A 72089-nucleotide genomic window follows, 5' to 3' on the forward strand; every position below is an offset into this window, starting at 1 on the left:
CAGGAAGCTTAGCTGCAGCATCGACTTGCACACCCGTATCTACAGTTGCAGTGTGCTTATGACCATGTGTTTTGCAAGTGATTGCAGGATGTATCCTTCCTTCCAAAATACAGGGAGAAAAGAAAAAAGAAAAAGCATTAGTCTTGTTGCTAATCTTCTCGATTTAATAGCACTTCTTATTTAGAGGGAAAAATGAGCAAGGGGAAAAATTAGAGATGAAAGCTGAATGACAGTCTCCTAATCTCAGAGAATTGTGCTGGTTCAGAGACTTCATGTGTCTGACTTCTCTTTTTTTTTTTCTTTATGAATCAAACATTCCTTGATCTCCTACAATCTGAAAGTCAAAATAAGTAGCAATATAACTTAAAACTTCGAGTACTGCTAATTTTGCTATAGTATCTGGATAGTGGCTAACAGCTTGAACTGAAGTTAAGATCCTGTTGCATTCACTCTGTGATGAAGACAACAAAAGCTCATGCAGCTTGCCTATACAGAGACACGCAAAAGAAGAACAAGCCAAGTGAACTAAAAGCGCATACTTTATTATTAGTTATACACCATTTAAATTCCTGAGTCAAACTCGTAATTCAGAGTTTAAAAGTCCTACATCTTATTCTGTGATTCTTTGAATTTACTTTGTAAGTGAAGCAAAAGAGATCAAATAAAAGCTGCTTTTACCATGTCCTGAAATTTTCTGATGTGGGCTGCAGAATATATGTGGCATGCTAGCAGTTCTGAATTTTCATTCTGTTCTTGACCATAAGGTATGTTTTATACTGCCATACCCTGTTTCTGGAAGGAAACAGGCATAAACTACTCGGACATAAAGAACTTTTGCATAAGGGTAAAGAAACATCTGCATAGGGGCCACATGCATACAGCAAGTAAAAAAGAAACACACTTCTACCACTACCACAGTTTATCAGTGCATCTGCTGGGTTTTTGTGATGGTGACATGTTGCAACAAGTCCCTCAGCACTGGTTTCTGTACAGACCATAGCCTAGACTGGGCTTTTTTCTTTTTTTTTTTTTTTGTGTAGCCAAAGTGCTTTATGCCTTGGTTTCACTGACATATCTGTCCTGCCAGATAGAAACTCTGTTCCTTCTGTAGGGGCTGCCAAACAGCCATCAGCAAAGCTTTGCTCCTGCAAGGTACCTCAGGTTGCTTGTTTCTGACAGGATACTGATGCATTTCCAGGTGTGGATTCCGGGCATGGCAGGAGAACACCAGTACCAGTCCAAGCATCTCCATTCAGGTTGCTTCTTCATTTATATACCAAAAAGGAGCATGGATGTTTTCTATTTAATATAGCCCTGGGCTGAGTCTTGGAAGACATGCATATGCTTCCTACCATGACATTTACCTTCTGGTACTTCAGGGGACAGAACTGAAATAATTTGTGCAGTTCTTCCTTTCCTATCTATCATGATCATACGCTTATTTGTGAAAAACTTGAGCTGTCCCACTGAAAAGTGCAATAGAAGGCTGTTTCACTGTTACTTATTATTATTAATGCAGAAGCGTGGTCTTGGCTAAGCATGGGCTCGTGAGGAGCACCACTGTCCCTGAGCAGAAATGACTGAGTTGTTTGTTTCCTCATGGATCAGAGAGAGGTTGGGGGGGTGTGGAAGAACGATTCCTCTGATTCATTGAGTGATACAGAAGCAATGCCACATGCCTGCCAGTGACGCTGCACCTCTCTAGTATTCAGATGAGTACTCTCTGCTTTGTTCATGCAGATGCTCCATGCGTTAATTAACTGATTTCAGATACTTGTTGCTTTTAGTAGCTTATATTTAAATAGACACTTGGTGGCACACTTTCTCTGAAGAGTGCTGTGGGAATACATAGCTGTTTTGTTATCTTCCCTTGCTCTTGGCATGGCGTGTTTGTACAGGCTGCCAGCCTTGTCCTCTGGCTTTTGCAGTTTACCTGGAGAGGATGAGCGGATCCTTTTATGAAACAAGTGAACAAAATGCTTTCCCACAGATCCCTCTTCAGTTTCCCAGAAAGAGAAGAATATTGACAGCTACAGTTTTCTGCAAGTTTTGATAACCATCTGCATGATCCAAGCTCAGCTGAATTGCACTGTATTCTGCAGGTACTGGATACACAAAGTCCTTCTCTCATAGACTTCCTGGACATCCCTTTCTACTCCCGCATTGCTGCTTTCTACAAGGCACAATACTATTCAGTAATCACATATACTCAACAAAATACCATCAGCTTTTGCATTAGTGAGTCCTGGTGATACATATTTCTGTTATATTCACACAAAAGGAAGACTATCACTGTTTTAAAATAATAAAAAGTATTGTACAAATAGTAAGAAGATAAGTGCCTTATGATTTTTCCTCATACAAATATTCATAGCTCATGAAGAGTACTTACACCACTGCCTTTGTTATATGAATACTTGCCTAATACTATTGTTCAACCATAAAGATTACTTTAGCTTCCAGCAGAGTTCAATGGTGTGAGCTGGATAATACCAGTATTGTCTCAGTGTGAATATGCATTAATGAGTCATTAAAAGAAGAACTGTGTGTACATTGCCCTGAAATTTTACAATTTTACATTTTACAATTTACTGTTGCCTTCTGGTCTGGCTCAAAATGTTTGTTGAAATGTGGAAAAAGTATGGGCAGTACCCAGTGTCTGTTGAACTTACATCTCTCATCATCTTTTCTGCATGCTTCTTCTGGCAGTTGGGACTTCAGCAATGGACTGCACAGGACTGGGCATGGGGCCTGCTAACGAACCAGCAGTAAAGAACACCGCCAAAATCTATTGCCATTAGAGCACAAATGTAGAGAAATGGCCATGGTGTCAAGTCTTTCATATATTTAGCCATGGACAAGAACTGAAGGGGAGGGGGAAAGAACAGCAGGACAGTAGTATGTTACATGTCAAAAGTGCCTGTCATATTGTGATGAACTGGTAACTGGTTCCCTGGTGTTTTATCTGCAGTTCCCCCAGCCCTGCAAGTAGTACATTAATTAACAGGATAGTTGTCCAAAGCTGACTTTACTTACTCAGTGTATTATAGCATTTGCTGCTCTGCAAAGCTCTGAGGACTTCTGTGAGGAGGAAAAGAAACAGCAGATTCAGTTCCCAAATGTTCTGAAGCTCCATTTAAAACCAGAGAGCGAGTACAGCCTTCCCATCATTCACAGGGGAATGTTTCAGATGATATAATAGAGTCTTTTTCATCCTTTACAGCTCTGGTTCAGGTCTGTTAGCCATTTCAGCAGTGTCCCTCTGAGGGAACACTAGCAATGTTGCTGCTGCTGACTCACAAAAGGCTCCACTTCCTTGACACATCACAGTGATTGCAAAGAAAGCCTTTCTCCATGTGAGCCATGCTGCAGCTCAGCCTGGTTCTCGTTATGTTCCTCTCCATAACACTATACTTCTGCATAGATGCAGTACCCACCCAACCGGGGTCACGTCTGCTGCTAACAATCTGCTGACATATTAGATAATTTATATGGGTTTCTTCACTGCTGCCAAGGGCAAAATATTCTCACATACACCATTTTTTGTCTTTTTTTCTTTTTTTTTTTTTTTAGCAGATGCAGGTCAAGCTGCAAAAGCAGGGAAAGTTCTTGAAGTATTGTGTGTGAAGCTTAATAGTGCTGCCTGGTCTACTCCCCAGAAGTGTAGGATAGAAAGCAATGGGGAAGTAGCACTTGGCCTGTCTGACAGGTCTTTTGCTATTTTCTTCTTCCTAAACTCACCTGACATGGATGCTGCAGTTTGCTTTCAGTATCTCTTTTAATTGAGAGAGGTTTAATCTAATGATTCACCTGCAGGATCTTCATCTTCAACACCAAAAACATGGGGAGTTTGCAAGACATCGTAATGTCTCTCATGGAGTTTTTGACCCTGAAGCACTGTCTTTGTTTATATAATACAAAACAGATATGCTTCCTTGTTGTGATATTACCATGAGGGAACTGTGCTTGTTGCCTGTTTCTTAAAACAAACTTCCTTAAGGGAACAAGGCTGAAACAATTCTGTCTGTCTATCCCACTCCTTCTCCAACAAAACTTCTGAACTACTTGTGTAATTTCAATTTAATTTGAAAATAAGGATAGTACGTCAATGACATTTGATGCATACTTGTTTAGTGACTACAGACAGACTAATATAGGAGGCAGGAATTCTATTTATACTTCCATTTATGGAGGAACTATAGCACAGGTTAGTTCTTTTTCTTATTAGATAATTATTGACATAGCAAACTTTATCACAAGTTATAAATTCATGGGTGACCAGCCTTCATAGATGCTACTACTTTATCAAAATGTTTCTTTATGTTCCCTTCAATAAATGTAGGTGAGAAATTGTACCTAAATTTGCACATATTACCTGCTCCACTGCATCACAGAGGAACAGCCCAGTCCTCGGCAAACCCAGTATAGGGTAGATGTACTAGTAGACTTGTTCCTTGAGCACAGGCAGTGGGTCTGGCTTCCCAATACACAGAGTTTTGTGAGCTTCCTTGCTTTGTTTACACACGTTTCATTTGTTATAAGGTACTGTTAAAAAAAAAAAATCGTAAATTCCAATTATACCAGAGGTGGCAAAATTCACTTTGGTGTGTTGTGTGTGCTACTATCTCATATAATAGTTTAAACCTCTTCTAGCCTCTGGCATGTGGATGACTAAACAAACTTATTGGGAGCTTCACTGTAAGCCTTCAAAAAGGACCTCACCTAGACATGTCTAAAGCTATTTGGTATCAGCGTGGCACATTAATATAAGTCTGCTGAACAGATAGTAAATCTGGTTTCTGTCTTTCTTCTTAAGAAGAGAACCCAGCTTTTGTAAAATCTGGGTTCCATATGCAGAGCCAGCTATGAAGTCTTTCCTTTCACAGGAAAAGCCTGCACCAGTGTCCTCAAATTTTCATCAGCTCTGTTATGTCTCTCATGTCCCTTCCTTCCCCCCGGGAGATTCAAAGTACCAGTGCTTTGGTCAGGCCTGCCTCTTCTTTACTAGAGACAGATGATGATAAGTAGGTTTCATGTCCCCCCTACCTGTTAATAAATAGAGGATAAAAGCCATGCACACATTGAAGGACCAAGGTAAAGAGCCTAGCAAGGAACCACAGCTTCTGGTGTCAGTTGTATGAGTCAACAAAGAATATGTGACCAGGTTATGAACAGCCTATTAGTATAATTCACTCTTAGTTTGGCTGCAAAAGCATTTGTTGCAATCCTTCCCCCCTGATTTATGGCTCTAAGGGAAGGTTATTTTAAGATACCAAGAGCTAAGTTCAGGAGTGTGGTTTAACTGATGAAATGATTCTGTCTTTGCTAGATCATGCACGGCATGTTTCCTGTGGATAGCTCAGCTAAGTCTACCGGTAACTCTGTGTGTTAGCAAAGCTCCATCTAAACAGTGGCTTAAGAACATATAATGATGATGTACCATAGGAAAAACACTGTGAAATGATCACTGTTTATTAACTCCTCTGGATCTGGAGCTGAATGTGACGATGTTTCAGCTTTACCTCAATGCTTATGTGCTCTGAGAGAGAACATAAGCTGGTATTTCACAGCAGAAATTTCTTTTCCTTAAAATAAAATAAATCTAAAAGTAAAATGAGAACCAAAGTGAGTTATAGATGTCAAGGACTGTAGGCTGACAGTGGTCACATGAGACAGCATTCAGATGACTTAGGCAGTGTGTGAATAAACTGAAAATTCTTTTGTTGAAAAAAAAGACAAGAAAGAGAAAAGATGGTTTTCAAAAAGGTTCTTCCTCTCTTTCTCTGAATGTACAATCTCCCTTCTCTACCTCTGTAGCCCATGCAGCTCTCGCTTAGTGCTTCAAATACATTCAAAAGTTGGTTCTTTATGCTTTTTGATTTTCCGTGAAAGCCCTCTTGTTCCTGTAACAGTTGGTTCTCCAGACTTCAGCGTTATGCAGCTTTAAGAATGTTTCTAAACAGAAGAAAAACTGGGTAAGTGACATGGATACATATAGAAATCCCACTCTCTGTTCAGTGGCTGCATCTCCACCCCCGCCATTGTTACCATCTACATCACTGTTGGTGGCACAAGTGCATGCTGCTCCTGTAATTCCACCATCACCACCATGGAAAACATAACAGAGACAAATTTTCAGGCTAAAGAGCACAGTCTAGTAATAGACAAGAAATATCAAGGTTAATATGTTATTCAAAACTGTATATACTAATTTTTTAGTGGAGAAGACCAGCAAAGTGATGGCAACCATTGTTTTGTGCTTATGACTAGTTTGTACCCATTCAGTCCTGCAGTGCTCAGGTCACACATTAGAGAGGGATCAGTCACTGTAGATTAGCAGATGTCATCCATTTTAGTGACAGCAGAACTAAGTAATACTCCTTTTTCTGCAGCAGTCGGTAGTTTCTATAAAGACATTTCCAAATTCAATTGCTGTTGGGTTAATTCCTCTTCTCTTATATCATACTGCAGACTGGACAGCTGCCTCAGCTGGTGTCTGAATCTTCAATAGAGAAGAGGTCAGCAAAACTATTTTTCAACATTTAGCAGAAATCTACTGAAACTGTCAATTTTAGAAAGCTGATGGCAAGTTGTTTGACAGATGCCAAGTGGTAAGAGCCCAAATATACTATTGGGAATGTTTATTTGTGGGCATAATCTCCCCTGTCAAACTGAAGAAAAGGATACCATGAAGGTTGCAAATATTAAGTGACAGATTTCATACAGTCTTTCCTTTGTTGAAAACATGAGTGCATGTTAAACACAGAAGTGCTCTTCTCAATCCCTAGGAACACATCAGTGCAAAAGGCATGCAAACCTTTGAAACTGAACTGAGAAAATAAAGGGTTCAAGTATCGGTTGTTTTGCTAACAAAAAATTAAAAACCTCTCTGAAATCTGCCCCAGTTGAATATGATAGTGTCATCAGCTGTTTGTGGGTAGTAACATCAACTTTAAGAACAGAATCTTCTTCTTTGTGAAAGCTCAGGCAGAGTCTACAAATCAAACTGCCTTTCTAAATGCCCTGTTTTACAAGCTGTACTAACACCATCTTTCTATATGGTGATTTTCACCAGCAGACTACAAAGCCTTTTCTGCAGCACATTGGTATCCTTGTGCTTGGTTTTGGGTAAAGCAAAGCAGGAATGAAGAGCAGTTGTAATTCTGGGCTGTAGTCTATGACCAGCACATTCTGATCTTGTGTTTTAGTTATCACATTGTACTGATCAAGAGAAAACATGGCATTGCCAAGGAAGGATGGAGGAATCGCCTGAGGTGCAAAGCTGTCATTACAGCTGTGAAAGGTTAGCCATGTTTAAGCCACTCTTTTTTCCTAGCAAGTATTTCCACTCTGGGGCCTTAGTACTAAATTTTCTCTCTCTCTAACCTTTGGTCTTAGTTTTCTTTCCAACATCAAGTGTCAGATATGTCTGTTTATTTTGCCAGAATTAACCTTGGTTTTCCCTTTTTGATATAAAACACCTGTTTTAAAGTACTGACTAAATTCTGTTCGATCTTTCCCCCTCTCACCTCTGCCACAGCCTACTGTACACTGTTATCTTTCTTTTATGGTGCCAGCCCTGGTTTTACTATCCACTTAGCAAATCAATATAATTTATTTAAAAAAGCTAAAGGGAATGTTTTTTTCAATTCTCATTTATTCTGAGAATTTTTAGGCTATCCATGCTAATAACATTTAATAGTTTTAGTATTTTGTACACTATATAAATGTCAATATCACTTCACACACAATCACTTACATCCAAGTGTTTCAAACCTGAGAGACAAGGTTTGTCTTGGCACTGGCACTCATAGCATTCCTGGTGCTAGAAAGAAAAAAATATTAAAACATTATTTCTTGTACAGTACTTCGGCAGCTGTCTTTGAAATTGAAAGATGTATGACAAGGTTCTGTACTCCACACTTGTTCAAGAGTTACTGTAACAGAAAGAGGAACATAGGTTTAGGTATGTGAAAAGGATCCATGCCATGGACTTTTAAAGAGAATCCACTCATTTCAACTGGTGCAAGACCTTGATCAAATCCTTAATTTGCCAAAAAGTGACAATGTAAAATATGGTTTTTACTTGAAATATATTATTTTAACCTGGTTCAAATAATAATTTTCATTATTGGAAAAATGTTTCAGTTAATGAAAGAGATTTTTTATTTGACAAAGATTTTTATTTTTACTTTGAATTCCACATATAGTTGGAATTAAAGCTTCTGACTTCAGGCTGACTTTTATCAATTCCTTCATCAAAGAAAGATCTCTTAAAGAGAAAAAGAGTAAATGTTTAACCCTAAATTTAAGAGACTATCATGGAAGTAAAGTAAGTTTGCTATAAGCTCAGACCTCAGCAGTGGTTAGGGGTGAAGACAAGCAAGCTAATCAACTAGTAGTGTACACAGGGCTGCCCTGGCTAATAATCATCATCTGCGTTGTGGCGGGATTCGCTATGTTAGATAACTATGGACATACAAAAAGGCCAAATCCTGCTCTGAAGCCCTTGCAGTATCGTAGGCAGGAGAGGGAAGTGGTGAATGGAGGGGTGGTATGGGAGCTGTCTTCCTCAGCTGATGGTAAGAGAAATCTCTTCTGCCTGGTAGTCATTAGTGGGGTTCCCAAAGCTCAGTGTTGGGAACAGTCCTGTTTAATATCTTTGTTAATGATCTGGACGAGGGGATCAAGCGCGACTTCAGCAAGTTCATGGATGACACTAAGTTAGGCAGGAGTGTTGATCTGCTGGAGGGTAGGAAGGTTCTGAAGAGAAATATGGACAGGCTTGATCAGTGGGTGAGGCCAATGGGGTGAGGCTCAATAAAGCAAAGAGCAAAGTGCTGGGTCCTGCCCTTGGTTCACAACAACCCCAAACAGTGCTGCTGGGGACAGAGTGGCTGGAAAGCATACCAGTGGAAAAGGATATGGGGTGCTGCTCAGCAGCCCACTGAATATGAGCCAGCAGTGTGCCCAGTTATCCTGGCCTGCATCAAAAGCAGTGTGACAATCAGGACCAGAGAAGGGATTGTCCGTCTACTTAGCACTGGTGAAGCCGGACCTCAAGCACAGTGTTTAGTTCTGGGCCCCTCACCACAAGAAAGACATTGAGATGCTGGAGCCTGTCCGGAGAAGGGCAACAAAACTGGTGAAGAGCCTAGAGAGTTAAGTCATATGAGGAGAAGAGGAGACTCAGGGGCACCTTATCGCTCTCTACAACTACCTGAAAAGAGGCTGTAGCAAGGTGAGGATCAGTTTCTTCTCCTAGGAAACTAGTGACAGGACAAGAGGACAGTCTCAAGCTGTACCAGGGGAGGTTTAGGTTGGACACCAGGAAGAATTTCTTCGTGGGAAGGATTGTCAAACATTGGAATGGACTGCCTGGGGAAATAGTGGAGTCACCATCCCTGAAAGTGTTCAAGAAGATTGGATGTTGCTCTTAGTTTAGTTGACAAGGTGGTGATCAGGCAAATGTTGGACTCAATGATCTTGGAGGCCTTTACCAACCTAAATGATTCCATGATTCTTTAAAAAGCTCCCCATTTACCATCCTAATGTTGGGCCAAAAGAGCAAACTGGAATTCAAATGTGTCTCAAAAAAACAAGCCCAACTTTTTATCCTGCAAGAATGCTTGAGGCTAACATGTTATTTACTCTCATTTAGCTATATTTTAAACTAGAAAATTTGAGCACTGCAAGATCATAAATGTTCTTCGCTAGCAAATACTACACACTCATTAATATTAAATATAAATCATTATAATCTTATGTCTCTCATAGGGCAATGTTTGTTTCTATGTCACCTAGAAGCCTCATTGGTTTGTATTTTCATTACCACCATCATTATTGCTAAAGGCTTTGATATCAACCATGAATACCTTACTATGATCAACAACAAGTTAAGCCGTAAAACCAGCCTAAAAATCCCTGGTAAAATTGAACAGAATTATTGGTTCAAGGTCTCCATGTGAAATGAAATGTTAACTTTAAAGGAGCCAGAATTTCATCTCTGATTGCCTGAAAGCTGATGGCAACCTACTTAGCTTGTAGCCGTGTTTTATGGTGCAAATTCCAGGTTGATTGGTTTCCTCGCTTTGATATAAATAATGGAAGCAAGCTGGCCTCTCCTGCAAACCCATGCGGGCAGAGCAGGAAGTGCTTACCTCGTAAGGTTGTCTTCATGCTGCTGAAATGAAAACCTTTTCAGTGTCAGCCTTCCAGCAAAGTGTATGCTGGGAATTACACAAACTTGTGAACAGTTTTCCCCCAGTGTTATTTATGACCACATTATTTCAAATAAGCTTAGTTTCCTTCTGTGAGCTTAGCTGTTGCCAGATAAATCAGTGGTATGTTATGGGTACTGAAAGATGTTTTTCAAGCCCTAATCCTAAATGGTTTCAAAACTGCAGGCTTTAAAAAAAAATAAATCCTTTTTATGCCGGAACACCCCCAATCCTATTCCCTATACTGTTAAAATAAGCAAAAGCAAGGCCTTTCACCATGCCATGGTGTGGGAATGCCTGCATCTCCCTCTATCCTTACAGTGTGGAAACAAGCCAGAAATATCTGGTAGGCCCCATTTGTAGAGCCTGATGGGCCAGCAGCATGGCCCTATCTTTTACACCTGGTTTCCCTGATCATGGCTATAAGGTTTCAGGCAGCAGAAGGCTGCTAGAGCAGTACTTTGGTGACAGCAGTGGTGCTCCCAGACCATATCACATGCTCTGTTACAAGCTGCTCTGCATGATCTGGGAGAGTTGTAAATCACAACACTTCTCACTTTCCAAGCTCACTAGGTGAAAAATGAAATCTTCTTTGTTCTGTGTTCACCTTATTCCTCCTGGTTTTGTAACTTTTTATTTTCTCTTTTTTATTTTTTTTTACGACCATTTTTTTTTACATCTACTAGGAGAGATGGACACAAAATGTAGGTACATCACTGAGAAAAAAATGGAAAAGCACCACTACTGATGTATTTGGAAAACGGCTGATAGCCTTTTTTGATGCTTTCTACCACTGCCCCTCAAAGCAAAACTCGTTGTCTTCATTCGTTGTCTTTGGGCGTATTCTACTGTGTATGTTCACAGAGGGAAAATATGCAGAGGTCAGCAGTTTCAAAGGCAGTCTCTAATTTTAGGTTCTTAGCTTTGGATATTTTGGGACAAAACTTTGGACACAACAAAAGAAGTGTCAAGGAACTATAAATCTAGATGAAGTAAGTAACACCCAAGACATCTCGAACTAGAGACCCAAAACCAGACTCCTGTATTTAAAAGAAAAAAAAAAGTTTTAACATTTGCCAGAAAATGATTTTCTTAGTTCTTGAGGTTTCTATCTTTCCCAGCACTTCCCGCTGTTCCTATTTTCATATCGTCTTTCCAGGCAACTCTGAAATTCTCCTACCAATCTGAGGCCTGCAAAAGTCGAGGGAAAAATTTGCCCTTTCTCATAATGTGCATGTGATCATCTTGAGTGCTGTGTAAAGTCTGATAATTTTTTTTAACCAAAATACGTTCCTTGAGACTTTTTTTATTAACTGAAATTGTTCTAAGTACTTTTAGTTGGCAATTTATTTTTTCTTACTATATTTTAAATAGAAAATTTTCAAAAAAATTTTAAACGGCAAACAAATTACCTATTTAAATTCCAGTTGCTCAATAAAGCTCAGAAGTGCTGATTTATTATTTTTAGAGAAAATTAAATATGAAATATGGAAAAAGTCAAGGACACCTGAAAGAAAATGAAAATAAAACAGGTTCACTTAAAATATCTGTCACAGATACAAGAAAAAAAAGAAGACATTTATATTGTTTCAGGAGCTTAAGTACATTTTCCAGGTAGTCCCACTGCACAATCACATCACGCAGTAGCCAGACATTTGCTTCAACCAATAAACAATGGGAGGGACAGCTCTCCTGGAAGCTGCAAGCCCAAAATTTCAGGTGGATCACTGTACCTGATCAAAGGAGAGGGAGCCATAATGATCTTGCAGTCTGTGAAGAACTGCATTTTGACTTCCATCATCAAGTTGAAAGTCAAGAAGCTCAGTCCTATCTCTAGGACAGATAAATAGACAGACATACATATGTCTGTCAGGACATGTTAACTCCAGTGAGACTTCAGAAGTCATAAACTAGAAGAGATTTTTCAGATGCTCTCACAAACTGCTTCCATATCACCGACATAAATTTTTACATCTTTAAAATGAGCACTGAAATACAGAAGTCTTGTTTCCCACTAAAATTTTGGTCCAAAGCAGTGGTTTCAGCTTACAGTAAATCTTGCACTGTGCCAGATTGTGGGTTGCTTGTATTGTTTCATGGAAGGCAACTAAGAAAAGCACCACCAGGCAAGTTTAAATGTATGGTACTGCAGATCTATGTGTATAGACATGTGTACACACACACATTTTTTTATGTTGAATAATATTCCCTAATCTGCTAAGTAAGAAAGTCACATTTTATGATTTATAAAATTTTGCAGTGTTCTGAAATAGTGTGTGAGTAAATAAATTAAAAATTCTTTATACGTAAAGAAACCTGTCAAACAGATCCTTTGGCAAGTCACTTAAATTTTGTTCCCTTCAATGAAGTAGCTGGACAGAAAATTCTGTATTCTTTTTTAAGATCTGTAAAGAAGCTTTTCTGAACCTATCCATCCCTCCAACACGCCAGGCTTTCTGCTTAGTTCTGCCGGTTAACGCATATCTCCTCTAACTCTGCAAAACATGTGGAAGGGCTCTTAAGGATTTTTGTTTGAAACTGAGCATAAAATGGTTGAACAAAAACGTTAAAGACGTGGCTTTTTGTAACACTTCTAACTATTGATTTAAACTTAAAAATCCAAAGAGGGTTCTTGGTCACTGCAAGCCTGGGGTGCATTGCATATGTCTTGGCTGTCGTGGGTGCTGGAGGGATGACTCATTTTGCTTTAGTTTTCAATTAAATGATGCTGGGAAAGCTGAGTAAGACAAACTTGTGTGTTAATTATATATATAAATACCTTAAAAAAAAAAAAAGGCTCATGATTTTTGGTACGAGAGATATGAAAGGTAGCAGAGGTTCCCTCACTGAATGGAGTCAGGAAGGCCCTGCTGTCCCTGCCTACCCCACCTCGCCATGGAGAGCCTTGCCCTTCACCCCGCTCCGGTCCAAGGCAGACTCCTCTGGGTCAGGACGTGATGCTGGCCGGCCACCGTGAGAATCGTCTTCCCTGGGGTGCAAGAGTGTGCCCCCCCGGAGGGAAGGAAGCTCCCATCCCCCATTGTCCCCCGGGGCAGGCGGCTGCAAACCCCCTCCTTCCATGACAAAGATTTTGCGATGTCGAAATTAAACGGTCACGTCCGAAGTCATGCGCTGCTTGGTGGCGCTTCAAATTTTAGCTGCAGAGCGTTAGGAGTACCTAGTGAAAATTTCATCAGTTTTTAGTGACGATTTTAAACCGGAAAAAAATAATCTGTGGAGTACTCAAATTCGGATATTTATTTTTAATAAAAGTGTCATCGCTTTCATCAAGCATAAACTTTAGGTTAATATGGAAAATAGTGTATTTTCTGCACATGAAGCGGCGTTAAAGTCTGATCGTGTCCAGCTGATGTGCCCATGTGTCCATGTGAATTAGATGATCTTTTAGGTCCTTTTCAACCCAAACCACGCTATACATAGTATGGCACGTTGGAATAGGTGCATGTACACTTATGGTTGCACCTATACTGGCGCCTTGGTAGCGAGTGTGCGTGTGCTCGTAAGCTTGCACCAGAAACAGATCTGCTATGTGACTCTGGATCAGAAGAGACGTGTTTAATGATCCTCCTGGCTGCGAGACCTCCTGCGTGTGCATCTGTCCGTGTGTCGGTGTGTCGGTGTCGAGCTATGCCCGGCTGTTCGCGCCCTCCGCGGACAAAGACGCTTCCCGTTCTCGAGCGAGGCAGCCTGCAAAGTGTGAATAATTTTCAGCGAGGAGTTACACTAAGTGGGAAAGCTTTTAGCACATTATCCGCTGGCAATTGGGCTATAATCTAATTGTCAGCCTTCGGGTCTTAATAGAGCCTTTCTCTTTCCACCATTGGATTTGCATCCGAGAGATGCCTAATGGGTTTAAATGCCTCGCATTTTGCTCCAATAAGCCACCTTTTCACTGTAGGTGACATTGAGACGTTTTTGTTGTGAAATCGGATCTCGGGTACCTGGGCTTCTGCCTTGCTGGTGCAGCTATTTTCGTGAAGGGGAGAATGTGAAGCGGCGACAAGGGGGGCGACGTCCCCGCCGCAGCAAGAGCGCTGGGAAAGGGGGCTGCTGCGAAATGGGGGAGTGTAAAGAGAGGAGGAATCCAACGGAGAGAGCAATATAATTATGTGCAGAGGAGGAGAAAAAAGGTCCTGAAAGCAGGGCTCGTAACCCCGTGAGGTTACAGAGGAGCCAGAGCTGTAGCCGAGGAGCGCTGTAGCCGTCGCTCTGTGGAGCAGCGATGCGCTCGCAAGGCACGAACGGGAGTGCTTGAGACCATGCCCGAGCGAATAAACACCATTCTTTACACAGGACAAGATGTTTTCGTCTACAAGGGGTAAAAATAAGAAAAACCAAAAGATTTTAACTCGTCCTCTCCCGAGGCAGAAGTGCCTTCAAGCCCAAAGCAGTGCCGTAGGTTACCTTGCAGAGGTGCTGCGGGAGAGAGGGTCAGACACAGACTCCGGTCGACACCGGGCCAGCATCGGTCGGGGCGGGATGGCGGCAGTGAGGGTCTCGGCAGCGGCCACACCGCACCTGTAGGCTCCTAATTAAATGGAAGAGTGGCCCTCGCCCTCTGCACAGACGACGGATCCGGATGGGAGATGGAGAAGTAACAGAGGAGAAGGGATGAGATGCAAATGCCAAGTTATCCCAAGAGGTAGCCGGGAGAGAGTGGGTGTCAGGTCGGCTCGGTGCCGGGCCCCTTTTAGGGGCACAGCCCCACAGGTGCCGCAGCGGGACTGCCTACAGGTTTGTCTCTGCGGCGTGAAGCGTGTGGTGTGGGGGCTTTTGCGAGAGAAATAAAAAAAATAAAATAAAAAAGAGGAAATCCCCCCCCCCCCATCACTGCGAGAAAGACTTGCTAAAATCTGAGCGCGGCTCCGTGCCCGATCTGTGCCCCTCTCCACACACCTCACCCGCCACCGGGCCTGAGCGGCCGCGCAGAAACGCTCAGGGTCGGAGCCCTTGTTAGAAGGTGCACCTGAAACCATCCCTCTGGCTCGACAGGCTTCCCAGTGGATTCCTGCGGGTTTCTGTCTCTCGTGTCTCATTCCCATCGTGATTTTGGCTAGATGAGGAAAGGGCCGGGAAGAAGCGGTGCTCATGGTTTTCAAGGGATCGCGTTTTCTCCTTGGCTTTTCAGGGATCAGAGGGACGTTTTGGAGGGGGGCTGCAAGCTCCCTGTGTGAAACCTGACGGCGAAACTGAGACCTAATCCTGATTAAAACTGGGAATCAAACGAGCGCGACGAGGTGTGCAGCAATTACCCGCACGCTTTCTTTGCCGGTGCACAAGAGAGTAAGGAGTTTTTTAGGCAAAGGAAGATGGGAAAAGAGGTACTTCGAAAGGATAATGAAGCCTAATGAAATGGCTCTGCCACAGCAGGCTGACACTAGCGACAAACACATGGATTTGCTAGACTGAAAACAAACTGTGGTGTAGGTTGCGCGTTCTTTATGTACGGATAAACAATAACGAAAGATTTAATTGAAACGGATTTAAACGAGACAACCGCCTTGTTGGGGTGCAGCAGGGTTGGTAACTCTGCTCTCGGGAGGGGGTCGGTATAGCGGTGACAGCCGGTCTGTGCCCGGCTGTGGCAGGGACTAGCTGCTCCGGTCCTCATCCCTCGGGAAGAGCGCGCGGACGTTATTGAATACGTCCACTTGGTTGGGAAAGCAGAGAGGGACCAAGAGCACTGGAGTAGGGATGGGTTTCTCAGCTACGCCCTCGTCTCTGGAAGCCCCTACCGTTCCGGGAGAGGGCCATGGGCAGGGACGGCAAAGCAGCTCAGGGGAGTCAGACTCTCACCCCCTTCCCACTCGGGTACCCTGATCCCCGTGTCTCTCCAATTCAGATCTGGTGGGGGAGGGAGCCGTAGCGAGGATTAGGCGGCCAGAGCTGAGCCCCATTCTCTGCCCACGGGGAAGGAGGGGGTGCTCTGGACGTCTAGACAAGGCTCATTTCCTTATCGGAGGCGGGGCGGGAGAAAAACTAAAAAAATATAGATTCTCGTGGGATAGAGCGAAACATTGCATGGCTTACCCAAGCAAAAGAAAAGCCATCCCGAGTGGACGGACCCGTTTAAAATAAAATAAAATAAAACGAAGCTCCTAGTTTCTTTCATCCCCGAGTTTTTCATCTCCGAGGTAGGAGAAGGGACCCTCAAGCCCCACGTCCGGTCTCTCTCCTGGGGGGCAAGCCCCTGCCCGGAGGCAACCGCCAGCCCCGTCCCAGGTCCACGGCCGTGCCGCGGCCTCGGTTTCTCCCTCTCCCGCCGCTCTGCTCCCCTCCTCGCCCGACCCTCCCTGCCCCGCTCACCGCGCAGCGCTTCCCCGCCCCGCGGCCGAGTCCTTCTCTCGCGGATAAAGGTAGGAACCAGCCGCTCCACAGGGCTGGAAATCCCGCGACGAGGCAGAGCAGGAAAGGGTCCCGGGCTGCCGCAGCTGCGGGGGCTGAGCCGGTACTTTCCATATGGACCGAAATATCCACCGCCACTCGCCGCCCCCTCCCCTTAGCCCCAAAGGGCCAGGGGCAGCCTCTCCTAGGGAGAGGTATGTTGCGACCTGGCTGCTGTGGGACGGAAATAAGGAGAGAGCTTTTTTATTTTATTTTTTTTTTTAATTATCCTTATTTGTGAGGCGCATAAAGTAGGTAGGAAATCAAAGGCATCCCTGCCACCACCACAGAAACGATGAAGACAATGATTTCCCTGGCTATTTGTACCAGGCCGGACCCTGCTTTTCAGACAGGGCCAAAGGAGCGCAGGACCGGAACCCTCGGGATCCCTGTCCCACGGCCCCTCGCACGCGAGGAGCGGGGCTGTCCCGCAAGGAAATCGGGTCCGTAATTGGAGGGATGTCCCTTGGGATAAAGCGGTAAAGCATTTGGGGGCCTTTTTGTTCGTTTGTTTTCTTCGGGTTGATGTCGACAGAACCGTTAGTCTCGGTTTCGCTGTGTCAAGAGGCGATGCTTCGCGATCTGGCTCTCCCGGGTCTCCGACCCCGGGGCCGGCCGGGCTCTCCCTTTTCTCCCCTCTTCCCCCGCTTATACCTGAGGCAAGACCGGGACCCCAGACCACGGTGGGCCACGTCGAAATCCTCTGCCAAACGCTTCAGGCGCTTCTAAATCTTCACATCCCGTTTGTGGTAGATACCCTATCTATTAGCAAATTCAGGTAATAAAAGGGCAAACCTGCAGTTGGTTCTCTCTGACCTCAAAGCAATAAAGCACTATTTCGTCTTCCCCACTTCATCTTCCCCACTTCACTGGTTCTGAAGGGCGACCCGAGTAATTATTTCTCCACATTGATTAATTAAATACAGCAGGAATAGGAGTGGCGCAGACTATACCTGACCAGGTATGTCATGGCTCTCGGCACAAGCCTGCATGATAAAAACGCTTGGATTCTGTTCTAGGCTTAAAAAGGTGGAACTTCAGTGACAAAGTTGCATGTCCTCTTGTGAGTCGTTTTAGCGAGCAAACATTTTCAGTCATATTTTCATTTAAAGGAATTTAATTAAATGCCCCGGGTTTTGTTTTATTTGTTTGGGGTTTTTTTTAATTTATTTATGGGAGTATGCTTACATTATATGTGTATAAGAGTATTGGTGAGCAATTTGCTTAAATCATTGCCTTGAAATAATCTGCTCGTTGGCACTATCAGCCCGACCCGACTTTCTCTCTGTTTTATGTGCTTGATCAATACCATCTAGTTTGGTGAAGCCGATGAAACGGACTTGAAGAAAACTGTGCGATCAGCGGCCCACGCACTGGTTTGGCTGGGAAGAGAACGCAGCAAGGGTCTCACCTGAAGTCGGTGGGGGAGAGTACGTCTGACCGGGATGATAATATTTGGGATCTTTTGCAGGAAAACCAAGTGCACGATCAGCCTTAAGGAACATTCTGTCCCAGCAGAAGGCACACAACGACGAAAACGGCTGCTTTGAAAGTTGTGGTCTTTTAATATTTGAATTCAAAATAGAAAATTGACACTCACACGCACGCACCAGAAAAAATCCACAATTTCTTTCCATCCTTTCAACGGCTTCTCCGCTGATTCTTGCCTCAGCAAAGCGAATAGCCTAGGGACCTTCTCGGGAGCATCCCCGGTCGTGCGGCCTGCCCCCCCCCGTTCCCGCCCCCAGGGCTTCGAGGAGCAGAGAGAGCACCCCGAACCGCAGCCGGGGCCCCGGAGGGGAGCGGGGCTGGGCTGCGCGAAGGGGGAGCGGCAGCGGGGAACCGTCCCGAGGGCTGGCCGCCCCCTGCCCACCCCACAGGCTGGCAGAGCCGTCCCCTCCCATCCCGCCCGTCCCTCCTCCTCCCGCTGCCCGCCTCCGCCCCCTCCCCCGCGGCCGGGCCGGGCCGGGCCGGGGCCCTTGACGTGTCCCGGCGCCGATTGGCCGCTGGCCGATAGGATCTCCGCGGCCCCACGTTAAGGCGGGGGAGCGCTCGGCGCCGGGAGCAGAGCGCTTCCCGGTATCCCGGCTCCACCACTCTCGGTCGGTATTCACGCCCGCCCCGTCCGGGCAGCGCCGCACCGAGCCGCGCCGCTTCTCCGCAGAGTGGCCATGGAGTACACGCCGCCCCCCAAGCCGCAGCTCTCCTCCCGAGCCAACGCCTTCTCCATCGCCGCCCTCATGTCGAGCGGCAGCTCCAAGGACAAGGAGTCCCCCGAGAGCACTATCAAGCCTCTGGGTGAGTGGGGACGAGGGTGACCGCCGGGCGTCCGTGAGGTGCGAAACTCCCCTCTGTCCGTCTGTCCCTGGCGGAGCCCGCTGGCCTCCCTGACTCACCCTTCTCCGCGCTCCGGTAGCCGGGGTCGGGCAGCGGCGTGTTCCCCCAGCCCGAAGGCTTCCCCTGCAGAGGGGAAAGCCACGCCACCTAAATCAGTTGAGTGTCTTCATCACCCACGGTCGTTTTCAGGCGAGGCTGTTTATGGCATAAACAGTTTCCTAAATTCCTCCAGCTTCAGCTATTCCACTTGTTTATCCAGCTTCACCATTTGTAGAATAATCTCACACCCTAAGGTAGTTTTATTTCTCTTTGCTGATATGAAATGAATCTCTTAAATATTTATTGCAAATCCTCTCTGTTTTTGAAGTCAAATGAGAAGACTCTCCGTTATCGTACCTAGGCTTACAAGGGGTATAAAACTTGTGCGTAGACCTGGAAATCCGTTTGCTCCACAGCTCCACGATGTAGGCTCATATAGGCTGTTTTACTCTTCATAGACCGGAAGGATTTTTGTAGTATTGCTTGCGATTTTTGGGTAAGCGATTTCGCTTCTATTCGGTTGCCTCCATTCAGAATCCTGAAAGTTTTTAAAAAACATTAACGTCTTCCCCTCATCTCCCACCCTCCTCCCCACCGAGTTTCTGAGGTCTGTCGTCCTTGCATGTATCCAGGAGTTCGCAGAAAACTACAAAAAATGTGTTAAGCTCTCAGGGCGCCAATGAACAGGATTACATTCAACCTTAAAAGAATTTAGAAAAGGCAGCTCCCTCAGCGTCTGCTCCATCTAATCAACTGTCTCAGAAGATTTCACATAGTCCAGGGATTCATTGTGAACTTTATTTTTTTAGTCTAGGTGCTAATGTAGGCCGGGAACGTTGTAATATTCCCATTCGGTATGTTTACAACAGTTTGTGTTAAACGTAGTGTTAGTGCTAGTGGGGATTTGTTTGTTTGTTTGTTTTTTCCTTTTTCCTGAAAACGCGTGTATAATTTAACTTTTCAAAAATTTTTAACTCCATCCCACACGCCATTCAGCTTTTAATCGAAGGGAAACGGCTGCCTGTAACTCGACTTTTATTAAGTGGAGATTAGGGTAAAACCTTTCCCTGGAGGGGTAGGGTGCGTTCGTGCACCACCCGTTCCTCGGCGCCGGGCGGCGGATCCGTCGCCGCATCCCGTGCCGCAGCATGGGGCCGAGGCAGAACCCGCTCAGCCCTGGTCCCTCCCGGCCTGGTCTACAGGGGAAACTCCAAGCGGAGCTGCTGAAGCCCTTAGAAACTTCCCGGGACTTGCAGGGGTGGGCGGCAGCGCCGGCGGGACCAGCCGCGGCGGGAGGGCAGAGTCAGCAGCAGCTACTGCACCCACGTAGGTTGCGCGGCCGCACGCAGCTCCCCCGGAGCCTATTTCTCCAAAGGAACTTGTTCAGCGTCAGCAAAACGGCTGGGAGGCAAGGCAGACCTGGTTTTCCGGGAGGGTGAGCCCGCGCTCGCCGTTGAATTAGTATTAAGGGTTCGCTTCCCCCGCGGAGGAAGTGCGGAGCCTGCGCTTCTGAGTTGCGCGCTCTGCCAGCGGCGCAATCTAGGAGCAGCCTCAGCGCTACCCCAGCGTGGCCCCGGTCCTCAACAGCCCCTCGGCGCCCAAAGCTCCCGTTTTAATGAGAATTAGTGACCTTTCCATGGAACGCCTGGGTTAGCAGGGGGGCAGCGCGCAGGGCCTGCTCTGCCCCCTCCGCGCCCCGCAGAGAGGGTCACAGCCGGGCGGCGACGCGGCCGGGGTCGCGCTGCCCCCCGCTGCCCCCCGGCATCTCTCCCAGTGAGCCTCTGGAGAGCGGCGCCGTTCCATGCTCTTCCTGGAGCTCATCTCAAAAAATCACCACCGCTGCTCTCAAAATGATGAGCTGACGCCTAAAGAACAAGCGCGGGTCTGCGAGTGTGCTGGGGCAGAACGAGGGCAGATGAACGACAAATGTCCTTTTATGTATATATATATATATACATACATATTTAAATAGCTTGTCTCGGCGGTCGCCCCGTCCTGGCTGAATGCCCCCTAGACTCTCTCTTTTTTTTTTCTTCCCCCCCCCACCCCCCCAACTCTGCAGAACAATTCGTTGAGAAATCCTCTTGCGCCCAGCCTTTGAGCGATTTATCCAGCCTGGACCCTCACGGGGATTTTAGCAGCAGCCCTTCGTCCCTGTGCACCGAGCCCCTCATACCCACCACCCCCATCATCCCCAGCGAGGAGATGGCCAAAATCTCCTGCAGCCTGGAGACCAAAGAGCTCTGGGACAAGTTTCACGAACTGGGTACCGAGATGATCATCACCAAATCCGGGAGGTAAGGCAGGGCAGCCTCGGGTTTTTTCTCCGGGCAGCTTTCCCCCTGGCTTTGGTCAGGGGGAAATAAGGCAAAATAACAGAACTCCCGCGGGTTTTGTAGCGGGAGAGCAGCAAGGCTGGGCTAAGGGGAGAGGAGGAGGAGGGTGAAGCCCCTTATTTGCCGCAGCTCCTCGGCGGGCCCGGCCCGGCGCTGCGCGGTGCGGTGCACGGAACCCCGCTGGGGCAGAGGGAGAGGCGGCCCGGGGCGGCAGCGCGGCGGATGGAATCCATCCGAGGGGTCCCAGTGGATGGGTAGAAATGTTGCTTCCCTTTTAATTCGGTCTGTAACAAAAACACCGCAGTGATTTTTGCGGGGCTGGGTTGTTACAGACCAAGGGAAACGCGAGGACGTGGGGAAGTAATTCGGTCAGAGCTTGACTTGGTTTGTTCTTTTCACTCGGTTGCAAAAACGCGCAAAAGAATCCCACGCCTTCTCGTAATCTCAAACTATGCCGTTTCGTCAGTAAAGCTTTTGTATTTGAGTCAGTTAAACGGAGTCCGGAGAAGCCAGATGTAATCGCCCAAGTTACTTTTTATTAATGTAGTTCCCTGACGGCATTTTTTTCCCTAAGTGGTGAGATCTATCGGCATTTTTTTTTTTAATAATATTAAAAAAAAAGTAGGTAAACCCCCTGCAATTTGAAGTTCAACATTTCAAATTGTTCAAAGGTATTTAACTTTATTTCTGTCTACAACAAAACCTTACACTTTTAAATTGTGTTTTGTCAAAACTTAAGTACCGAAAAGAAAGTTTAGTTTTGAAAATTCCGCTCAAAAATATCGTGAGCAGGCTTAGAAGAACACTTATCCAAAATATGTGAGAATAATAACGGAAATAATTTCTGCAATATTTCCCTAACAGTAGTATGGATGCCATAAAAATTAAAAAAAAAAAAAACTTTCTAAAGATGTATGTACCTTAGGTACAACTATTTTCTGAAATCACTGTGAACTTTTAACTAGCAGGCAAACAGTATATTTCTCCTTTACTTTTTATTTTTTACCTTTTTTTTCCTTTTTGTTTTCCAAATATCATTTGGATTTCAAGCTGCTTTTTCTCTGCCCATTGGCGAGATGCAAGATTTAACTTCCATCATGCTTAAACAGAACCAACAGATGCTTTTAGTTTTTACAGGTGGTTTAAATATAATTCTTACTTGTAGCAGCTTTTCAGAAGCTCTCTTATTTCTGTTCTCTATCCGCATATTTATTTTCTGATTTACCTTTATTTCAGGAGAATGTTTCCAACGATCAGGGTTTCCTTCTCGGGAGTGGATCCTGAGGCCAAGTATATTGTGTTAATGGATATAGTTCCTGTGGACAATAAAAGATATAGATATGCCTACCACAGGTCTTCCTGGTTAGTGGCCGGAAAAGCTGACCCTCCTCTCCCTGCAAGGTTTGTAGATTTTACTTCTGATCTTTTATTTTTCTTTACTTTTCTTTTTTTTCTTCCTTCAAGAAATACTTCCTATTGATTTTTCCATGCTGTTTGCAAACAGTGCTCTGAGATCTTGAGTCAATGCTCAACAGTTGGTTGCAAAACTGGTTAATTTTCTGTGATGTAGAATCTGGCGTCAAACCTCTGCTTGAGGTTTGATTTATACTGAGTTAGTTTGAGAACAGAATTTGTTTAAGGGTTCTTTTATACAAATGCTGGGGTTTTTTTAATTTTTTTAATGAAGTTTACCTTTATTGAGATAAGAACGCTTGAAAAAAAAATTATTTGTCTCTTGGCTCACCCTCCCCCCTCCCCCCCCAGTATTTGACCCCATAATTTAAACCAATCCAAGCACCACTAGCCAAGCCAAAGTGGAAATACTACATTACAGTTCAGTGCTGTTTATGCTTGAAATTATATTATTCCTCTAACTTATCCAGCGTTTGCTAACCAAGAATTCTATTCTTGCTTTTAGTCATCTCATAGACAGCAGGTAAAATACAGATCGGTTCTACAGCACAGATATTTCTTTTTTGCTTAAGAAATCATGACATATTCTGAGACATCAGGAAAAAAAATCAAATAAATTCTCTAAAATAAATTCCTTTTTCTATAAAGAAAGAAATGCTGTAGAAATTCAATTTCTAAAATCATTCAACTAATGTAATTAATGGCTGATTCCTTTCATCACTGGGCAACTGAGGCTGCAGCACTAGGCTGTACAATGGGAGGGCACTTCAGCGGAGACCCACACTTCATTGTATTCAGCCCAGCACTTCAGTACGTACTTAAGTCCCCAAGTCCAGTAAGACTGCAGCACATGTCGAACGGCTTTGCTGAGTCAGAGCCGGAGATATGAAAATAGTGGGGATGCCTCTCTGGCTTCAAAGAAACTTTTCGTGAAGGGCTCTGCACAGGGATACAGATCTGCTCCAGGTGGCTTAGCCTGGGGTTAAGAACTCACCTATTACAGAGGTAGAAATTAGAAGTGAAACACAAGAAATGGAAACAAATTTTTTTTAGTTAGTGTGAGTATAGGCATGAAATACTGCACAATTTCCTTATATAAATAGTTGAACTGAAATCTTGGTGACTGGTGATCTCTGGAAGGCTGCTCAGGGAAGTAAACAAACAAAAAGCACAACCAGAGAAGCTGTGATTAAAGACAGCAACCTAGGAGTTATGTCGGCTTTGTTTTCATGGCCAAAAACTCCTTTTTGCAATGTGGTTAACGTCCGAGGGCTTCATTTGACGTATTGTAATGGGCACTGATCAAAACCCAAAGAAAAAACATGGATCCTTCTCCAAAGGAGTGAGCATGAAAAGAAGAAATAACAGAAGGACAGAAATAGTTTTAAGGCAGGGTTGTCCCCTTCTTTTTTCTGTGTTCATGCCCCTTTTGGGATACCTTTAAATAGATGCTAATTTGCACTTTATCTGGCACAGTCTAGTTCAATAAGGAAATACAAGAACATAAGACAGGAAACTGATCCTTGTAATAATTAGCAACTGCCCTGTTGAGTGTTTTAAAGCTGGGGTCAAACTTTCTTGAAGTTTCATAGTTGGGGTCAAACCTTCTTGAAGTTTCATAGTTATTATCATTGTACTGTGGTAGCTCTTTAGGGTCCTCAGTGGATCAGTACCCCGATGTGCAAATGTGTATCTGTGCTGTTCCATTTTCAGGATACTTTGCCTCTATGTATAAATGTTCACCTTTCCTCTTTCATTTTCACGATGCTTAGCCAAAAAGACTATTGATCATACCACAGGCTTAGATCACTTTTTCTTTGTATGAACAGTACTTAAATACACATTTATGCACTTTGTCCTTTCTATGTTTCTCTTTGGTGAGAAAAAGGATGTCAAGAGGTTCAGTGTGCCAATGTTTGCATTACTAGTGCTTCTTCTACAGTCTTAATGCATCTTTTGAGGTGGGAGTCCTCAGTCTTGCTTGAACAGATTAAAAGTAGTACTCCTCCCATCTTGAAACGAGTTTAGTCCTGCTCCAGTAACAGGAACCCTTAATGAGGAGTGTCAGCAAGGGGCGTATGTGTGCTTAGCGTCTGGGCACTGGTAACAAGGTGCTTACTCCCCACACACATCACTGCCTGCATCTGCACAGGCACGATGACAACAGGGGAATTATTCAGAAGTTACATTGTGCATGGGTGTAAGAATTTGCAGGATTGAACCCCTTAGGTGGTTTGCTCTTTCCATTATAAAAATAACTTTCAACACTAAGACAGTTTTGTGTTGTTTTGGGGGGTTTCGTGTTTTTTGTATTTGTTTTTGGTTTTGTTTTTTGTTTGGGTTTTTTTTTGTTTGTTTTGTTGTTGTTTTTTTTTTTTTCAAATTAACAAGTATTCTGTGATTCTGTTTGAAAGATAAGCCCTTCAGGGAACTTTCTATTAAGACCAGTTTTATCCTTGTCTTCCTGCTGTCAATGTTGAAGACAAGTTTATGTTGCAACGAGCACTTAAATAAAAATACTTTTCAGAGACACTTTTGGAAATCTTCTAAAGTGCTATCTGGGGATACAGTTACTATGTGATATTTTATGTTTGTCTTCCACTTTGCTAAGACTGTGTGAAACATTAGTTTAATAAGTTTCAGCATGTACTTTTGTTTGATCTTCCTTTATCACCTCCTTTCTTTACTCAAAAGTTTGTCACTTTTTTTTAACTATATTTGTCTACAGTAATTTGTTTAATGAAATTATAGTGTTTACACACAGAGAATTCTAGGTAGGAAGCCTTTAAAAGGTATTATATTTTTCGAATTCTTTGAGACCCTATGGTAAATAAAAGTAGCATGCATGGAGCTTGTGAGACCAGACCGACTGGTAAACTAAATAGAGGGAGTGTGGTATCACATCACAAAATATGCAAGAAAGAAGCAGTACCTAAACCTTGCACATATCATGAAACATCACATACTGTGGAGCAAATTCATACCCAAATATGGCTCCTAAATCCTTTGTGAGTCAAAGCAAGTAGGCCCTCACATCTGGCTGGCCTTAGGCAGCTGAGCCCACACAAGCTTCTGGGGAAGCCTTGTGTGCTGCACTGGAATGTGCATATTTATCTCTTTAACCCATTTGCTCATGGTCTTGCCGACAACTTTGGCTTCAGAAAGCAATATGTCAACCCTCTTCTCTGAGGGGTACAAGCCTGGGCTGTAGGAGAAGTGTGTGAAATAGGTGTAGCTCACCAAATAGAGCCCCGTGTTGCACTGGAATCAATGGTGTGCAGGAAATGGGTAAATTAAAATTAGGTCTGTTATTACACTTCTGTAACTGATATTATGGTGCCATCCTTCAGTGATTTCCCTGTTGGCACTCTGCTAGTGTACAGGCAATTGGTAGTTTTAAAGCAGTGCTAAGCATTAACCACTGATGATGTAAAACAATTGTGCTCAGCTTTTCGACACATGAAAGTCTTTACTCATTCCCCCGCACATATTTGAAATACTTTGACTTTTTGGTCCCAATTAGCCAAATCTTGCTGAGCCTGACATTCTGTGATCACAATAAATGTTATTAGTTATCCAGACATTCAAAATTAGGAGTCAGGCTCCAAAGAGAAATGTCACAAGGCTGGCTGAAACATTGGAGGACATTTTTGTGACTCTTTTTTGCCTTCTCTAATTCAGGACTCTAAAGATTGAGATTGTCACAGCTTTTTAGAGGAAGGTAAAATTAATTTTCATGAAAGCTAGAATTCTTTTGACATAACAGGGTTCCAGGTCTTAGGTTTTCTGATACATCATCATTTTTTATGAGCCTTGCAGTGCAATCAGCAGAGTCAATAACAGTGAGGACACCTACATGCTAGGAATATTTTATTGCAACAGGCCTAGCATCCCGTTCATGAATGTAGCTAGAGCAGCCAAGCTGTGCTTCAGATCAATGTAAGGAAAACGTTCTGCACATCTGAAGTGAGCTGTGCCTGTAAAACTTTGGTTTCATTGTGACTTGGGGATTCTGCCAGCAAAAATGGAGAGTGCAGGATCAAATCTCCATCGTCTTAGAGCAAAAGAGCTGTGCTCCCTAGCGTCTTTAGTATGGTCATTCCTTGACTAGGGATCAGTGTAGCCTATTGGGGAGTTACACCCAATCGTTTAGTGGTTTTTCCATTCTAAAATCATAGCCCAACAACGAGAACAAATGTTTATCTTTCTAACCTCACATCTCAGTGTGTCCCACCCACCTAATGGAAGAAATCCATTCGTGTGGCCAAAGATATCACCCAAAATGAGAGTCAGGCCTCGGGGAGTGATAACTAATGCAGACAGAAGCAGAACAGGGCTGGTTTGCACTAGCTGAAGGTCTAGTCCAGCTCTTAATTCACTATTACAAAAGAACATTTGAGTTAAAAATTTTCAGCAATATATTATTCCTATAAAATCATTGTTTTTAAATAGCCTGGCACTTGTAATTAGTCTAGTCATAACGTATATATCATTGTACCTACATGTCTTCTTGTTTCCTTTTCTTCTGCTTAATTTCCCAAGTGGTGGATTGTTAATTACAGAGTTGCAATTAATTTTTCATGTCAGACCACTGTGCTGGACTGCAGCCTTCAACTTCTTATAAACAGATGTCACCACAGCGAACGTGTGATCGAGTGCAGGTTAAAATCATTATCACAGCTTAACGTTACAAATAAAGAAAAATGCATTTTTATCTACATTCCCCCATTATCTCTGTAATGACACTATGTTTTTTCTCTTGGTTCTGTAGTCATTGTTATTTTAAGTGCTTGTTAGTACAGCTGTGGGGAAAGACATGATCAATTTTTCTTTTGGGAAAAGACACAACAGGGAATGTCTCCATTTTAGATAACTGGATAAAATAATAGGTATGGTTAGGGAGCAGTCTAGCACTCAGACACAAGATTCTTCATCAGGTTCCAGTGAACTAAATAAGTCATCTGCTTTACTGTCTTTCATTATTAGCTGTTTTTCAGGCATTAATTAATTTGGGGGAGATGGTGTCTTGTTCTCGCAGCAATTTGTATTACCCTAAGCTGTCGGGAAATCTGTGTCCGTGAAACTACTGCATATCCCAAAAGCAAGATGATATGTGCTTTTTAATTTCATATGGAGGTGATGCCCAAGAACAAACCAAGAGGCGGGATTTTTTATGAGCAGACCTTCTCCCTGTGTTTTTTAGGTTGTATGTGCACCCTGACTCCCCATTCACAGGAGAGCAACTGCTGAAGCAGATGGTGTCCTTTGAAAAAGTGAAACTCACCAACAACGAGCTGGATCAGCACGGCCACGTGAGTAGCACTCCTGGTGTGAATGGGTAAAGGAACATCCATAGGGGAATTGCTCGCTTGTGCCACAGGGCTAAGCTTGCAGGAGAGAGACTGAAATGGGGAAAGGTTGTTATGGCTCCCACATTGTACCTCTCTTGGCCAGCCCTTAGTACTACAGTGAAAGAAGATGTTGTGTGAAGCTTGAATGTGTTTGGTTTAACACATTTTAGGGCTCCTTTGGGTTCTTCTGTTGTTGAGGAATAGGTAGCTTAAAAATCAGGGGTTTTTTTATTATTTTATAAGGTAGAGCCTGAGTCAACCGTTCGAATCATGGTCCTGCTACCATCAGAGGCAGAACATCCATCAGAGACAAGTTCAGGGTGGATATAAGCATCAAAGTAAGGGATAGAAGTAAGGCAGATGAGCCATTTTTCGTGCTTCTGCTTGCATTTTGTGACTTGGCAGTATGCTCTGCCACATGCAATGACCAGCAAATCCATGTGCTCTTACATGTGTGATTTGAAGCTCCCTCTCACTTCAGGCTAGAGCTCCTTTACTTCCAGACTCATTGCAGCCTGGGCATAGAGTCAGAAGAAAATACTGACGTGACACCAAAACAAGACCTATAGAATTATAAGAATAAATGTGCCTCAGTTGCCCTTGAGATAACTGTAGGTTAACTGCAAGTCGAAGTGTTAAAGTCTAGACTTGGGCCTCTAGAGGAGCAGGTCCCAGATCTGATTGGTTCCAGTTTGTTGTCACAAGCCTGGAAGCTGGAAGCTGGTAAATAGGATGCAAAGCTGCTGGCCATGGTTTACTGCTATCCTCCGTTAAAGGGAACAACTCCTTTAGTTACCTGACTGTCTACCGGTAGGTAGTAAGAAAAGGTATTGTCTGTCCTATCCTCTCCCCTAAAGTGATTGTGAAGTGCAGGATTGACTCGGTAGGGCGTCCAAATTGCAAAGAAAAAAACTAAAAGTGTTGCCTCTGGGCTTGGTGGTCCTCTCAGGGAAGGCAGAAGGAGCAGGGGGATGGATTTAAAGAAGTTGTTGGCTGAGAACAGGGCAGTTCAGAGGAGAGAGATTAAAGGCAGTGTTAGTAAATGAGGTGTTGGGAAGAGAGGAGTGATTTTGAATTCTAAAGCATTTGTAGCAGTAACTAATTTGTACAGCTGAATAATTAGGATATACAATGTATCAGAAATCCCTTTCCTAGTGTGGTATTTATTGACTGTGTGAAACAGCAGCCATTTGTCTGACCTGCGTTCTGTGAAAATGTTTCTCATCCAAAAGAGAATTTTTACTAATTTCAGGACCTGAGAATTGAATCACAGCCATGATCTTTTAAAATACATCCCGGAAATAACAAGAACAAAAGCATTTTAAAAACCCCAAGCAAACAAAAGAAAGCTCAGAAAGCCTTGTGATGTTCTTTTGTAAAGATCCATTTGTGGGTACATTGTTCTTGAATCCAGTTCCCACCGTTTTCCTTTCATGACTGGTGGAGAATGTATTTTTTCCCCTCTCTTTTATTTCATAATAAGGGCAAAGCTGAAGATTTGTGGGCTCTATCACCGAGTGATGATAGAGCAGTATACGTGCGCACTTAAAAAGAAGCATTTTTCATCATAACAGGGGCCATGTGTGCCTCTAATAAAGGGCTTGCAGCAGTATATTGCAAGCTAGTTAGGAGCAGTGCAGTTCCCAGAAGCCCAGACGAGTATAAAGAAGAAGTAGGTTGGAGAAGCTGTCGGGAACAGAGACATGACAGAGCAAGAAGACATAATCGTCTCAAATACAGGCAGTGGGAGAAAACTATCCATAGTGTTTGAGATACAACCTTCCCATTAATTTCCAAAGAAGCAGTAGAGGTTGATCCCATTCTTTACACAAAGGCAACGTGGATGAAAGTTTTGCGTGTTCAGTTAAGAATAAGCCCTGAAGGCTTGATCCTGTGTTGAGATTTGCCTGACAGGTATTATGCCTTCATGGAGCACTCCCTTTTTAATATTTTGTGAATTTTTATGTTCCAAATTAGGGTATCAGGTTTTATATGAAACCTTATTGAAGCTATGTAAATACCACCATTGGATGATCAGTAGAATAAAGAAAGAAATTAATTCTCTGGAGCCTTTAAGAAGGGATATCATGTGCTACTGCCCATGATATTTCTGAACTCCTGTGTACTAAGAGAAGAGGAGAACTGAAGCACCATCTAAAATCTCTCCCTTGAGTTTGAAAGAGCCAGTCTTTACTGGTGAGAAGTTTTTAGTTATGTTTGATAAAGTGTGTTGGTTTCTGAGGAAGTTTGGATGACCTAAAACATGCCTTTGGATACAAGTTGTAGGCAGAGAAGCTAGATCCAACCTGATTCCATCTTGTTCTAGTTGCTTTCTTTCTTCAACCTCTAGAAGACAGTTTTGGGAGTTCAGGTAATTGTGGTGTTTTATTTGTAAGGTGGTCATTTCCTGAAAAGGATTCTGGAGAGAAGAGAGGCCTTTGTTTGTTCTAGCATTTGTTTGTTTTCTCCTATTCCGAGACTTTTGGAGTTGGCAAGTATTTCTGCATGTGTACCTTCAGCAGCATGTGTAACCCCGTAGCTATGCACATATTCTCCCCAAGCATCAGGCAGAAGTCTTATCTCTGTGTGCATGACATACAGCTTGCTCTGTGGAAATGCTTTCAGATATCCTTACCAGAGGAAGGAAATGGCTCCTATCTCTGGATTTTTATAGCTGAGTGAGTAATTCCCATTTTTCTGGCTGTGAAACATCTATGAATGTGACTTTTTTCTCCAGATTTCTGGTGATGTTTTTCACATAGAGTACTTTCTTTAGGACTTCTGGTTGCACTTTGTTGGGGTGGCATAGTTTCTGGTTTCTGGTGAGGTGAACCATGAGTGTATACATTATTGTAATTGCTTTTCTGGCATTTACAATAACAAAACTTAAACACATGAATGTTTGCAAAAGCAAAGAAAGGTGTGAACACGGCCAACGAATAATTGTGAAAGCAGAGATTTTGGAATAGCCACAAGGAGTTATGCCCAGGATTTTTTAGAGTCAACCACGCAGAAGTTAGGAACTTCCATGTTTTTGGAAAGAAAACTTTACCTGGTAATGCTATTCTTTGGTAAATATGGAAGCGGCATTCACAGCACAGTTCCTGGATTCAAAACCACCTTCAAAGTTTGCAGCTGGCATCCAGATTGCCTCTGGTGACTGGTTTGTAGCCAGTGGGAGCCAGATGCCTACAAACCTGCCTGACCTTACAGCAATCAGGATCCTGTAAGGAGGGATCCTGGTCATCTGCCCAGCTGCAGGCTGTCAGCACAAAGGTAGATGGGGTGGCTGGGGGCCTGTGGCTGGGGGGCTGCTGTGAGTATATGTGTACCTGATGTTTCTTTTGGGGCATGCCAGTGTAAGTATCACAGAGCTGGCATCGGGGATTTTCTGTTAGCTACACTATGTGGGCAGGGCACTGCTTGGACTTTGAGACCACTCTTGGAGGCTACTCTGTGAGGTCCACCCTGTGTATCTAAATAGTTTGGGCTGTTTTGATGGTCCTAACACAAGAAGTTGAATGGATATGAAGGGGTACCTTTGTGCTCACTTTATTATCAGTGAGTACTACAACATTAGCTGCTTGTGTTGGGGGGTAGGTGGAGCACTACATGTACAGACCCTCACATAAGGGAAATAGTGACCTTAACCTTGGCTATGGATCTTTTGTGACCTTCTGGATGTATTTGGTACTTGTTTTGTACCTGAATGACCAGACTTACCTCTGGTGAGAACGAGCAAGGTAGAGCATCATGGCAGGGGATGTTATGTTTGTGCACTTTAATTTTTTGAAAACTTTCATAAAGGATTACGTGATCTGGTTTTAGAAATGTAGTTTCTTTATCACAATTTGCATTCACAGAGGAGTAAAGACAAGGGCATATGTGAGAGCTGCTCTGTCACAGCTTTTTCCTCCTTCCACTCGGCTGGTGCTCAGATGTAACGCCTTGGTGTCGATATCATGGCCACTAAAGGCAATGGAAAGTACCAAGGTCTGTGGGCCAGCCCTTCAGTAAGCTCATCACCATGCATAAACCTCCTTTAAAATGTCTTTTCCATCTGCCTGGAGCACTCCAAGTGATTAAGATGGTAAGAAAAAATTTTACGTAGAGACGGAAAAGTGCTAAGGGTATTAAAGGCAAGGTCCATGGCTGTTGTGTGTGTGCCTGTATAAAACGGTGAAGTGCTTTGAGAAAGGACTGAGTTGGTAAAAGCAGACATGCAACATTTTAAGGGAAATGGTTCCCTGTCACTGTAATGACTTTCCTGATGCTGTATGCCTTCCCCCAAAGTCCCAGTATGCGTCTTGGTAATATTTGGCCCCAAAGGAGCAGTAAAGAAGATGCTGGTCGAAATTGTAGCCATGATAGAGCTGTCTCTAAGCTCTCCACTCCAGTGCAATGGGCAACCTTTCTCGTTGACTGAGTTGCAGCATGAAATACTGCACCACTTCTGTTGTGTTTCAGTTGAAGTTAACGCTTCCTGAGGAATGCACATTAGCTATTCCAGATGTACGGAGCTGACTGTAATGTCGTTATGGCCCCTGCAAAATAGAACCACCCACACCAATGCCAATTTCGTCTTGTGACTGTGATTATATCCAAAACAAGGGTTGGTGTGAGTCGAGCTCTGTATTTAATTCTTATATTGTAATACTGTGGTTAGAGGCAGCCAAACAGGCCTCCAGCCAGTGGTAACTGAAGCAAGTGGGACTCTCGGTTTGACTCCAGTGAATGTTGAAATTGGTTAGTTGGTACCTTTGGTAGGTTTAGAATTGTTTTGCGAGCTCGTAAACAATTATTAATGAGGACAGAATAGCAAAACCTTGTCATTTTGGGGTTCTGTACTAGTTTCCCTCCTTGGTCTCATTTTTGGTAGTCTGCGGTAAAGAGCATCTATGAAGTAATTTGTTTTAAAGGTTTGCCACAGTGAAAGGATCCATGGAGTTTTATTTTTGGTCAGCCGGTTTGGGCTGCTGCTGGTGGTGGGTTTTTGGATGGGCCTTATTTTTTCTGTCATTTTTTTTAGAGGGATTTGTGACTGTTTTCATTCTGCACCTGCACATTTTTGCAAGTGGGGACTCTTGGTCATTAGCTTTCAGGAGTTACATATTTACACCTCCAAATGGGGCACACTCCACGAGTAACTAATTCTGTGCGTAAAAAACACCTCATCTGTAGGAACAGGTATTTATGCTTCAAAAAATGCATGCTCACCAGTGGCGTAGGAGTGAGAGGAGACTAGCTCCTGGGATGCCTGCTTTTCCACCTTCATTTCCTGGAACTACCCAAAGGAGCAGGAGAGTTTTGTTCTGAAAACCAGCCCCTGGCTAGTTAGATTTCAGATGTCTTCCCTGCAGTGTTAATAAGATGGGTTTTTTTCCCCTATGGTTTTATAGCCTTCAAGTGTCCTGTCAACCTTCCTCTCAGGACAGTGCTTTGTTGCTCTTTCTTGCAGATCATTTTGAACTCCATGCACAAGTACCAGCCAAGGGTACACATCATTAAGAAAAAGGATCACACGGCTTCTTTGCTAAATCTGAAGTCAGAAGAGTTCAGGACGTTTATCTTTCCAGAGACAGTTTTTACTGCTGTTACCGCCTACCAGAATCAGTTGGTGAGTACAGTTGCTAATTTTTACAGTTATAACTAAATTCCACCCTGCTAAAAACTCCTTTTTGCCCCATCGAAACTAGGAAAGTTTCTGACATAACCTACCTTTCCATGACAATCTTATTCATATTCAGGAGTAATTCCTAAATATATGGGTATTGTACTACTGACTTCAAAGAGCCATAAGGATTATTTATGAGAGTAAATATGACAAGTGAGAGGCTTTCTTTCGTCTTCCCTTCTGTCTATACAAAGCTGTTTGCATATTAACATTTAGTCATTTTCTAATTATAGCTCATTAAAGAACTATTCTTATTTGCAGTGATCTTTCATGCCACAAGCTATGAGCTGAGAGAGATTCTGGTTTGCACATGATGATTTCGTGGGCTTAAAAAGTTGACTAATTAAGCAGTAAGGCTCAAACGTAAGGAAAATCACTCAAGAGATATGCTTTTCAGAGGCTGCCCAGATTACATCCAGATGTTTGAATTTCAATTTGCATGCTAGTGAATAATATATACAAAATGGAGGCGATCATAACAATGGATTGCTAATGAGTAATTTTAGGAAGTCTATAAACAATAAGAGACCAGAGGCTCTGCTTGACAGTGGACTGGGCTTTAATATTTAAGTCAGTAGAAATACATTGTTGCCTTCAGCATGACTCAGAGCATGCATTAAGGGCTTAATGACTGTGGCACTTTGAAAATAAACCTATTTCCCTCTTTAGTTCCCCAAGTTAAGAAAAATATAAGTACTCTCCAAGCACGTGGGCAGGCAGCATCACAGAGTCAATGTACCTGATGGATTATTTAAAGAAGTCGGCATTTCTTAATATGAAGCAAAAGTAACTGGTTTTGAAATGCTATGAATGAAAGGAAACTACTGCATAGAGGGCCAATGAAGCTCTGAATATAATAGTAGTAATATTAAGTCAGTCCTATCACAGACACCATATCCTGCTTTAAGGCTTCGATGTATTGATTTTAAACTCGGGTTTGTATCTGAATGCTGCAGAAAACACATTCAGCACCTGGCAATCTCAAGAATATGATGTTTGGACAGGCAGTTAGATTTTTTCATGTAACTTTCTATAGAAACCAGCAAAATAGTAACAAGTACAAAACCAGCTAAACCTGGAATTTATTTCTGTAGGATGGATTTTTGTCTACAGATGATATTTACACCAGAGATGTTTCTAAACTAACCTTCCCAAAACACATACATTGAGTCCTGGAAAATTTCTCAATGGAACATCTCCGGAACCCCTAGAGGCTGATGTTGTCATTTTATTTATGACTAATGAAAATGGAGCCTTTTTTCATTTTTGCCATTTCTTTCAGAACTGTTTTAAGGAGGGATTGATTACATTTCTGGAGGTTATTAGATAAAAGCTAAATACATTACACTTTCAACAAACTATCTCATAATTTAAGATTTAAAGGGCATGCATTTATTTAAACAGTCAAACCACTGCCACAGAGTTGAATTGTAGGTCAGATTTCATTTTAAAATGCTTTCTAGCAGATGTTCTCTGATTGTTTGTGAGACAGTCTCTCAGGAAGAATATGGCCATAAATGATTGTGAGTCTCATCTGGATTTGGTGGATACAAAAAGTTTCTCTTGTGATGTCATACCAAAACTTTAATATTAGGAAAATGGAAGTTTGATTGGTGAAAATATGCTCAAGAGATGAATAGACATCCTTATTGTTCTGTAGTGCAGTTGGCTTGATGTGTTGGTGATCTAAGTCAATGGAACTAGTTAGAGCTTGTCTTTTTTCAATGTAGTTTTCATAATGCTGCCATAAAAACCTTCACTGTACGTGAGGGACTGACTTGCCACTCTATGCAACATCACCGTGAGTCAAGGGCTTATGGATATCCTGGAATTAGAATGAGACTATAACTAACTTTCTGAACTGTTTCAAGGTCCTTGTGATAAGGCTGCAGGGTTGTTTCCATCAGTTGTACCTGTATGATGGGACAGCCTCAGACCCCTGACCAGTACTGAGGTCCCATGGTGTTTGATCAGCCCACTGAAGACCATCAATTAAAAACTCAGGTTTTGTCTTTGTCAGCACATCCCTTCCTCTCTGTATTTCCCTCCCAGAAGACCTCTTTCTCAGAATTAAAAGTTGGGTTCAGTTGTCCTCTTTACCTTACTTTTTTTTATTTTGGAGGAGAAGGCATCCTGTTTTGAAATACCTTTGTCTGATGAGAGCACTTTATTGTTTGAGGATTTGGAAAAGATCCTTTCTTTTTTTTTTCTTTCCTGAGTCTTGAGGCCCAGGTATTAAAAAGGACGTTGTGGCCTCCTCAACATAGTTTTTTTGGAGGAAATTTAGGCTGACAAAGCCTCTTAATATGAAATGTTGAGAGATGTTTATTTTCATGGGCTTACTCTGGAGTTGATCGCATTCACTGCCTTGCAGGATGGTCCTGTGTTGTACCTCATCAAGCTATAACTCCCACTTACAATTTTATTTTTAACTCCTGGAAGGAGAGTGGCTGGAAAATCCAAATATTGTAATGATATCTCAGGTTTTATTCACCAAATCTAAATTGGTTGGACATACAGAAAATTTGGCAAGGACAATAATGTATTTTTTTCCTGCTTCCCAAAAAAACACATTGAAAGCCACTACCATATGCCTGAGAAGTTTCACTGCAAAGTTAGGGGGATACTTTGTGGCAGAGGGACTCCTGGTCAATGTGTTGCTCTGTCAGAATAGGAAGGCTGACTGGATGACTGGACAGGTTTGTATAGGTTTGCAGCTGCTTTCGAATAAGAGTTTTGATTGCAAGATCTCTCATTTTACAGTGCTCTGATAGTTTCAGTGGGGTTACTCCTTTAATCCAGGTTCAGTCACTTTAAATATGAGTTCTCCCCAAATTTTTTCTTCCCTTCCTCAACCTCTTTTCATACAGAATCAATTAAACTGCCCAAATGTGATGGCTGGTAGGCCTGGCTGATAACCTTCCCATCCCAGAAAAAAAAGAAGAAAAAAAAAGAAAAAAGGGGTGCTGAACTGAAGCCATGTCTTCAGGTCTGCAGATGGCAGCTCCTAGTTCAGGCTCTTAGTAGTTCATGTGCAACTCCACCAGTAAGGCTTAGCTGTTAGCAGTGTTATTTGCATTGCTTGTGGAAAAGACAACCTGATTGATGCTGGTAAAGTATTTGGAAGCTGTAATGCTGTACGTGGGTGAGTTCCTCCTGCTGTGGGCAACATGAAGGGTGAGCCTGCTGTGTCTTTGGATCTTTCCATTGCCATATGTGTAATACACCCTGGTTTGCCTCCTCAGCTTTGCAGTGCCTTGAGAGCTGCACACAGACACACACAGACACACACAAGGAACACGGATAAAATTAGCAGTGAATTCAGAAGGATGGATTGGTTGACACTTTGTACGCTGCAAACACTATATTCATGTAATGTTGCTCCTTTCTGTGTTTCCAGATAACTAAGTTGAAAATTGACAGCAACCCTTTCGCTAAAGGATTCCGTGACTCTTCCAGACTCACTGATATTGAGAGGTAATGGGGACTTTCTGTTTACTTTGCATGTAGATAAGATAAAGAGAAGAGACAGTTTGTAGGAAAAGCATCCTTTCAACTCCTCAGAAGCTATGCATTTTAATGTTATCTTATTGCATATAGTAAGACTCCACCACCTCCTTTAAAAATACTTATAAACTTTATAAAGAAAGAGCTGTTTTGAGTTTTGGCATCTGTTCCAGTTGGGGCCAATATATTTCTCTTCCTAAGGGGGCTTTTTGAAGGGGGGAGAGGGTCAGTTTTACAACTTCAAAATGAAAAGCTTTTTTCTTATCATGCCATTTAATCCTGTTGAGGGCTGTGAATTGGGTCAATGGGAAACAAGGGCAGTGGTCCTGTGAAAAACATCTTTACACTCCCTAGTGCTCAACACAGTGAAAAGAAGAGAGGAGAGCTCCCAAAATACACTTCAGCAGTCCCAGACGCTGAATTAGCATTTATTGCCATCAGGATGAATCCAATAACTCCCACTCTGACAACAAAGGTGCCATTTTTGTTTCACAAAAATTGTACTGCAGGCTGCACTGGAGGAAAGTTTTATCTGGAAACTGTTGAGTTTTGTGTCTGTACAGCTCATTACAAGCAACTGCTGCCATAGGGACAGAAGCATTACCCACAGCTGAGTAGTAAATAAACTTCAATCTCTTGGCAGCTTTTCAGCACATCACATTTTTATGATATCGTGTCAAATAGTTTGGCAAATGAAGCAAATTAAGCTGCCTGTGTCCTTTAGGCTGGAAGAGAACTTGATGGAGATGGATATAGCACATCGAAATTTTCCTATGAGCACACAATCATGAAAGAAAGTTTGGAGAGGCCAAAACCCTCCAGGCTCCTATGTGGGGATATCCAGATGTGTATGTGAATCATCTTTCACAGGTGCATATAGGAGACAAAGTGCTCACTGGAGTCATATTCATAGAGCTAGGCAAAGTCTTTACAGCATTTCAAAAGTACATCTATCTAAGCAGGTCCATGGATGGGAAATAGTGATATACTTTATACCTTACTGGTGACTGGATTGTTAGTGATCCATTGAGTAAATGGGTAAAAGAACAGTAATTTGGGGAAAGAAAGCTTGCAGCTGCAGTGCACACTTGCAAAGTTGTTGAAACTTGTTTCCTAAGTGAAAGCCTTCACTGAAAAAAAAAAAGGCAGATTTATTAAAAATAGCATAGCATGCTGTGTTGACAGAATACTGAGGTAAACAACATCCAAAGCTCAGGTTTGTATCCAAAAAATAGTCAAGAAAGGACCCGTTGGAAGAGATTTCCTTGTTTTACAGATAGGAGACATCTAACGATACAGCATTGCAAGGGCGGAAAGAGTCTGAACAGATAAGCTGGGAGAAAAACTTAGTTACCTCTGTGCAGATGAAGGGACTATCGTGGTGCTGGACATGAAGGGAATTTTTCCAGAGGACATCTTATTATAACAGCACATGGCATGGAGTCAGAAATGCTGAGCATAAACTGCAGTGCCCTTTTGTTTATTGATAAGTGTAAGAATAGAGTCTGAAACAGGCAGCCGAGCCCAGGCACGAATGTTACCATGAAAGATAAGGCAGACAAATGTGAAGCCTACAATAAATACAAGAAACAGAATGTGAAAAGTATTGAAATTACATTAAAACTCTGGATTTGAGAGTCCAAGTTTGGTTAAGGTCTTATTTTGACTTGAATTGGAAATCTGAGCCCTGATTAGCAAACAATAGTATTTTAAAATACAAAACCTGCTGCAAAACACATATTATCATGACATAATAAAAGTGTAACATGCAAGAGGGCTGGTAAGAGGTTGTTTGAAAATTTCCAAAGTTATACAATATAGTCCAGAAATACCAAGGGTTTTATTACGTTCTGGAATTAAAATATTTGGGCAGATGAGAATGTAATTCTCTAAGTGCCCACTCGTTCTATAGATTTCATCTTAGCACCAGCAAAATTGCTTAAAGAAATCTGAAATAAAACAAAAGGAATAGCAAAGTGAGATATGACAAGAGGAAAAATTTCTTACTTGATGTCTATTGCAACATGCATTACAAGTAGGTGAATATTGAATAGTGCAACATAACTCTTGCTCAGCCTAGTTGGAAATGTGGTAATTTCTGTAAGATAACTGCTGGAGAAAAATACTTATTTGCCAGGGAAAAGACTATGAAGGCCAAATGCACACTTGTGCAGCTCTTGAAAATGGAATAGTTATCTAGAAGCTGTGAAAATACTTTCCATGCACTCTTCCCTAAGCAGGCCTGCATACAGCACATGCATGAGTAATCTACAGTGTGGTGCAGTGATCCTAATGGCCTCCCGTAAAGCATCCTGTGATGTTAGGGCCAAGAGAGCACTCATTTATCGTGAGTTCCAGCTTTTCCAAATGACCTAAGTAGTGTGAAAGCATACAGAGCTTTGTATTTCATTTCCAGGTATTTAAGCCTGCTTTTTCCTAAACAGCCTTTGGGGAGGGAAACAAATCAGATCAATTGATCTTTAGAGACCTAAAGAAATTAAATTAGTCTGGAGTCAGTTACTGCACTAAACCATCCAGTAATTGGATTGCTCCTTGTAACTGATTGAAAACAGCCTCTATCTGTAACAATATAGGGAGCTTTTCTTTGCAGTAGATCTGAGAGAAAAACACATCTTTTTATGACATGATGACAGAAATTGCACTTTTTTAACCTAATTGAATATGATTTTATAAATATGTGACTTTAACGATTTCAGGCTTTCCATTCTAGATTTATGATCCCTCTGTAGGAAATTCAAGCTGCAAATGCCTTTAGGATTAAATCTATTGGCATTGTATGTGTTGGAGTTAAATAATATGTGTTAAGGTAGTGAAATTAGCAAAACAGTAGAGGAAGTAGGTAACAGCAAAGCTATTGAAATGCTTGCATTTTCTTTTGTTCTTGTGTAAATACAATGGAATGGTCTTCTTGTATTCATGGCTATATATGCAAAGTTTTTAACCATTGAAAAAATCTTTGCTGAGTTTGGTATATACGGGTTTTTAGCAGGATGCAAGATTCCTTCCACAATCAACTCTTTCCCAAATTACTTGTGGTAATCTATTTACGGCAATGGGCAGACTTTATCTGGGGCTACTGTGATTTAGATAAGTTTCTGATTCACCTTTTGATCTTTTTATGTAGTATTTACATTTCCTCTACTATAAAAAAGCTCCCACAGTGGTCATGATTGAAAAAACCAAACATTTAGCAGCAATTGCCAGAATGTGAAGCTTAACATGCTGTGGTGTTAACTATGGGATGCCAAATGCAGTAATGGGGATGAATGTGATATTTTTTAATGGTAACCTTTGTGAAAAAACACTAATACAGGTTTTCTAATGAGAAATTCACTCTGGAGATAAGATTTCAGGGAGTACCTTTGTGATTTTGCTGAAGAAAAAACTGCCGAAGACACAAAGAATGCAGAGGCAGAGCCCAACAGATGAATTTTTTTATCTTGAGTATGAATTTTTCTTTTAAATTGTTCTGAAGAATCAGCCTGTTAAAATTAAATAGGTAAATAAAACCATCATTGTTACATACCATTCAAACAATTCAGTGAAAAAGGTGATAATTTCAAGAGCATGAGTCAACAGAAGACTACTGAGTCATAAAATAATGATCCAACAAGAACTGAGAGATCATAATCATGATCTGAACATGCTTGTTTATTTGACATTGCTAGTTTATTTGCTTGTATGTGATAGGCAAGTTCAGGGTGTGGACTTGTAACTATTAAAGACAGTTTAGTGAGTATACCCATCTGCACAAGTCCAGTAATGCTTCTGGGAGGTAGATACATACTTCAAGAGGCAATATGGAAAAGTATTGGTTGCACACCTAAGCAATTTTTAGGCAGAGAAGGGAAGGATGGGGTAGGCAGGGTGTGAAGTAAGAGAGCTGCATCCCAGCTGGATTTGCATGGTAATAAGTTCAGAATTTTCCCCTGAGGAGCTTCGTGTATGATATATGGAAATACATCGTACTGGCTTACAAGGCTGTAAGCAAAATGGATGCTAATGCCTGGATATAGGCACTGCCCTACTAAAGTATGAGTCAAAGCCATATGCTTGATGATGTGCTGTGCACAACAAACTCTCTTCCGTCCCTTCCCTGCTCACCTCACAGAGCTGCCTTTCCCCCATTTCCACTGCTTACTGCTCATCTAGAAGAACTTTCCTGACTCTTGAAAGCCCCCTACCAGCAGCCAGAAATACACATATATACACTCTGTGATCTACTCCCATGTCTATAGTTAAGCAGAGCTTTGTCATAGTTCTCCAACAACTCAAACTCCCAGATTATCTTTTACCCCCAGCTAGTTCTCAGTCTGTGAATGTCAGCAACCAGCCACGAGATATCATCTCTGATGTTTAGGTTTGGAGAAGAAGTGAAGTCCTGAATTTAGGGAGAAATACCAGAAACTCTAGTACATAAATGCCTCATATCTAGTGCCATGCCAGATATTGCTGATGCTTTTCCAGCCTTCAGCTGCTGCTCCAAACGGGTGGGGGGGATTATCTGTATTTTCCAGATCATTCCTTCCAGAACACTGCAGATGGCTTGATGTCTTAGCACATCTTCAAAGCACTACCTGCCTTTGTTTATACACCTGATTTATTCACTTCAAATCTGGTTCCTCTGACTTTGCTTATTGTTAGCCAGGCAACTGTTCCTTTTTATCCAGCAGAAAGCCCTCTACGCCAGTTTAAACCTCTTTAATTCCCAACTTTTTAAGCATGCATACCCTGACTCATTTTCTACTTAGTTGTGCTGTTACCTAACTTTTTACTTATGCAAAATGGTATAAAAATGTTTTATTTTTCTAGTAGTTTCCACTCAACTCATGCAGATGTAGTGTGTGCATGACAGTAGGGGATGATGTCAAATCAGACCTACGGTTTCACCCCAGAGTGGGTTTTCCAGGGACTTCTCCCAGTCACTGTTTCAGTACTGCTCTCTCCTCACCTCTCATCTTCTGCCTACAGAAGTAAATGATTGCAGTCACTGGGTGAGGTGGAGCTCCATGGGGCTGGCTATGTAAGATAGTTTTCTCATTTTTATTTGCAGTTGAGAGAAATGGAGTATATTGATAACGTCATGTTCCTTCTTCATAAATGTCATTACTTTTCCCATGTCATGAATTCAGCCAGGCTATGTCACATCCATATGTATTATAGCTCTCCCAGAATTGCTGGATTTTTACTGAGGGGGTGGCAGTAAAAATCACTGTGGAGGTACACTTGTTCTTTCTTCACAATCATCAAAACTTAGATTTTTCATAATTCAAGTCTCATTTCCCTTCTTTCTTAAAATTGTATATATTCTTGGAGTAGTGCATCCATCCAACACTTGCCCAATAGTTTTGACTTCATGTGAAAGTGTTTTGTGGCTGTGTATTAGCTTTTGGGCCAAATCAGAGTTCAGCTCATGTGGGCCAACGTAGCCTGTAGGCCTTGTTTCATCCCTGATTGGTTGGAATTGTTTTAGGCTAAGCAGTAGAACGGAGCTGTAATGTTTTGATCAAGGATTTGGTCCATACCATGTCAGAGTTGAATTAGGTTCCTATGGTCAGCCTCTAATATTCATCTACCAGTGTAAGAGCAACTATATGTAGCCAATTAATATGTCTGTATGTTTGTGCACATGTAAAATAGCAAATAAAAGCCACAGGAACACAAAAGCTGAGCAAGGGTTCTGACAGCATATGTTGTTCACTCATGGCTGCTGTTATGGAAATGTATTTGTTCCTCCTGTTGTGTTGTTTTGGGTTTTTTTGGGGTGATGTGTGGTCTTTTTGTTTAGTTTGTTTTCTGTAGTTGTTGGTTTTCTTAGTTTTTTGGGGGGGTTTTTGTTTTGTGTGGGGTTTTTTTTTACAGACTTGTTTTTAGCACTTGCGCCTTGGACAAATTAGTCATCTTTTCCCTTAAAAAAGAAGTTCTACTACAGTTTGACTTCCGACAAGTTTATTTTTGTGCCTTCTCAGTCCATTTATTCCATCTGTCTTCACCTCACCTCACTTCTGACGTCTTCTGTTATCTGGGCATTCTTCCAAACATACTAACTGGCAGCTACAAAAAAAGGAAACCTTTGAAATGCAGAACTAAAGAAGTCATTCAGGCTGCAAACTGATAATTCATACACTTTATATCCTGTTCTGTATTTTTCTTTGTGTTGGACTGAAAGGCCAAGCAAAACATGGTTGTCAGTTTTATTATTTTACTGTTTTCCTGCTATTATTTTTTATTGGGATTGCCTTTCCTTATAAAGAAAAAACTAAAAAACAAAACAAAAGAAAAAAGCAACCCCATGACACTCGGAACAGAGAGCAGATTCTGAGGATATCCTTACCTTTCTACATACCTAGCACTTGGATAGAAAGAGGGGGAAAAAAGAGGTAATGCTAAGAAGCTGCTCAGCTTTGCTCTGAAATTTGTACCTCTGATAGCCATTCCTGAAGCAGTAACTTATGCAGAGGACATAAGTTCAGAGTGCCCAGCTCTGCCACCTGCTTTAGCACATTGTATTCAAAGGAGCTTGAACCTGGCTCCCAGTTCAAATCCATGGTAAGATCTTGGGTTTGGTGTGTAAAGTGTTAGTGAGTCATTTGTCAACTACATAAGGATTTTCCTATCTATTTTTGGTCCCCTGAAGCTACTCTATTGAGCTACTAAAGGCACTATTAACTAAACAAGGCCTAAGACTCAGCTTGTAGCTGCACAATATAAAGCATCCCTAATTGGAAGTTTAGTTTTGGAATCATTTGCCAGCAGAGACAAGAGTGAAATGTTTAATCAAGAGGTCAACCTGCAGAATAGCAAGATGCTCCTTATGCACCCTAAACCCTTGCTAATTGATGAATTCTCTCAGCCCTTCATATCCTTTGGTTTCAAGTTCAAGTTTTGCTGGTTTATTTCTTGCACAAAGGAGAGAAGTGCTTCATTCGTAATAAGGTTTATTGACAGGATTGGGCTCAAGGTGCGCTCCTGTTGGAATGTAGATTATTGGGATTAGCCTGAGCTCTTTTTCCCTGTTACCTCTCCTCATGTTTGTCCTGCCTCGGCATCTTCTCTGTGGGTGTGCTTGCCAATATGAGCTTAGTTTTTTTCCTTTCCATTTGGCACAAGGTTCCTTTGCCTTTTTCTCAAACAGCTTCAGTCCCTAACTTACTCTTCTCCAGCCTGTTACCTGCTACTATTATCCAGTTGTAAACATTGCAAAACTTAATCATAGTAAAAAAAATTTGTGCTTATGTGCGTGCTTTTTCTCCTCCTCTGGGTATTTCCAATATATTTGAAGTGAAGACTGGGAGACTGAAAATTATTGGTAGACAATACAAAAGAATTTGACAAAAAGAAAACATCTTTCCTTTATTCAGTTGGCAGCTTGTGATCTCTCAGAACAAAGTTTATTGCTAATTTATTGATAATAGAAGAAACTGTGGAGTTCTAAGACACATTAAAAGGTAAAAATTGTTAGGTCCCAGTCCAGTATTAGATAACAATTGTCTGATCACGAACAAAGAAACAGAAGAGCAGAAGCTGGGTATTGAGTGACTGGAAGTCACTTTGTTCTTCAAACAGTTTAGTGTGAAACAGCACTTAAAAACACTCAAAGAAAGCTTTAAAAAACCTCCATCATACTCTTCACTTGCTATTTTTTGAAATTGAGCATAGAATCATAACATGGCAAATATTGATTTATCATTCAGTAATTCTAAAAATTATTTCCATAAATCCTTTGAACCATATTGAGATATCTGAAGTTGTTGTACACAGAACTATAAAGCCAGAGTCAATAATGTCTTTCCCTCTTAGTAGTACTGCTATGGTAATATTTTAGTACTTGAAAAATGTGTTGTACTAATCCACTCTACAGAGCACCATATTTGGGTTAACCTAAAGAGTTCACTCTTCCATAAAAAGAATTTTCAGGAAGATTTTGAGATTTAAGTCCTTTTGGCCCCCATGGAAACAAGAGTATGAGAAGAAATCTGTGTTCCAAACTGCCAGCTTTGTTTCTGCATTTTGAACTAGATTTCACAGACACTTAAATTTTGTTAAAGTTTTTCTTCCTCCTACCTATCTGCATTGGAGTAAGCCCTAAGACACCTCTATCATTAAAGGGTAAAGAAGTTAGTTTCCTCTTTCCAACCTATGGAGTAAACTCCAAATATTTCCATAGATTAGATGAGCTGAAACCCCTGTCTCCTCTAACTACTCTCTGGGTGGTGTTTTCTGAGCATGGAATATTTCAGCATGGTTCAGAGGCCACCACCCCTTTCCTTTGAAACACAAAGGGAAGGAAAGAAACCTAAGTGCAGACTTCTGCTCTTATTTTTTCCAAGTGGAAGAAATAGTGCTTGGAGGAATAACTTAGAGATATACTTCATGAGTGGAGAAAGCGCATCACTTCTTGGTTTTTTCTGTTTCCTTTTGCACACTTAGTTGTGCTCAGCCTTTTGCATTTTTTAGGTCTGTTTGGGGGTTTATATGCAACATATGTTGTATATGGAAAGAACAGGGTCCACCTAAAGGCTACGGGAGTCAGGTGACTAAATTCTGGTGTGAATCCCAATGCTTTGCACTCATGATGTCAATCACAGCCTCAACCTCTAAATTGAAAAATCAGTAGGTGTTTGTGATTATAGCATAAATAACCACATGGTTAGGCAAGATAAGCATATACAATTTTAAATATTAAATCTCAGCTGCACAAAAGGAACTGCTTTTGTGAAATTAGTTGCCTTCCCTCATCCGAGCTTCCACATCAAACTGTTCCCTCTGCCATAAAAACCTTTGCCTCTTGTGCCAATGAATGAGATTAATCTTCTAAAACCTTTAGCATACTACCTGCATCACTTCATAAAAAAATAAATAAATAAACCTACCACATAGTTCCCTGATTTCAAACTTTGCAGATTCACAGTTCACTAAGAAGTCATCTCTCTTTTTCCTTAGAAAGAAGACAACCATGTAGAATAATAGAGTTCTCTGTCTAGCATACAAATCCATCTGGAAATAATTTAGTCTGCAATAATTGTGGGCATTTGATTCAGCATTAAATCCCTGTAGGTAATTCAAATGTAAATTTATTAGGGTGAGTTTATCCCCAAGCCACCATAGGATCCAATGTTTGGAGATTAAACTGGCCCACTACACTAAAGTCAGAGCCTGCATTGTTTCTGTTGCATCAGGATATTATTACATGCTGTAATGTCTGTCGGTATAAGCAGACATTTACTAGTAATAAAGTCAATAGAGACAATACAGACAATCACCTGAATTGCATTTATTTTTCAGACCTTTAAAAACTAGTCATTCTTTGGTTATGAATAGGTTTATATACTGGTATCTAAATCACTCAGACAACACTGGTCTAATTCATTATTCTGTTATGCTGTACTCATATGAGATCGTCTTTTTGGTTAAGTAAAATTCTTTGCATTTCACATTCTGCTTCAGAAAAAAAGCCTTATGTTTCAAGAGGCATTCGGCACATAATGTAAACAATGCCATCTGTCTTTTTCTTTGTAAAATCTTCTTCAAGATAGCCCCGATATGCCTACTGTTTTCAATCACTTAAAAGGCAGTAATCCAATTATATCATCCTCTATGTAGGAACTGCCATTGCTTTCAGTCCACTTCCAATCCTGACACAAGTAAATCACTTTGATAAGATCCTCCTTTTATTTATTTTTTTTCTGAGGAGACTAGCATAAGTAATGATACCAGTGATAGACCAAGGACAAAATGACCATAATGGACTTTCTGTAGGAAAGGAAAACATGTGCCATTGTGATTTATCGTGCTACTTGATAAATATTTTTCCTTGGAATTTCTGCAACAGGCACACTCTCCAAGCAAAGGGCATTAGCAAGTATGAATGGACAAATGGTAAAGTCAGACAAAAACCTTCATTAAACAGCAGATTTAAGCAGCTATTGCTACTTAGATTTCTTAAATAGGAACAAAAGGTCAAAGACATTTTGGAAATGTGCCCGAGTCATATTCATCTTTGGTATAATGCCACCTACTTACATGGAAACGCGCTGGGAATGTGTAAGGTTGGATCTTCCTTACAAACTACTAAGGCTTATCGTGTAGATATGCCCACCTTCTATTTAAAAATGGTTTGGGTAACTTCAGTGCTTTGTGCCACAGTGAGGCAGGGGCCTGGCAGACATATCTAACCTCCCAGAATAGATGTGGCACGAGATCAGTAGTATCTGCAGACTTCCTGCTACGAACTGCCCTCGACTCTGATGATGAGAAAGTGTGGTTAGAACTGAGCTGTCTCTTGTCCCTGATTTCAGAAAAATGGGAGAGCAGCACATGAAGTGGTCATGTGCAATTCAAAAGCTTGTTTGAAAGGAGCACTGGTTTCTCTTTGAATCCAGACCAATCACTCAGCACAAATAACTCCAGAGTTTGCATTTTAAAATTTATGAAGAGTGTTGGTCTTACATTTACTGTCTGAGACCACATCCAGGGAACACAGTAGCAAGTTCACTCTATTTTGCTGAATAAGCAGATAAGAGGTGATCAGCCATATTAAAAAATCACAGGCCAAATTCAGTATTTTCAATGTCATGCTATGAGGTAAGTCTTTTGTTAAGTAATTTGGAGAGTCTGTGTGAGAGAACTATGATCTGGACAGCAAAAAGGTGCTGTATTTAGCCAAATGAATTAGGATGCTGTTTAGGATGATGTTCATTCAGGAAGTTGTTTCCTTTTACAGAGAAAGTGTGGAGAGCCTTATCCAAAAGCATTCCTATGCCCGATCCCCCATTCGAACCTATGGAGGAGAAGATGATCTTGGAGATGAGAGCCAGGCAACACAAAGCAGAGGTAGGAAAATGTGCTCAACAGGTAAACTGTGGTGACTGAGTTATGCTTGAGAAAAGCAGGGCCACAATCAGTACTGTGGTACTCTAAAGCATTTCTCTGATGTGTCTCTCTGCCATGAAGTCCTATAATGAAGAAGAACATTTATTACTTTATGGTTCTTTGGGACACCTGATGTGCCCATGGCACTGGTGAAGTGGTTCAGTTCAGGAGGCAGCTCTAGGATTGCTCATATAGTCTTTACCATCAGAAGAGAATCAGCTCTACTTCCTCTTCAAGATGTCTGAAAACCAGGCAACTTCATTACCATGATGCTGAGAACAAGATAACACTGCCCATCTCTTAGCAGGACTTACTAGCTGGGCCCTGCACCATTTGTAAAGTACCCTATAGATGTGCCACTTGCTGTCCCTCCAGCGTTCTATGAAGAGAGGACTTAGTTCTGACTATCTTCAACCAGCCTGTAGTTACCTGCTTTGCCTCCACAGGAAGAAAAGTCTGTAGCTCCCCAGAAAATTGATATTTAATTGTTGTCTCTTTGATATTTAATTGTTGTCTCTTAGTCTCTAAAAGGTGCTTTTCCTGCTGGGGCAATTAGCTCTCAAATGCTTTATCAGTTTGTCTGCTTTAGCAGTAACATAGTAGCAAGACAGATTTGTTCTTTGTGGGAATACTTACTAGACAAATTGCATCTGTCACAATTTGCCACTGGAAATAGATCTCAAATCCATCCTGTGGGATTGCTGACTAGCATAAACTTGTGTTGCATTATACTTTGCATGTTGACTTTTTGACCTGCCTGATATGCCACAGCCACTTGAGGTAAAGCAGTTCTATCTGTCTTCCGACTGGCAGTGCCCTTGTCTTGTCCTCTAACTTCATACAGTGTTGCTAAGATAAGAGCTTTATTTCTGGTCATAAGCTCTTTGGACTTGTGCAGGAAAAACACTTATTTTTAACTATGACTGGCTTTTCAATAAAATGTGATTAGGTGGGCTTGTTCTTACACATCTGTTCTAAGAGCAGGTCCTTAGATTATGGAGTTTCTGGAGCAACTCCTAACCTGGTATGATACCATCATTTCACGTACTTCTGGGGGATTACCTTGCTTCATGTCATCTTGGATCTTAGGCCAGATATTGTTGAAGACTGTTAAATTTTCCCTTGCCAGAAGGGCTCAGAGCAAGGCATCTTCTTTTCAAAAACTAAATTTCTCCCTGGTATGCTGTCCTCCTTTGGGAGTGACAAAATGAACAAAGTAAACCTCAGTATGAGAGCTGGCCTTTAAACCCTTTCTGTTCCGAAAACAATCCCTAGGAAGGTGTCATAGAAGGAAATAATACTTTATTACAATTAATTTTATGTATAATAAAAGGGTACAGTTCTGCATTTGCTCACAATATGGCAAGTGAGTAAGTGAGGAAGATTATGAATTATGGCAATGAACTTTTTTCTAATCTGTGAGCCATATGCTAGCGTGGGACGTGATTGTTCTGGGCAACCAGAGGCATGCACAGAGGGTAAAACATACTGCTCTTGCAGATGAGCAACTGGTACTGCCTTTGGTCTCTCTTTAAGTCTGGTATCCTTAAATAAGGAAAAGTCCTCCAAGATACAAGGAGAGAAGTAATGTTCTTACTGAAAATCCATGGATATTTTCATTTCTTCCAATGCATTTTAAAACAATCTTGCATGCAAAGCTGATGGATGTTCTTCCATACATATGAGAGTTGACAGCCAAATACATGCATGTTGCTGGGTGGCATGTGTCATAAGCTCTCTGAGGCCTCAATTGCCTCAGAATTACTAGAGCACATTTCCTTGGTGCTGGCAAATATGGTACGTGACATTTTTTGGAGTACTAAGCTGCAATTAGAGACGATTGCAGTTGGAGCAGTAAAGGATGCTTGAGGAGGTTCCTTGTGAGATTCAAAGAATAGGTTGGGTTGGAAGGGACCTTTAAAGGTGATCTAGTACAACCCTCCTGCAATGAGCGGGGACATCTTCAACCAGATCATGTTGCTCAGAGCCTCACCCATCTTGACCTTGCATATTTCCTGGGATGGGACATCCAACCCCTCTCTTGGCCAACTTTGCCAGTGTTTCACCACCCTCATAGTAAAAAATTTTGTCCTTATATCTAGTCTAAATCCAACCACTTTTAGTTTAAAGCCATTACTCCTCGTCACAAAGGTCATGCTAAAAAATTTGTTCCCAACTTTCTTATAGGCCCTCTGTGTACTGAAAGGCTGCAGTTAGGTCTCCCAAAAGCCTTCTCTTCTCAAGGCTGAACAACCCCAAATCTCTAAGCCTTTCCTTACAGGAGAGGTGCTCCAGCCTTCTGATCATCTCACAATCGTTAATGAGAAAGAATCACATACTTTATTCTGCATAGAACAAAGAAATAAATAACAGTGATAGACTTTCTAATTACTTCAGCACCCCTCCAGAGCATTCTCTGCTCAGACGACTTCAGCCATCTAAAGATGGAAGCTGCTAGCCTACAGTAGCACATTCATCACAAGGCGTGTATTTCCAAAGGAATTAACAGATAGGAAAGGTACAAATCCAATTAAAAGCCTTTAATGCACATCTGCATTCACACAGACGATTCCTAGTAGCCACCTGGAACAGAGACAAATGTAAACCTTCTAGGCAAATCCAGATTTGCATTCTGCTTTTCCTGTAGCACAATAATGCTCAGATACCCCCTGATGTATCAAGGGTTTTGCTGCGGTCTGTGAGTAAAGTATTATCTTTAGAGTTTGTCTCTAGATCCTAACTTCCCAGTGGTTAGGATTTGGCTCATTTGTAGGGTCAAGATTTGGTTCAAGTTTGTTTCCACTGTTGAATTCACACAATTTATTTTTTCTGTTACTGGATTGTTTTACTTGTTTCATTAAGCAGGGAAAAAAATTAATTGTAACTATCTGTCTTTCTGATTTGAGAATATATCCCTTAAGAGATTGATGATTTCTTAAAAATAAAAATTTGCATTTTTTCTTTCTATTGTTTTTTAGCTTATAATTTTGGTTTGAGTATGTGTCTGTAATTGGTTAGTATACTTCATTCAAGTAAGTTTACCTTGACAGATAAATGTCTTCATGTTTTTTTCATTTCACAATTTGGATGAACCTGTCTTTTAGAATCAGATTCGTGAAACTATTTTTTTGTCTCTGAATGTTTTGCAATATTGGCTTGAAATTGTATTTTGTCAAACACTCTTGCCAGTAAATTTATTTTCTAAAGTAAGAAAATTGGTCAAGAAAGAAAACACAGAAGGGACATGAGTTGAATTGCTGTTTGAAGAGGACTAAAGAGAGTTTATTTATGGTATTTTATTGTATTCCCCATTTCTAGAAATCGGACATATGATGATGACTAGATGCATAGAGGAACTACAGAAATCAAGGGCAATGCAGTAACCAGATTATTTGAAAATGACCATGTGTAATTATCCAAGCAAATTATTGTTTCCCCCAACATTTTACTGTCAACATTAAGCAAATAATTAGTTTTAATTTTAAGAAACCATTTTTATTTTTCTTTATGATTCTTCAATCTTCAGAAAAAAAATTATTTTAAAGAGTAGGAAGATTTGTGATAATAATTTTTGGAGCTTTTCAGATTAAACAAACCCAAAACAAAATGGCAAACGAAACACTTCCATTTGATCAAAAGCAAATAATTATCTTCCAAACAAGTTTGGCATCTTAATAATTTAGCATTAGTGTTGTTTCTTGAAGCACTGGACACAGTTGGAAATACAACAAAAGTTTTGATATTTACATTTCTAGAATTTTTTGTTCTATATTGTAGAAATAGTCAGGTTGACTGGAAAGATGTAGGTTGACAAATTTTACTGGAGTAAAAAAAAAAAAGGAAAAACTTGTAGTGCAAATTACATTTTTCTGCATTTTTGCCACACTGAAATTTTAGGAAAAAAATAAATAATTCTTATGAGGATCTCACGTAAAAAGCTACAAACATGTCTTCAAAACAAGGACGTAAGACAGTGAGATTCCATGACAGAGTAGATACTTCAGTGTTTAGTGGCAGCATTACAAGGTGCTTCAGTGTTTAATACCAAAAATGTCTGATGTCCAAAGCTGATTTTACTGTTCAAGCCACTGCAAACAGCTTCTTAAAATGGAAATTCATCTAAGATGTAGTGATAAAGGACAGCAACCAGCAAATAATAATATAAAGAGAGGAGTATTTGGGAACTATTTCCAGTGACAACTGGTCATTGAAATCAGCCTTGCTCACCCCTCTCACACAGGATTTTCTCCCATTTTGCTGTTTTACCACTTCTGTGTGTTGCAGTGCCAATGTCAGGCATTCTTTCTCTCTACTTGCAGGGTCAGCCTTTACAACATCTGATAACCTGTCCCTCAGCTCCTGGGTTTCCTCTTCAACCAGTTTTCCAGGATTTCAGCATCCACAGTCTTTGAGTGCCCTGGGTACCAGCACTGCATCCATAGCTACACCCATTCCTCATCCGATCCAAGGATCTCTGCCTCCCTACAGCCGCCTGGGAATGCCTCTTACACCCTCTGCTATAGCCAGCTCCATGCAAGGTAGTGGTCCCACTTTCCCATCCTTCCACATGCCTAGGTACCACCATTATTTTCAGCAGGGTCCTTATGCAGCTATCCAAGGACTGCGTCACTCTTCCGCAGTGATGACACCATTTGTATGAGTGACAAGAGAAACACAACATTTTAAATGTGCAAGTTTGGTATGAAGAATACAAGGGACCTTTCTGAAAGGCCTGTGGCAGGCGTGCTGAACTTGTAACAAACCAGCTAAGAAAAAGCTTTATGGATATAGATTCCTCTTTCGAGGGATCACAAGAAGCGAGCATGCAGCTTGGAGCTGCTCACAGATCTATGTGTAACACAGCCAAAATGGATCCCAAAGTCCCCAGGATTTTTGGTCACGTGCAGCTTTGTTCCAAAGGTGCATTATACCTAGCAGAAAAAGATTATGTTTATGCAGCAGTGTACAAACTAATTGTCTATAGGTCTTTTTTCATATGCTAGATGGATTGTGAAAAAGGCAATACTCTCACTCATCTTCATCTTTTCTTGTGGCTGATGAGCATCTAAACAGAAAAATGTATTACTATAACTTTGAGCATGTTTTAGGCTATCTCAGCATACATTTGTGAAAACACAACAAAGTGGAGAAGACCACTGTCCTTTTTAAGACTGGCTTATATTCATGAAAACCAGTATTTCTTAGTTGCTACTATAATCACAAAGAGAAAATTATTGACAAGTATTTCTTTCTATCTTTGTTTCTTTCACAAAACACTTACCAGTTCAAAAAAGAAAAAAAAAAAAAGAACTGTGTTACTGGACTGTAGTAGTAAAAATTTATTTTCTCCTTCAGTCTAAAAATAAGTTTGTCCTATATCCTAGGAGAGCAATTTAACTGTCTGTTAAGGTATAATGAAGGAAAATTTTGATTTAGAAAAATCTGTTACTTAAACTTAGAAACCCAAGATATCAAATTTTGAAACAGTGCTTGTTTGCTGCTGTGCTTGCCACTGAAGACCTGTTTCTAGCTGCATGTGTGTACCAGTTAACCAAATTTCAGGCTAGATCAGTCTATAGACTCTCCGGATCAAACTATATCTAGTGGACTAGTACGAGTGGAGTATCTTTCTACTTGTACTAATTTTCTTGGGTTTGGTCATGGCTGTTACTATAGAAGCTCTTTGGCCAGGAACATGAGGGTTGTACTGCCAGTTTTAACGTCCCACTATAATGGTGGAGTTTCATTAGGAAAATATCAGTGCAGAACTTCACACAAAATTCTTTTAAAATTCATATCTGACGTTTTTCAGTTAGTAAGTCGGGTTCTCATTCAAAGTACTGTCCATGTTTTCTAGTATGTTTTGTCTGATGCAACAGAGGAACTGTAGAGGTATAAGAAAATAGTGACCTGTCTGCAGAGAGCTAACATGAATCCTTTGCACGGCTGAAAAGAGTACCAGTGTGATGTTGGTTTTCTGTGTGGCAGGAGCTGGGATTTCACTGTAAATAATAAGTCAACACAGAGTTTCTGTGAAGAGTTGCATCCAAGTTAGAGATGATAACACATTACTGACAAAAAAGAACTAGCAATCCAATCTCATATATTACAAATCTGTGTAGAGCTGGAACACAAAATAGAAAACAGACTTGTCCACTTCTGCCCAATCTGTGTTGGTATCATATAGAAAAAAGCAGAGTACAGTACACTGAGCCACCTACCTCCCATCTCTGTGAAGTGCAAGGCATGTTACGTGCCTTTATTTGTCCCATTGCCTTGTTTTACGTGCCCCATCACACAGAGCAATAACAACCTTACAGGCTTTTCCCAGCTTCTACTGTAGGACAGTACTTGCATCCCACAGATAAGGGCCATCTTTATAAATCTTCTAGTAGTTGAATTTAAAATCTTCTCAAATTGGCCACTTCAATCACCTTTTCAATCAAGTTATCTGCTGTATTATCCTAATTCCCCTTTAATCACTGTTGGACCTGCTGATAAAAAATGACCTGGGGCAATTTGCAACTCCTGTGCTTTGTATGTGAATGAAAATCAAAATTTATTTACAATTTCTAGGTTCAGAGCTGCTACGAGGATTTTGATAAATGAATATAATAGGCCAAGCTCTGCAATATTTAAATGGCTTAAAATCAGACACTGAATTTGTCTTGAGGTATGCAAATATGAGATTTTGAAAAAGTGCATGTAGCAAGGTTGTATCTAGTTATGACCAATTTTGATATAAACCCCCTATTTTTCAGGAAATTAGATGATACTGGCCCCACAACAATGTAACTCTTCGAGTACATATGACTCTACAGACATGAGAATTACAGGGGAAATTTGGAAAAAAGTTTCATTCCCTCATTTCAGTTGCTTGACTTCTGTTAGAGTTGCATGAAGACCTCAGGATGCCATGCACTAAGGCCTGTGGGGAAATTAGGTTTCTTTTATCTGGTTCCTTCTGCAGCTTCATTAACTTATCTAGAGTTGCAGAGGATATGGTTAGGTTCAGAACTCAAGCCAGTAGTTTTACTGCTGATACTTCCATCAAGAAAGGGTCAAGTGAGTAGGCAGCCTTTATATGACTCTAGAAACAAGTTTAAACAGGTTGACTGATTTAGGCATGGTTAAGATATGACATAAAGGCTGCTCATATACTGACCCATCCTTCTTTCATGAAGCAAATTTGGAGACATAAACTGTACAGTCTCTTCAGCCCTGTCCCAGTCCCTGCTCTGAAAACACCAATATTTGGCATGCACAAATGTCCCTGATACTGTTTCAGAGAAAATTCTCCAGACTATTTCTGGAGAATGAAACTAGATTTTGACAACTTCATTCACAAAAATATTAAATGAAAGACAAGTGCTTTTCACTAGCAATAAAGTGTGACTCATATCTGAAAAAACATGGCAGTAGGCTGTCTCTATATGAAACATGATAAAGCCAATTCCTCATCCAAATCTCAGTGATGAATTTCATATTATAGATGATGCAGAACTATCTGTCAAAATCCACAACTTGATTTTTCCAGTCGGATCAAGTCTCTCTCAGTGTGCTCCTCCCTCCTCATGCTGCTTTCTGGCATATGCTGCTCTCCGATGGTTTAATTCCTCTGCATCAGAAACCTACTGGGTTCCCCACTAAAGCAGAATCACAAGGAGATCCCAAGCAAGTAAACAAAGGTAGCTTGTGACAGCCTTCCCCAGGAATGAGATCGATAGGTATGTCCAGTCCTCATTTCCTCTTCTTTGACTTCACAATCCTACCTACAAAACCTGTTGCATAGATTTGAGGTTTAAGGAATTAAGTTCACAGAGACCACAGGACATCCAGTGAAGAGTTTTGCCGCCTAGCAATGTTTCTGCTCCCCATCCCTCTCACCCTTCTGTAGGCAGGGGACAGCATGGGAGTGATTCCAGGAATAAGATTCCCGCCCAACTGAAGTCAAAGGGAAATTTATTGACTGAAAGGGGGGTAGGCTTTCATTCTATATTGTCATATAAAAATAATAAAGTCTAACAGTAAGAACAATGACTTTAGTGACAGCAACAATCTAGAAACTTTACAGAAAAGACTAAACCCCAAGTGCAAATCAGCTTTAGCACTGAACTCACAATTGGAAGAAAATGAATGTAAAGTCACAATTAATTGGTTAAAGAGTGAAATCACTCTTTAAAATTAAAAAAAAAAATTAATTATCTCTACTGCTTTGACAATAACACAGTAATTTATTTGAGGAGTTGCAGTACAGCTGTCAAAATTATATCACTTTCAGGACAGAACATCTGTTGTTGGTAGATGGGCTAGGAACGCCAAATATAACCTAGAGTTTATTTTCCAAATACAACTCACATTTTATATCCCATGAGAAGTGCTCTTCACCTTTACGAGCTTTCTTGGCTCAGTAAAATGGAGCTGGTTTATATTGTTGGGGTTTTTTTAGGTTTGTTTGTCTATTTTTTAAGAAGAGCGGAGAGAACATGCCTAAATATGCTTTTAAAAGAGAATGATAAGATTATCCTCAGAAGTTTTGCAAGTATGTTTCTGGGGTTTTTTGAATTACCATATTACCCGTAGATAGTCAACACCCTCCAGTCTTTAATCCAACAAAAGCATTTTATGCACTAACAAAACTGGCTTGGATGTATTTATCTGCATTTTTTCTCTTCTACTTTTGGAGCCCCGAGGATCTAAACATAAAAAAAATATATTTTTAATCTGGCTCTTTGGTTTGCAGCATTGCTTTATATGGCCTGAGGCACCGTCAAAGACAGAAAATCAGTGCCACTGGGTTTCAGTCATGCTCTTCTAGGTATAAACTGAAAAACAAATATATACCAAGTAGATAAAGGTAGAGTTTCTAATGGGAATACCTCTTCATGAGTTTGAAGATGGTAAGTTGTATGATAGCTAAAATACTTGGTAATACAATCTTCAAAACACAATTGCAAATTTTCTCCTAGAAGGCTTTATTAATGAAGGCTGTGAGACTGCATGAACATGTACTCATAGGAAAATGTTGTCATTTCCAACATCCAGCAAACACTAACCAGCACTTGAAAATGAACCTTTTTTATAAAAAGCATTTGGACTGGCAACTTGATTATGCAATACGTCCTTTTTATGTGTGTGTACTATACAGAAACAGAAATATCAATGAAAATTATTGCAAAAACTTGGGGAGATTTCCAAAACTGTAGGTTATTATAAATTTAAATTATGGTAATTCACTCCTCGATAAGGAGTGAAAGCAACTGTGAGATCAGTGTAACACTTACAGTCTCTTATCTTGAGGGAGTTGTGGCCACAGTGCTTTTACTCATCATTTGCAGGGGGATGACATTCACTCACTGCAAGATTAATTTTCATTTTAGTGATATTTTATTCTTGCTATTCCTTACAGAGCATTTTCTGCTTCAGGAGATGTGGTTTCTTTACTAACCACATATTTGCTGGCCAGAGAATTTATGTATTACTCTGTAATCAACTGTCCTTGCATATAGTCTCTAGATTATCAAATGACAACTTCTTTTTCTTTATTTTATCTTTTTAAAAGAAAACTAAGTGGTGATTTAAGTAAACTCTGAAGTAACTTTTTATGATAGTTTAAGGACAAAAAATACAGTTTGCTGTATTTTACCTTTAGCACATTTAACAATCTTTTCTTTTTTTTTTTTTTTTTTTTTTTAATTGTACCTTCAGAAACATGAGGAAAGATTTGGTTTAAAAATAAGAAAGGTAAAAAACTGGATGTAACCTCTTTAACAGAATGTACCACAGTTCTTCTGTTTGCTGTGTTGACTTTGTTGTTTATAATGCATTGCGTGAGCACATTCACCATGTACTGAAGTGTGTGTTTGTGTGTATGGGGTGGGGGTAGGGGGAAATCTTTTTATGGAAAAAGAAGTTGTGAACATGAAATATGAAGCAACATCTAATGAAAACTTTCTTTTTAAGTGCAATATATTTATTTCTGCTAGAAATATAATATCAACATTATGTAATATTTGAAGCATTAAATGTTATTTGTAAACAGCTTAAAATTATATATATATCACAAAAACTGTACAGAAGTGCAAATGTGTGGATATTCAATTTCTTTCATTAAAATATTGGGTGTTTTGATATATCATTCTTATTTAGACAAATCTTTTTGCTTCTGTTGTTTTTCCTCTAACCAAGTCACTCAGTGCAGTGGAACCAGCAACAGATTTTTCTGAGAGTGCACAAAATTTGTTAGGGCTGCTCATCTGCAAAAGGTGTTCTTTGGGTCCATATGGAGCAATAGTTTTACTGCAGTTAAATACAATTGTAGTTTGCATATAGTTACACAAATTATTTTTTTCAAAATGCTTTGCAAATATATTCATAAAAATAACTGGATTTGACAGCAGAACCCAAATAAGTGGCTGAAACACGGGGTTTTCAAGGTTCCCAAGATAAACTAAGTCTAAGAAGAAAGTGGAATTAGGTCTGTTAACTTAGGAGAATTGAAGATTGTGGGAGGCTACAATAAAGTTTTCAAATGTATGAAGAATGTAAAGAAGGGGGGAATAAATTCCTCCTGCTGCAGGCTTTTATTTAACAGGATTTTATTTCAATTATACTAGCACAAAATAAAACAAGGGAGAGTTACGTGAGACATCTAAGGTATTTAAAGAGAAAGGATAGTGAAGCACAGCACTAGATAACCTAGAGAAGATAAGGAGCAATACCTATCACTGAAAGTCTTCTAGAACAGGTTGAACATGCATTAGTCAAGAATGATGTGATTAAAGGTAATCTTGCCTTGGGACAACCAGATGATCTCTTGACATGCTTCCAAGCTATCTATGAGAGCCATGCCTTAAAGAAGCATCAGACAAAATTTCCAAAAGCTTTTGTTATACACCTGTAGTTCAGCTTGTCCTCAAATTGAGATCAGCTGCTGAGCCTTTTGCAAGGACATCACAAGAGTCTCTGGTTTGCAAAAATCTTAATGTGACAGAAGAGCTGCAAGGTCCTAAGGAACAGCAGTAGCGTTGTCTTGGTTTAGTTTTGTCTGTGAATGTAAGCAAGTAGAGAACAGCCTCAGGTAATTCAAATCTGCTTTTAACTACGCTGAGTTGAAACCATGCATTAATGTACTTGTTAACATTTGGAATATATGAAAATTAGGATAGATTGCTGAGCTGGTAACTCTATATGGTGCCTTTTGTCTCTGTATTATATTTTCATGGCATCTTGGTAGCAAAACACATGTATCCTCTCATGGATATTCAGTGCTGTGAAAGTCTTTTGCTTAACCTCAGGCTAAGGGGGCTTTCTTGATTACATGTAAGACTAAGCGCGTGCACTGGCACTTTCCTGAATCAGAACTATTGGCTGCGTGCTGGTGCAAGGTATACTTATGAAATCAGTAGGCTTGCTTGCTTAAATCAGGGCTTAAGTGTTGCAGTGGCTCTGCAACTGTAAAACTCCTTGTGCTTTACAGAATTAAGACCTTAGGAAACAAGTTCTCTGAGCGACAAACACCTGTATAATCGGAGCCTTTATTTGCTGTTGTCCAAAGAGAAAACAGGGATTAAATAAAATGAAGATTCTGAACTGCCTCCCAGCAGGGTTACTCTGAAGAGACTGATGAGTAGTCACGATTACTGTAGGCTGCCTTGTGTTTCACATTTAGAAAACAGATTTATATCCAAATTATCTATCTTGGAGATAAGCAGCACAGAAAACAAATTATTTGGAAAATGCTATTTTCTAAACTTCCTGTGCAAGAGCATGATGAATGCACTGATTTAATGGTATGACAGAAACACAGAGCAACAAACAATATTTTGAATCAAGATAATTTCAAATACACATAAAATATTTAGATTATACACCAACAGTTCAACATATAAACAAAAAATAATCAGTAATGATAGTTCTAAAAATTAAACTGTCAGTGGTCTAATGTCCAAGATCTTTATTAAAGTTAATCATTGATATCAGGATTGGTCAGTAAGGCTTTAGGGACCTTTGTGGGAACTACAGAAGCTGGCCCTTTTTCTCCACAGTAATAACCAGAGGGCCCAGGAGAAACCTATGGGGATGTCTACTAGGAAAGTTGGACACAGATGTTTCTTTGAAGAGAAGGATAATAATTTCTCCAAATGCAAACAGTATTAGATAAATCACCACTGTAGCACTTCTACCTCTGTTAATATAAAATATAGTTTGAAAGGCAGACACAGAAAAATCTGGTATCTTAAACACTTTTTAGAATGGAAAATAGATTTCATACAGGGACTGTATTGACTAACTAATTTGTTGAATTAAAATCAAGCAACCATGCTCTAGAATTTTGGTCTATTGGTTGACTTTGAATTGCTTTATTCTCATTGTGAAGCCTGCCAAGAATATATGCAGTAATTTTGAGTGGCTTCAGGTTTCTGTGTTCTAGAGAATCTCCTGGGTTTGAGCTGTTTTTTCACAAACTTCATGAGTACCTGCTTCAAAGGTCTACGCTCGCCTCTGTTTGAAGAAGGCTGGTTAGCAAAGCCGGTGATGAGCTGAATGATTGTCCTCCAGATACGCAAGCGGCACTCAGCTAGCTCTTTGTTTGCTTAAATTGCTAACGACTGTAGGGGAATAGCTCAAATAGCAAGATGAATTAAAAAAGGGAAAAGGCTTGAAACTGAATCTGTAATGGATGATATTTAGAGCAAATAACCCCCGAAAAGGTAGAAGTGATACAGTTCCTTAAACAGCTGCAGCTTTTCTGTGCTTAGATGCTTAACTTTGGTCAGTTGTTCTGAGAGATTAATAGAAGGAACAAAGTATGTGGCAAAAAATCTATGTCTTTCACCTGTGTCAGAAGTCTGTTATCTGCTCTCTCAGAGGCAATGCATTCATATGTCTTTGTCACTTTAAACTAGGAATATTTTTGAGCTTTTTATCAGGGTCTCTGTCCTAAGCCATCTTAAAATGAAGTAAAAGCAATAATATGGATTTGGAGAAGTTAGAAGTTCATGATATCTTTATTTTTAGTCTGCGCTATCTTCCAATCAGCTTCCAGGGACAATGCATAGCATAATTTTAGCTATAAAATTATAAGTAATTCAGGTATCTAATGCCATCAGAAACCACTCTCTCTGTGTTCTCACAGAGGTAGAGGAAGCTGTGATTTCTAAATTGTAGTTTATGCTTAATAGGGGCTGCTGAAATTGGACTGCTTTCAATTAGGGGTCTGTCTGTTGAAAATCCCATATGATTTTATGAGACAACAAGTCTATGGTCTTCACTGGTGTTCTCTGGCGTAAAAGTATGGGGGAAGTGTGGGGGAGAGCAGCTTTTTTCTCTTTATCTTACTCCTTGTCTTAAAGCCATGGTTGATACATAGTCACAAATCAATTATTATTTCTTCCTGTGCTCTCTCATGGATTAGTCCCAAGAGGAATTATTTTTTATCTTGATGCAAATTGTTGGTCATAAAATTTGCATTGATAATATCTGAACATGTACCGAGGGCTTTGGAATGGCAGGCTTCAATTACCTTCCCACTGAATGTCATGGCTTTTAGACTTGAGACACCAGTCATACTACTCATCTTCAATGACATTACAAATAAGTTAGTAGTACTCAGGGGATTTATCAGCCTGACTTTATTTAATCACTCCATTTTCAGTTAACACAGTCACCCCAAACAGTGCATTTCCAGAGGATGATTAGATTGTTTCAGACAGTTAAAGACTTTGGCCTTCTTTGCTCCCTCCCTCGTTTTACAATGCACAAGGAACCTTGTGCATTTTTGTAGGAACATAAAAAAGTCTAACACTTCTGCCCTCATAATTTCCTTTACAGGACTTTAAACACTTTCCAGTTGTTCTTAAACGAATTAGTATGTATTGTATAGCCTATCCAGCACTTAAGACAACTTGGCATGGTTTCCAGTAGTTCCGGATGGACAACTACTTGTGTTTTCAGTCACAGAAAATGTTTTCCTTCTTACATACCTGATGAGGGAAAAGACTAACAAGGAATATTATAGGCTGAGATTTCAAAGCTCTTATGGAAATAGATGCACAGCTCCCACAAGTTTTAGTAAGAACTATGCTTCTAAGTCCTGTTTGGAAAGGCTGTGCTATAGTGTTTGCTATTTAAAAAGGTTTATGGTTTTTTCAGAGGCCAGCCTAAACGTTTTAACATTCCTTCCTGAATTATTTTAAAGCTTCTTTTGCTCCATGCCATAATATTATGCCTTTATTCTCCTGTTCTTTCAACTTCGGCCAAACTGTTAGAGAACACATGGATACTTCCTTTTTATTTGCTACCTAAATAATAAGAGCACTTATGTAAGTTGCAGAGATTAATTTATTTTGTTTGTTTGTTTTTTGTTTGTTTGTGGGGTTTTGGACATGTTGGTTTTTGTGGATCCTCTTCTTAGGAGCTTAGTTGTTTTGTGTTTTGCAGAAGAATAGCCTGTATACTTGTCTCAAAACCAGAACTGCCATCATGACAATATAGACAAAACTGAATTTTGCTGTCCAGAATTTGAGGGATGGGCTCGAGCTGTCTTGACAAAAAAGAAGCTAGGAGAAGTCAGAGTGTAAAAAGATATGGAGAAGCGTCGCATCAGCGTGCTCTTACCACAGCCAGGAAGTGGTGCCTCCCACCCTGCTCCTGAGCAGCTGCTGCCATTCTGCATGTAAAGTTTCCCCAACAGCAAAAGGAAAATGTTTTCCTCTTCAGGGTTTTGGTATAGGCAGCAAAGCAGGCAGCAGGTTTGAGATTGGTTTGTCCCCACCTTGTCCAGGAACATAGAGACACACGGACTACTTGATGTTGAGAAAATGCCTTGTCAGCTTGTGCCTAGAGCCACTCAAGGCTGTAGATTCCTGGAGTGATCTAAGAGCCTAGAACCTAAGATCTGCAATCTACAGGTCTCTCTCTCACACACAGAAACTTATGGCTTAAAATATTTTTAATGCCTGTATTATTCTGGAAATGTGAATCCGCAGTGCAGCTGTGATGAGATGGACACTTCCACCAGAATGAACACACTGGAAAATCTAGAAAGACATAAATAGCAACTGTCCGGATGTTACAGTAGAAATAAATTGGAAGCTGATCATAAGATCTAAGTGGGTATTTAGAGTTAGTGTAAATAGAAATACCAAATTAAGCAAATAACATGTAATTTTGAGATGAATTGCTCTATGTGCCAAGCATAAAACTTTGTACTGACTATGCCCTGCATGATAACACGAGAATAGGGCAGACATTTTAAAACCTAAAATCACACGAGAAATTGCAAACCACAGAAAAGAATACTAAAAGTCACACGTGCAATATGATCACAAACAGAACTGCAGCATGGTTAAAGACAACTCTAGCTTAGAAAGAAGGTTTCCACTGACATATAACCTGAAGGCAAACCAGATCATACATCCAAATTTCAGCTATACTACAATCCTGACTGAAGAAAATTTTAAAAATCACCTGTGTAAGCATGCCTAAATACAGGAAATATGAATCCTTATTCTAATTTTTGTGTTAGAATACACTGCTATTTCCCTGTGTCCTTCTTCAGTTCTGGAGTATGTCCATATAAAATAAGTTGCATGGCTGTGGCTAAACCAGTTATCCAAACACATAAAGACAACAAATGGGACGACAATAATGGATTTCTGCTTTATCTGGGATTCATGACAAGTGCTGAACATGCATCCAGATGAGGAAATTATTTAGAGAAGACAAAAAAGACCCCAGAAAAGGAAACATGGAACTGTGTATCATCTTCATTTAACTAATGAAAGCCATAAGAATTAATAAGTGCACCAATCTGTTGGAATAAAATTGAGAAAAGAAACAGAGGTCTGCAAAATTTCCCCCACCATTGAATATGACATAACTAATTTTAAAATGAACAATGACTTCATTTTTGTTTTGCTCCACACTTCACTGATGTTGAATTAACCAGTGCCTTAAAATAGTTTCCTCCATGTGAAGTCACTTTTAAAATTAGTGTTTGAATGAAGCATTTTAAGCTAGTGAGGAAATCACAAGTTTAAAAAGAAAAAAGCAAGCCTTTACAAAAATGTTATGTGATGGTCTGCACCTTTGCTAGTAAAGAAAGCACTGATTCTTAAACATGACAAGGTTTGGGCATAAACCTGATTCTACAGGTACTGTGTATCTCTGTGATGGAAAGGACCATAGCAGGGAACTTGTTCATGAATACGAGTGTGGTTTCAGCTGTTTTTACTGGATTTCCTTATTTACATATACGAGACATTCTAAACTAGTTGTTCCACCCAGACCCACACAGATCAGATATCCAGGTGTAGAGCTATAAAGTACAAGACTAATTTTAAATTTGAATATGGGATGGTTGCCTTCCTCATAACCTAATTTTAAGACTAAATCATTTCAGTTCAGCATTAGGGAAACCTTTTTACCTCCAAGCAACCCTCTGATTTTTCTTTTGTGATTTTATTGTAAATTTTGTGTTGTTTTGCTGTTTTTATTAAAAGATGGCCATGAGAAACAAAATTTCATGAGAACTCCAGCTTCCATTAAAAAGAAAAAAGGTGGCAGGGAAATAGGTGGAATAAATCTGCTTCAAAATTCAGGATAATAATATTTAAAACACCTTATAATTCTTGTTCAGAAACTGTTTTTTTCTTTATTTTTTTAATATTTGGGACTGGAAACAGAATAACTTTTGCTGTTGTTGCTATGTCAGCAAATAAATGTTTTTCTAATATAATTTATTCCAGTAGCATAACCAAAATAAACAATGACGGTGAAGTGACTTTTCACTGTCATTCTTTACACAGCCCTAATTAGGACTCTAAAAAATTGGGCTCGTGCATGTTTTTTGGTTGGCTGATGAACTGGAAAAATAGGGGAAAATGAATTCAGAATTAAAGGAAAATGCAAAACTCAAATTTGGAGGAGTATAAAGGTCTGATTTAAAAGAACAAGAAGATCCACGTATTTTGGGTAAATGCATACATTGTATTCACTGACAATATTGACTGTGTACTCAGGTTAGTTATCACTCTTTGTTAACTTACTTATTTACATCAGTTTCACATGAAATATTAAAATATTTTATCACCTATCAAATAACTTTTTTTAACTTCTGATATACTTCCCTCTTTCCATTTCCAGCTGAAAATCATTTGGTCTGAATTAGAAACTCATTTCCGTTTCCAGGAACCAGATTTTTTGTTTGAAAAATTCACTTATCACTGAACTTCTTGGCCATGTGGGGTCTTAAGACACTACCTCATTTGAATATCTAATCTTTACTTTATTATACATTAGCACTCCATCACACATTTAACTGTTAGATGCAAAAAAAAAAAATCCAATTAAAAACTCCACCTTACATAAGTGTGGACTGACTACTGTAAAGGCTGAGACAATAGGTAGCTTCATACCTTCTTCTGTGGCTTGGGGTACTGTGACAGCTTTAGACCATCTTGCATGTGCGAGAGCAGTACTTTGAGGGCCACAGTTTCTTCCCCGCTACCCCAGGTACCACATGATCTTGAATTGTGGAGTGCCGACTCTGCTGAAGGATGGAGGTGCTGCAACCCTGCCTTTTCCAACCAGCCTCGTTTTACAGGTAGAGATGGGGCTCCTTTTTGTGTGCTCTGTGCCACAATCCTGCTTCTTTACTGTGCCTCAGTGGTTGGAAGCTTTACAGCTGCTGCCCGCACTGATGTCCTTATGTACACGTATACAACTCCGGGCCCAGGTGTCCCCTTACAGCATAACCTTGCCATGAAACTTCAAAGCTCAGAGAAATGCTTCCAGCTCAGGTGCCACCACCATCGGGGAACTTCTTCTCATGGAGTAACTCACCGCAAAGGCCACGGCAGGGCAGGATGGAGTGTGCTGCACTAAATGGAGGGCAGTCACCTTCGCAATTTCTTATTAAGCATCAGTGAGTTTCTCACCTGTGGCCCAACACTCAGCCTTACCCTAAAGCTACGCAGACACAGGACCAGCTCCCACCTTTGCCTAACTGAAAACTAATGGTCCTTGGGATACCTTCTGACCCGTCCCTCCCGTAAGTGGATGCAGCCATGAGACAAACGCCACCTGGCAGGGAGGAATGCCGCTGTCCAAGCGGGGGCCGCGGCCGAGCCTTTCCCGGGCGCTCTGTGCCCTCTGCTGGTGGCGGCGGCCGGGCCGCCCGGGCCCTCCCGGCCCTGCCTGCCCGCCGCGGCCCCGGCAGAGCGGGGACAGGGGGGCTCGGCATCCGCCTCTTCGGGGAGGCGAACGGAGCTGGGAGAGTGAGCCGAGAAAGGGAAGTCCGAAGGAGGAAACAGAGAAGGAGTTGTGTATCCAATATTTTCCACGCGCCACAGATGCCACCTCTGGTGTTCCTTAAACTCCCCCTGTTCCCACTGGCCTCCCTCCTCTGACCTCAAGTCCCTGTAACACAGTGGTAGCTCAGTTCTTTTTACAGGGACCTACTCTGCCACTGCTGCACAGTTTCACTGTACTGCTTCAAATGTTTTTCAGGCAGTAATATCCTTTCCCCCTTCCTCCCCCCCAATGCCTAACCTACAGTCTGCCTCCAGTATATTTTCCCTGATTTTCTACCAGGTCCTCAGGTGCAAAATCCACATGGTGATTGAAAGGGTGCTGGCCTGCATCAGCTATCTATTTATGTTCCTTAAATTGATTAGGATTTTCTCTGGTTTGTTTTTATCTCAGTAGTTTTGTTTGGTTGTTGTCTACTTACTGGTTGGATGGCATCCAGAAAGTCATAAACTGTAATGTCTTTTTGGATTATGGATGGTAAGATATATATTTTTTTTACTCTATTAGTTTCAGCAAATATTAGTGTTGTCTGCAATAAATGAATCTGAACAAGAGAAAAGAGTTAGCTTGTATGCACTACTTCTAATTTCTTCCAGGTAGACAAAACAAGTCTATCAGTCTGTGCCTTAACAAAGAAGTAATCTTCAAATACTTTTGGAACATGTACTCAACACCATACCAGGCAGAAAATACACAGTCTGATTTTCATTGACACAAAAGGCAATTTATAAAGCTCAGGAAGCCTTGCAAGGATTAAAGCAGATGTCTGCACCCACTTAGAGCTTTCTTTCCACACCAGTGTTGTGTAACTGAATAGTTGTTCAGGACTTGCTGCTGCTGAACTGGGTAAGTGTGCCACACCTAACACCTTACTCAGGGCAAAACTATGTAGATTGAATGTTTGCATAAAGATGCATGTATTTTCTTTGGTGGCAATCATTTTCATGTTTGTAGCCCTTCACTTTGAGTCTCAGAAAGCATGGCGATGGTGAGCTATAAAGAGACCTTGTGATTTATTCTCTTGCAGTGGTCTCAACATTTTGTCCTGTTTTCCTTCCACAAATTGCATTGATCTAAACTGTTACTGATACAGAAGCCATCCAAATACAAAAACACACCCTACTATTTTAAAGTGTGATGTTGAATGAAGTTGAAATTGGCTAAACTGTAAAGAATCATTTGATATAATTAGACAAAGATAAATAATATATACAGAGACATTTCTTTAGGTAACTGAGTAAAAATCATGAGCTTAAGGACTTATTTTCCTCTTTAATCTTCATGATTTTTGATTTTATATTCAAGTGGACACAATGAAAGAAAGGGATTCACTCCCTGAAATGGATGAATCAGTCTCTGAGAAAGGATCGGGTTGTCTCAGCTGAACTCCCTAGTGAAATGGGAATAAATATGTTTTTAATGGAAATGCTGAAGTCCAGAGCGTGTGTCTGCCATAGCCCTACCAACTCCGGGGAGTAAAGATATATGACCAGTCTTGAGTTTGAATTCCTTCTTCTTCCAAGCCATATTTGGGGAGTTTTTTAGAAATAGGAGAGCTAAACCACAGAAAAGAAGATTCCATTAGTGCTAAAATTACAGAGACTGTACCACAAGGATAGGGCAACTCTGGAGAGTAAAGCAGAGATAGGACAGAAACCTGACAGTATTTATTGAGGTAAAGTTTGCAACAAGAGAAATGTGATAAAAACTTGAAGGTGTAGTTGCAATCTTTCTTCTTGTAAGGTGTCTGTAGGTGTGAACTCCTTTGCCTGCTTTAACTTTCCTTCATGCTCAAGGAGTGCAGTTCTTCTATGTTCTTCTATGAAGTTTAACATGGGCAAGTGCCAGATTCTGCACCTGGGACAGGGTAAACCTGGTTGTGTGTATAGATTAAGGAACAAGAGGCTGGAGAGCAGTGCTGCAGAAAGGAACCTGGGAGTCCTGGCTGATGGCAAGATGAATATGATTCTATTTCAGGTAGTAGTGACAATGTGGAGGGAGGACCATAAACATGTTCCCCATAAGACCTCTGGGACTCACCTGTGGAAATCCTGAGGAGGAAGAGACCTCAAGTCAGTTCAAAAGAAGACAGCAGCAAAAATCTATCAAGTAAGAGACAGTGAGACCCATTCTTGAACATGGGCAATAGAGTAAATATGATTCTTTGAGAAAGCAATATTTATTGTATCCTGGGGTAGAGGAGGTACATAGAAGGATGTCTTCTCAATTTCTTGAATTACATGCAAAATTTAACTATGACTGACTGAGCTTTTACACATCTCTGAGAGTGTGAGGTCTTGGGGTCTCTGAACTACTATAAGTAGCAGGTCAGGAGATCCAGGTTCTGGGGCTAAAACTCACTCTAGCACTTAGGTATTTCCTTTCTACCCATAGCACTCCTTTAAAAACGTAAGGAACACTGAAAACAGCGGAATCTCTCTTGGAGTTAGGCCTCTGTTGCACTTGCACATTTAAGGCTATTCTACAATATGACTTTTCCTCCCTCTTTTCTTCTTTGTCCTCTGACTTTTCATTTTCTTCTTCATTTATTGCCTGTCCCTCTTCATTTTCATTCCACATACACAGACTCTGTTCTCAATGCTATTAATCAGTTATTGTCACAACTCCCTTCCTTCCTTGTTTATCTCTCGTTTTAGATCATCCATTGTACTTACAAAGTAGATCTGTGTAGATCCATTAGTGAAACCTGTGTGCCTCTTTAAGACCCAAGCTAGTTTTTAACTACACACTCAGTGTTTCCTCCTTTTTATTTTGCTCTCCCACATCAAAAGAAAACCCCAAGTAAATAATACAGGTATGCCCTTGCTCTTTTGTTTTCAGAGTTCTTTCTCTTTTCTTGTTTGGTTTCTCTTTGATTTTTCAGGTGTGGTCAAAATCTGAAGGTGTTGCCGACGTATTTCATTGTAGAGACTGATCATCTCCAAGTTACATAAAACCTTCATGATAAACAACCAGAGTATGGCATATCAGGGTAATAATTGCATTTTCTTTGGCATATGAGGAGCTGGGTGGTCTCCAGCTCAAAGCTGGGTCAGGATATACTTGGGATGAAATTTTTTCATAAATACTCATTGAGGGATTAGCTGGTATATAATAATAAAAAGTAGGGCAGGAAGGGATCGTCAAAGATCATCTCCTTGGCTCAAGCCAAGATCAGTTTATAATTAAACCACCTCTGAAAGATGTTTATCTTATTTCCTTTTAAGAAGCCCCAACAATGGAGATTCCACAGGTCCTTTAAAGTTTCTGATGCTTAACTATTCTTTCCTTAGAAATTGGTCCTAATGTCTAACTTGACCAAGACTGAAATTTTAGCCCTTCACTACTTATCCAGTGCTTCTGTCTCTTCTTGTAGCAACCTTTCGCCTATTTGAAAACTGATATTGCATTCTCTCTGATTACTCTTCTCCAGGATATTTTTCACAATCTCCTTGTGTAGACTTCAAGGGGGTTTTCTGCTGTATTTATGTGCTTCATGAAGGTGGAAATCTGCTTTGCAACTACCATTGCTGATGTAAAATAAGAATGACAGTAAGGGGTAAAGGAGATTGGGAAAACTCCTTATCCTTCAGTGGGTCCATATCTTTTCCAAGGTGCAGTGTTCATAACTAGACACATTCCTTTAACTGAGATCTCACCAGTACTAACTGGAGTTAATAGATGACTTCAGGAGTGAGATATGAAACTATTTTTCACATACTCCAATGTAACATTTTGTTTTCCTAGAACTACAACACTGTTGACTGATTTCATTCTAATGTAAGAGATTTTTTATCAGTTTACTGTAAAGTAAGACTATCATAATTTATTTTGCATTCTTTCCTCTGCGGTTTTTCTAATAATGCTGGCAATAAGGCTTATAATGACAGCTGAAACATGGAGGCTCTGTGCTGCTTGCAAAACACAATTCTACATATGCATATGGTATGCTAACAGGAAATTACTTTAAACATGGTACAGGTAGCTTGTGAGTTGTTAGTAGGCAATGATTCCCTTTCTGTTTGAAAAGCAGATAGAATTTTTCCAAGTAACACATCAACAGATGGGAAAGATTTCTCTAAAGAGAAAATACTTTTTAAAACTTTATCACCTTTTTCTGATTCTGCATTCTGCTCTTTGACACTCTCTTATGCTTCCATTAAGTGGCAATTTTAAAAGCATCTGTTCCATGAAGTATTTCTTCAGCAAAACCCAGGTTTACTAGTGGGCCACAGTTTCCTTGCAGTGTAGCCCTGGGGCTCATTCTGGAATGTCAGCTCTGCTCATTATCAGTGAAATTCTCTGTAATTTGTGATGTGACAGTTGCATGGGGGAAATGGCTAAAGACAAGTATGTCTTTTGAAATATGCCTTCCATGCCCAGCAGTGCAGTTTGTTTTTTAGTATTTTATAGATGCTTTTTATATATACATGCATGGAAACACATACACTTGTATGTGTACACTTGAAAGTGCATTGTTTAGTGAATTCTCATTTTGCTATCAGGCTAACATGAGAAAATAAATGCTGTCCTATATTCAGGCTTCAGTCCACAATCAATATGTACATTGATATATATCACTGATGTAATCTCTCCAGAAGGTAAATCCTCTGAACTCCTACGTGTCATGCTATGGGGAATCATGCTACAAAACCCCCTACTGGGAAACAAGTTGTAGCACCTCGAGGAGCTGGAGTGGTTGCACCTGCCTTGTGAAACAGTAAGTCAACTGCTGCTCTCTGAGTGTAATGAGTTGTTCTGACAAGCTTAAAAAAAAAAAAAAAGGCATCAAACTACATTTAAGAAGGAAGTGCTTCCCCTCCTCCTCCCATAACCCCTTCAGTGCTACCTGCTGCACACTTCTTGAGAAGTGGGCTAGGCTAGGGATTTTTGTTAGCTATAGATACTTCTTTTGATTTGAATTCTCTTTGCTAAGATCAAAAGAAAGGAGGATTTCCTAGTGGTAGGGATGGGGTGGACAGTGCAGCCCACATCTTGTGTAAAGGTTAATGGGGCTTTTAGGGTGAGAGAGGGAGTGTCACGAAGGATCTGTGGTTACCTGTGAGCAATGGGTTGTTGGTGTGAGGGCAGAGATGGTCCCAGGCTCCCTTGCAGGACAGTCTGTGGTGCTTCAGGCAACACTCACAGGGAAGTGAAACTACCTAAAGTACCACACACCATTCATGAAGAGAGATGGTGAAGGCAAACACAAACAGAAGAGGAGTTTGTAAAGGACATCTCTGTATCCTTATAGGTGATTTGTATCTGCAGAATCAGAATGATCACCTGGAGCAATACAAATCTGTGGCAGATGGATTTACAATTTGTACTTGAAACACAGGCCTGATTCTTCTTACTTTGCATGCATGTCAAAGCACTTCCTCATGTAGAATTACTCAACATTTACAATTCAGGTGTGATTCAAGCTCTGCATAGATCAGTGGCTTAATTTAAATTATCAGCAACTCTGACAAAGCAGCATTAGAGTCAGCAAGAAATGACAATGGCCTGTTTAATCAATCAAACAACCCAGACTTAGCCTGCTAGTCTAGATGAAAGTGCATATTGAAAAAGAAATGAATGTGTTAATTCCGGGGGA

The 72089-nt window shown here is 40.8% G+C and overlaps 1 protein-coding gene and 1 long non-coding RNA gene across 2 annotated transcripts in view; both read left to right on the plus strand.

Annotated features, from left to right (window-relative positions):
* Nucleotides 1-18796: 18796 nt before the first annotated feature.
* TBX20 (T-box 20) lies at nt 18797-52944 on the plus strand. Its single transcript, XM_027665035.1, has 8 exons — nt 18797-18923; nt 21064-21298; nt 22574-22738; nt 27954-28062; nt 33560-33718; nt 37176-37252; nt 48027-48136; nt 52495-52944. The coding sequence occupies exons 1-8, from the start codon at nt 18797-18799 to the stop codon at nt 52833-52835; spliced, it is 1323 nt and encodes a 440-aa protein (XP_027520836.1). The 3' UTR covers nt 52836-52944.
* Nucleotides 52945-66371: 13427 nt separating this feature from the next.
* Nucleotides 66372-72089, plus strand: part of LOC113957471 — a 10409-nt gene continuing 4691 nt past the window's right edge. Inside the window, exons 1-4 of the long non-coding RNA XR_003531166.1 lie at nt 66372-66543; nt 67087-67336; nt 68468-69482; nt 71089-71210. This is a non-coding gene — a long non-coding RNA (uncharacterized LOC113957471). The remainder of the gene's footprint in view (nt 66544-67086; nt 67337-68467; nt 69483-71088; nt 71211-72089) is intronic.

This window comes from Corapipo altera, unplaced genomic scaffold, assembly GCF_003945725.1.
Source record: "Corapipo altera isolate COAL_440 unplaced genomic scaffold, ASM394572v1 89, whole genome shotgun sequence".
NCBI classification, from domain to species: domain Eukaryota; kingdom Metazoa; phylum Chordata; class Aves; order Passeriformes; family Pipridae; genus Corapipo; species Corapipo altera.

Bases quoted from the DNA above. Each gene is read 5' to 3' on its own strand.
- TBX20 (XM_027665035.1), top strand. From the start codon at position 18,797: ATGGAGTACACGCCGCCCCCCAAGCCGCAGCTCTCCTCCCGAGCCAAC. The intron at 21,299-22,573 runs GTAAGGCAGGGC...CCTTTATTTCAG, and splicing joins ATCATCACCAAATCCGGGAG to GAGAATGTTTCCAACGATCA. The intron at 37,253-48,026 runs GTAATGGGGACT...TTCCTTTTACAG, and splicing joins AGACTCACTGATATTGAGAG to AGAAAGTGTGGAGAGCCTTA.